Here is a 72,089-nt window from a genome sequence, read left to right on the forward strand (position 1 = left end):
TTTCCACCAAAAATTCGAAATTATCGCCAAAATTCGAAATTCCTGCCAACAGGGGAGGAGAAGAGGACGAGGACTCATGTGCCATTTTCGGAAAACTGAAGACGTCATCTGGGGCTAGGAGTGTGGGGTGTAGGGTAATTAATTGATCAGTTAATTTCTTTAATATAAATCTATTATCAGAACTGAGTATTGGAGCCCCATTGCCCCACTATTTCTACGGAGTGGCGGTACATCACCTCTCCTCCGAAGAAAAAAGTTGCACGCTCTGCCGGTCAAGTCATGGAGACGTCTTCTGGGACTCTGTAAGGGTGATTCTGTTTGATGTCTTATCTCATGGTGCAATGGTCAGCTCAGAAGCGTATTGTGGTATCCTTAGGACATTGAAGAAACGACTTCAGTGTGTTCATCTCCCTAAAAGGCAAACGACCTTCTCCTTCTCCTTTCTCCATGACAACGCAAGACCCCTCACATAACTTTGCGCACCAAATAGGCGCTTACAAATCTTTATTGGAGTGCTTTTCCTCATCTGCCCTACAGCCCGACTGTAGCACTTTCCAACTTCTATCTGTCTGACCCAATGAAGGTACACCCCATGGAGAGCAGTACGTGGATTGCAAAAATTAAAGCGCTCCATCCAGTCCAAATGCCCAGAAACGTTTGATGGATGGCCCCATTCTGTCGCCCACATTTTGCCAAAGTTGTTTCGGATACTCTGCCGAAGCTGGGAAGCTGCTACACAATCTACATACAGACCCGATATCTCCCCATGCAATTTCGATATATGTAGAGTCCTGAAGAAAGACATTTGTGGTCGTCGGTTTGTTCAGGCCGAAGAGATACACGCGTCCGCAGCTCGTGGTCGTGCGGTAGCGTTCTCGCTTCCCGCGCCCGGGTTCCCGGGTTCGATTCCCGGCTGGGTCAGGGATTTTCTCTGCCTCGTGATGAGTGGGTGTTGTGTGATGTCCTTAGGATAGTTAGGTTTAAGTAGTTGTAAGTTCTAGGGGACTGATGACCATAGATATTAAGTCCCATAGTGCTCAGAGCCATTTGAACCATTTTAGATACACGCCTGGGTGCAATCGTGGTTCCGCAAACAGTTTTCCATCAAGACATGGTCCATCTTGTGTCACAGTCGGATTCAAGTAATAGCGTTATGGATATTACATTTGAAACAATAAAATTTGTTGGCTTTTCCCTTATGTATCGATTTCCTTTGACTGCAACTTGAAAAGAACTGGAATTTGTAGAATAGGAATGTATACAAATGCTGTACAATAGAGCATTATGTCTCACACAAAAAAAGAAAAAGAAAACAGTAGAAAATGCAAGAAACTTCTTATGATGGTCCCTAGTGTGCACACCTTCATGTGATTCGAAATCCTGTCGCTAGATTGAGAAACGGACCAAGAAGTATAATTTGATCCCATGTACACTATCCCCCAAGAACAATATTTTCCCCTAGTACGCCGACATTACAACGGAGCACTTGCATTGCTTCATGTCTGATATTTTCCCCGATGGCGACAGCATCTTCCAGCTGGACACCTGTGCGTGTCACAAGGCTAGAATCCTGCTACAGTGGCTTCAGGATCATGATGGTGAACTCACGTAGATGTGCTGGCCCTCAAATTCACCTACCGTGAATCCGATGTAACACATCTGAGACGCCATCCGGCGCCAGCTCCACACCCACGAACCATCGGTCAGTAATTCACGGGAACTGGGTGACCTATGCACAAACATCCCTGGAAACCTAACGAGGATTTTTTGAATCCACGTCAAACTGTATCGTTGCTGCACCTCGTTCCGAAGGCGGACAAGCGTACCATTAACCAGTGGTCATAATGTTTTGCAGAGTAGGCTACCCTCTTTCTTGTAAAATAAGTCGTACGGTCAGTACTGCAACGGGTTCTGCTTTTCTGCGAAAAGATGTCGTAGCACAGTAGAAAAGAAAAATGAGTGACTAACTCATCCATCAGAAATGACGTTCCACAAGTGAAGTGACTGTGCCGAGGTTTTGACGTGGAAATCTGCCCACTGGTTTCTTGTAGGATGCCTAGGAACCTCTTTTCTCGGATAGCTAGACGACATACAAGCAAAGCATATTAATGGAGTTTATTACAGTAAATAAACTGACAATACTTAACTGTCGTTTCTACATGATGAGTCGCAAGCAAATGGCGACATGCATATAATCAATGTCCCTTGATATATACAATTCCCATGCAAGCTATTCACAAAAGTTCATAAATCACTGCTATCGTTAATATTGTTTGGAATGAAAAACAGTCCACAGTTGCACTAATTATGTTTATACTACAACTTGACCATGGTTTCAACTGCAATAATATAGCCTTCAGAAGTCATGAGCTTTTAAAAATGAAAAACGTCTTAGCCCAGCGGCTGCGTCACATTCAATAAAATAAAATAACTTTGATCATAAATAGAACTACAGGGTTATGTCCACTGAAATTATTTTATTGTATTGACTGTGATGCAGCCGCTGGGCTAAGACGGTTTTCATTTTTTAAAGCTGATGACTTCTGAAGACGCTGTATTATTATAGTTGAAACCATGGTCAAGATGTAGTATAAACATAATTAGTGCAACTATGGGCTGTTTTTCATTCGAAACAATTTCTTAACGGTTGCTGGTATTGTTGCCATGATGAAAATAATGATCGTTAATATCTTTGCGGCTCTTCTAGTGCCCTCTTCTAGTGCGCGTCTACTAGTGCCTCCCTTCTAGTGCCTCTCTCGTAGTGCGGCTGTGGCTAGGCGGCTCGTCGCTTTTATTCTCTTCGTGTAGATGCCGCTCCTGCCGTGGTGACGTCATAGTCAGCGTGATATTGGCTGATGCCTCACAGCCCTCTCAGTTGTATCGTTCTCGATTTTCGTTCCGGCACTTGTCGTTACTCCGGAACATTTGATATTAGCTTATCCATCACGTTCTTGTACGTAACATAACAAGAGGCACTCCATTGCATTCCCACGTCCCCTTTATTCCATCGAAAATAAGAGCAAGTAGGTAGCAAGAACAACGAGAATAGCTTCTCGCAGATTCCGCCTTTCTTGAAGAGAAAAAGAGCGTACTGTGAAAGCCAAGAATCGTGTGAACGCGTTTTCCCCGGAACAGAGACTGCATATCCATTTATGTGCTTGCCTTGTTGTGCGCCCTGATACCGAGATAAGCTGGCGACAAGATCTGAAGTTCCTGCGCTCGTAAAGCTGGAAAGCCGGACTTCGGGCCCTGAGAGGGGGGTGGGGGTGTTTGCAGCCTGCTGCTCACCCACTGCACACGTGGGCGGCCTGGCGAGGAAATACGGCAGACGCTCTCGTCCAGCAACTTGAATTGAATCCGTTTTTTAGATGGCTTGGCCTGCAGCAAGATAATGCCTCATTCACATGATACAATTCTACATTAATATAGGATGGGGCCCCTCCACGCCCGCACCAACGTGGTGACCAAACCAAAAGTTCTACTGTCACCTCCGTATAACACGTTAGTTTTAGAATCAGGAGTCACAGGATGCAGGCTGTGATGTTATCCATGCGTCTGGGTAATATTACTCATTTACATGGTCCATCAGGAGATAGTAGTGGTCGAAAACGATCGAAGGGTAGCGGTTGTAAGGGCAGAAGGAAAAAAGTGCCAAGGAGAGCGCCAAGGGAAAAAAAACCTCTGCGACAGTAGGACGGGTAGTAAGGGCAGTAGCGGATTGCTAGCTGCGACAGCGCATGCAAGGTGTGGTTATGTTAGTGCGAGGTATCGTGCATCGTTACCGTTGTCGTTGCTGGCACTCGTTCCAGGATCTGCTGCTGCTGCGTCCCTGAAACATTTCATTGTCGTCATATATTAGTGGGCGATCGGTCATAGATCAGCTCACAGTGTGGGGGGTGTGTGTGGCTGGTTTGCGTGCTGTGTGCAGTACGGTTTCCCTGCGATTGAAGGTATTTCGGCGGGTTAAGCATCTGGGGTTGCCAGTAGTAGCTGAGTTGCAGGGGCTCGCCAGTACTGTCATGTTAGCGGGCTATGGACCATAGATGTTCAGTTTCGTGCTAATAGTGTTTTTGGTCTATTATGTTTCCATCTATGGTTGTGGTCGTAGTTACCCAGAGAAAGGATAAACGGGTTATGCGAGTGTCTCGTGTTTCTGTATAGCCGTGTGGAGAGTTTTTGGAATACCTGCAAGATGGTATCTAGCCGATATTCCCGGTGAAGGTCCTCGGTGCGCGTGTAGCGCGGAGCGTTGCTTATGATTCTGAGTACTTTGTTCTGTATGAGCTGCAGACGGAGCACACGTGTGGGCGCAGCGTATATCCAAACGGGAGCAGCATACGTCATCAGAGGTCTGATAAGTGTGGTGTACATGGACCTGGACACCCTCCTATTCAGTGTGCTACGCCTGTTAAGCATAGGGTAGAGTTGTTTGAGCCTCGCGTTTGCTTTGTTGGTCACGTGTTGGATGTGGTCCCCCAGAGTAGTTTCCGGTCCAGCCAGACACCGAGGTATTTGACCTTCTCTCGGAAACGTATTGGGCGTGCGTGTAGTGTTATTTGATTGCAGTGTTGTAGTTTCGGTCTTCTGGTACAATTCTACAAAATGAAAAATTTTGAACTGAGGTTTCTATTTCCTAGGAGATCTATTTATGTTTTCAAATTGTGAACCAGAAAAATTATATAAGTTATTTACATACCACGTCAGGACGTTTGGCAGAGCTGAAATGGATATAAGGCGTAAACTGGGAATCGTAGGAAGGTAGCTTCATTATTTTATTTTTTGATGAAAACGAAAAATGTATATGGCTTTTATTTCTTTCCTTGTTCACCGTCCATATGTTCTTCTACGTACCAGCAATTTGCCATCAGTGTTGTCCTGCATAATCCCATCCACCTACTCCATATAACTGATGTGCCAATGAAACCGTGTCTCGTTTTACTTGTTACTCTTAAGTAGGCAAGAAAAATTTCAGAATATAAAAGCACGAGGCATAGCTCTCGGTGCTCATAACGAACTGTTGCAGCATCTTACTCGTAATTCCTGTTTATTCCAAAATGTTGAGCTAAAAAAGGAGCGCTCCTAAACGACTAAACGTATTATTGCTTTCCCCTAACATATATCTAAATTTTTCGATAGCACGACAAACTTTTGTGATCTTAGATCACAAACAGAAAAATTACTTCGCTCCTTCCACTATGCTTCCACCATTCTTTTGAAAGTTAGTTCTTTCTGTTAAGCATTTATGATCAGATCAATCCAGCAAACCACCCACTTCTTTAAATTAATGGAACACCCAGTACAATATTAAATATAGGCGTACGGTCCCACCTCTGCGGACGTCACCCCATCACCTCCCTCGCTCTCATATCTCGCTTATTTCACTCACTTCCAATTAGGCACTGCTCGCAGTCTTCGTTACCTTAATCTTTCTCTCTCTCCCAGCCCTCACCACTTATAACTATGCTGAACTCCCAACACATCTATATTAGTAAATTTTGGTTTATGGTGCACGGTCCCAGTTGGAGGCCTATGTAACTTCCGGGGTCAAGAAAAGTTCGACTTTTACGGACAGAATTTAAAATTTAAAACATATCCTAATCTAATTTTATGTTAAACGTTTAACATAGTAAGTCCAGTACAAGGGGCAGTGACATGAAAACGAGACAGGTGGAAAAAAGTAAATAAATTTTATTATTTCAAAAGTAATCGCCATAACTCTTAAAATATTTATCCCACTGCGAGACAAGACGGTCAATAGTTTTATGGAAAAAATCGTACCCAGGCGTGTTCCTCTTTTTCCGAAGCATGTCGGTGGCGACGAATGTCTTTTTTCACAGCCCAAAGAATATGGAAATTGCATGGGCAGAGATCGACTCTGTATGGATGATGTGGCGGACCCACGTGCTGCCAAGGTTATTTAGACTATGCTGCAGAAGCTTCTGTGAGAAATCCTTACATATCCTCCAGACAGTTCCAGTCTCTCCCAGGTCGAATAACGTATTTTTGGAGCCCGAAAGAACAATATTTGTGGGCGTCGATGTACTTCCGACGAAAAGGTGCACAGCCTGGATACAATCGTGATCCCGTAGACAACCGAACAGTTTTTCCTTGACAGCATTGTCTCGGTGAGAGAAACGTATTAACAGTTACTGTGATTACCGTTGTGGCTGTGCCCTCTTGTAATGTTTTGTGGTTCCTGGCTGGACGAGGGAGGATGCTATCATAGGTGGGTGGGCGGTTTTCTCTTACTACACACAAAATGCACACGTGGTTGAAATACACTTCATCACAAGAACCAAATGGAGTACTTAACTTCAGTTAGGTCCAATATGAAGTTCTGTGGTCAATAGCAATCAAATAATATGTACTAATTCATGAGTCTTGTCCTTGTCCGTACCACAACTACAGGGTGTTACAAAAAGTACGGCCAAACTTTCAGGACACATTCCTCACACACAAAGAAAGAAAATATGTTATGTGACATGTGTCTGGAAACCCTTACTTTCCATGTTACAGCTCATTTTATTACTTATCTTCAAATCGCATTAATCATGGAATGGAAACACACAGCAACAGAACGTACCAGCGTGACTTCAAACACTTTGTTACAGGAAATGTTCAAAATGTCCTCCGTTAGCGAGGATACATGCATCCACCCTCCGTCGTGTGTAATCCCTGATGCGCTGATGCAGCCCTGGAGAATGGCGTACTGTATCACGCCGTCCACAATACGAGCACGAAGAGTCTCTACATTTGATACCGGGGTTGCGTAGACAAGAGCTTTCAAATGCCCTCATAAATGGCAGGAGGTCAGGAGAGCGTGGAGGCCGTGGAATTGGTCCGCCTCATGTCTCGGTCGTATGTTGTCATAGGCGGGCGTAGTTCAGCGCCTGTTATACATTGTTTCCTAGTGTCGACCGGTGTGCTGGCGAAGACGTTCGCCAGCACAGTTACTTCTGAAACAATAAATGGTTTACTTACTTTTTTTCGATCAGTCTCGTTTTCATTTGACTGCCGCTAACATTAAAGCGTGTATGAATTGACGCCGTGTAACTGAAGGTACGGAAATTACCCACACTATATTCATGCAGTACATGGAAACGAGAGCACGTAGCGACTACCAGTGAGCTTGATAGATAATTTCATGTCTTCATGAATTTTTCTCCCTGATATGAAAGAAAAAATGTCATATGTCACTACATTTTTACTCTTCATGCAGTAAAGCTTCAGTATCAGGCATGACGGTTTAATTTATTGCTTCTTTACCGCCAACTGTATTCGCAATACATCTTGCAGGCAGTATCCGCGTATATCGCCTGAAAAATTATATCAGTGTACGACGCATAGCTCAGGAGATACATCATAGATACTGAGATACTCCGAAACCTAGCGTTTTGAGATACGTCAAAAACTAGGGTTTTGCCTGACCTCGAGTATTTGAAATGGTTCAAATGGCTCTGAGCACTATGAGACTTAACATCTGACGTCATCAGTCCCCTAGAACTTAGAACTACTTAAACCTAACTAAACTAAGGACATCAGAAACATCCATGCCGCCCGCATCTCGTGGTCGTGCGGCAGCGTTCTCGCTTCCCACGCCCGGGTTCCCGGGTTCGATTCCCGGCGGGGTCAGGGATTTTCTCTGCGTCATGATGGCTGGGTTTTGTGTGATGTCCTTAGGTTAGTTAGGTTTAAGTAGTTCTAGGGGACTGATGACCATAGATATTAAGTCCCATAGTGCTCAGAGCCATTTGAACCATTTGAACCACACCCATGCCCGAGGCAGGATTCGAATCTGCGACCGTAGGAGCAGCGTGGTTCCGGACGTTAGATCATTCGCAAATAAATCAGACGTCTGACATTGTTTTATAGGAGGGAGTTCGATTCTATAAAGAATCGGACGTAGAAGTGGTTACAACGGCATATTCTACACTACTGGCCATTAAAATTGCTACACCACGAAGTTGTCGTGATACAGACGCGTAATTTTACCAACAGGAAGAAGATGCTGTGATATGGAAATGGTTAGCTTTTCAGAGCATTCACACAAGGTTAGTGCCGTTGGCGACACCTTCAACGTGGTGACATGAGGAAAGTTTCCAACCGATTTCTCATACACCACCAGCAGTTGACCACCGTTGCTTGGTCAAACGTTGTTGTGACGGCTCGTGTGAGGAGGAGAAATGCGTACCATAACGTTTCCGAATTTGATAAAACTCGGATTGTCAGTCTATCGCGATTGCGGTTTATCGTATCGCGACATTGCTGCTCGCGTTGATCGATATCCAATGACTGTTATCAGAATATGGAATCGGTGGGTTCAAGAGGGTTATACGGAAGCCGTGCTGGATGCCAACGGCCTCGTATCACTAGCAGTCGAGATGACAGACATCTTATCCGCATGGCTGTAACGGATCGTGCAGCCACGTCTCGATCCCTGAGTCACCAGATGGGGACGTTTGCAAGACAACAACCATCTGCACGAACAGTTCGACGACTTTTGCAGCAGCATGGACTATCAGCTCGGAGACCATGGCTGCGTTTACCCTTGCTGCATCACAGAAAGGAGCGCCTGAGATGGTGTAAACGACGAACCTGGGTGCACGAACTGCAAAACGTCATTTTTTCAGGTGAATCAAGATTCTTTTTACAGCATCATGATGGCCACCTTCGTGTTTGGCGACACCGCGGTGAACACACATTGGAAGCGTGTATTCGTCATTACCATACTGGCGTTTGACCCGGCGTGATGGTATGGGGTGCCATTGGTTACACGTCTCGGTCACCTCTTGTTCGCATTGAAGGCACTTTGAACAGTGGACGTTACATTTTAGATGTGTTACGACCCGTGGCTCTACCCTTCATTCGATCCCAGCGAAACCCTACATTTCAGGAGGATCATGCGCGACCGCATGTTGCAGGTCCTGTACGGACCTTTCTGGATACAGAAAATGTTCGACTTCTGCCTGGCCAGCACATCCTCCAGATCTCTCACCAATTAAAAACGTCTGGTCAATGGTGGCCGAGCAACTGGCTCGCCGCAATACGCCGGCCACTGCCCTTGATGAACTGTGTTATCGTGTTGAAGCTGCATGGGCAGCTGTACCTGTCCTCCCCATTCAAGCTCTGTTTGACTCCGTGGCCAGGCGTATCAAGGCCGTTATCAGGGCCAGAGGTGGTTGTTCAGGGTACTGATTTCTCAGGATCTGTGCACCCAAATTGCGTGAAAATGTAATCACATGTCAGTTCTAGTATAATATATTTGTCCAATGAATACCCGAATATCATCTCCATTTCTTCTTGGTATAGCAATGTTAATAGACAGTAGTGTAATACCATCACTCATGAATGTCTGCAATTTTTTATGGGAGTTTTGCTGTTTGTCTCCATTCGTGCTATGTACACTGTTGCCTTAAATGTACGAATCTTTGGACTCATAAATGATTATTAGCCTATTTTTAAACAGCAGAAATTATAATTTACCAAGACATGTTGCCGAGACCGCGACAGAGTACGATGCGGACGTTTTCGTTTCTTTGCATCCCCCCCCCCTTCCCCCCGACCATAAGAGTGCCTACGTGTCAGTTCAGTCAGTGAAGCGACAGCTGTAGAGCCGGGCGACAACAATTACAGGCAATTGTGGGCTCGGTGTCGGGCCGGCGCGGCGTGCCAGACTAGCTCCGCCACGCTCCTCGCCGAGTGGACAAGGCGTGCGGCGCCGCGCAGAACGCGCCGTCATCACCGGCCGGACAGGGAGCATACAGCGCCACACGCGGCGGCACCGTTACTGCAGCCAGCTCCGCGTTCTCCAGAAACGCCGCATCATCCCGCACGCCGTCAGCAGGTACAGGCAGAACGAGAAACATGACGAAACAGTTGTTACCTTTCAGCTCGATAACTCTAACCCTCTGCCGCTGGACCTCACAGCGACAGGAAGGAACTCGTGTACTTCTTCTCAGTGTCCATTTTATACTGGTAATTGGAAAATGGTTCGGCACTCATTAAAACTATAACCTAAATGTTAAGGAAACAATTGACAGGGATGGGGGAAAGAAATAAAGTAGAAGAAGAATGGGTATGTTTGAGGGATGAAGTAGTGAAGGCAGCAGAGGATCAAGTAGGTAAAAAGACGAGGATTTGTAGAAATCCTTGGGTAACAGAAGAAATATTGAATTTAATTGAGGAGAGGAGAAAATATAAAAATGCGATAAATGAAGCAGGCAAAAAGGAATACAAACGTCTCAAAAATGAGATCGACAGCAAGTGCAAAATTGCTAAGCAGGCATGGCTAGAGGACAAATGTAAGGATGTAGAGGCTTTTCTCTCCAGGGGTAAGATAGACCCTGTCTACAGGAAAATTGAAGACACCTTTGAAGGTAAGATAACCACTTGTATGAATATCAAGAGTTCAGATGGAAATCCTGTTCTAAGCAAAGAAGGGAAAGCAGAAAGGTGGAAGGAGTATATACAGGGTCTATACAAGGGCGACGTACTTGAGGACAGTATTATGTAAATGGAAGAGGATGTAGATGAAGATGAAATGGGAGATATGATACTGCGTGAAGAGCACTGAATGACCTGAGTCGAAACAAGGCCCCGCGAGTGGACAACATCCATTAGAACCACTGACGGCATTGGGAGAGACAGTCCTGACAAAACTCTACCATCTGGTGAACGAGATGTATCAGACAGGCGAAATACTCTCAGACTCCAAGAAGAATATAATAATCCCAAACCCAAAGAAAGCAGGTGTTGACAGATGTGAAAGTTACCGAACTATCAGTTCAGTAAGTCATGGCTGCAAAATACTAACACGAATTCTTTACAGACGAATGGAAAACCTAGTAGAAGCCGACCTCGGGGAAGATCACTTTGGATTCCGTAGAAATATTGGAGCACGTGAGACAATACTGACCTTATGACTTATCTTAGAAGAAAGACTAAAGAAAGTCAAACCTACGTTTTTAGCATTTGTAGACTTAGATAAAGCTTTTGACACTGTTGACTGTAATACTCTCTTTCAAATTTTAAAGGTGACAGGGGTAAAATACAAGGAGCGAAAGGCTATTTACAATTTGTACATAAACCAGATGGCAGTTATAAGAGTCGAGGGGCATGACAGGGGAGCAGTGGTTGGGAAGGGAGTGAGACAGGGTTGTAGCCTCTCCCCGATGTTATTCAATCTGTATATTGAGCAACCAGGAAATGAAACAAAACAAAAATTCGGAGTAGGTATTAAAGCCCATGGAGAAGAAATAAAAACTTTGAAGTTCGCCGATGAGATTGTAATTCTGTCAGAGACAGCAAAGGACTTGGAAGAGCACTTGAACGGAATGGGCAGTGTCTTGAAAGGACGATATAAGATGAACATCAACAAATGCAAAACGAGGATAACGAAATGTAGTCGAGTTGACTCGGGTGATGCTGAGGGAATTAGATTAGGAAATGAGACACTTAAAGTAGTAGATGAGTTTTACTATTTGGGAAGCAAGATAACTGATGATGATCGAAGTAGAGAGGATATAAAATGTAGATTGGCAATGGCAAGGAAAGCGTTTCTGAAGAAGAGTAATTTGTTAACATCAAGTATGGATTTAAGTGCCAGGAAGTTGTTTCTGAAAGTATCTGTATGGAATGTAGCCATGTATGGAAGTGAAACAAGGACGATAGATAGTTTGAACAAGAAGAGAATAGAAGCTTTCGAAATGTGGTGCTACAAAAGAACGGTGAGGATTGGATGGGTGGATCACATAACTAACGAGGAGGTACTGAATAGAATTGGGGAGAAGAGGAGTTTGTAGCACAACTTGACAAGAAGAAGGGACCGGTTGGTAGGACATGTTCTGAGGCATCACGGGATCACAAATTTAGCATTGGAGGGCAGCGTGGAGGGTAAAAATCGTAGAGGAAGACCAAGAGATGACTACACTAAGCAGATTTAGAAGGATGTAGGTTGCAGTAAGTACTGGGAGATGAAGAAGCTTGCACAGGGTAGAGTAGCATGGAGAGCTGCATCAATCCAGTCTCAGGACTGAAGAACACAACAACAATTTGAAAATGGTTCAGCACTGAATCAACTATTTCAGAGGCTCTTACTTATTGCCTCGAAGAAAACTTAAGCTGCGACTCTCCTTCTACGCACATTCACACACTTTTCGCAGTAACAAATTACTTAACGGAGACTTTGATGCTAGTAGTCTGTGTTTCGGTTGGTCAGCACACGCTACACCTCGAAAATCACCGCATCGTCGTTATGGATATGTCGCGTATTTTCTCATCGAGGAAAGTTCAAGAAGTCTATCTTGTAAAGCTATTAAGACCTGATAGCCTTTCCGGTGAACAGATCACTCCCCATAACACCATACAAATAATTAAAACTCACGTAACGGATGACGATATGACACATTTGAATTTAAAACACGGGCCGCCCAATTGCGAGGGTAAGCCCAAAAGTAAGGTCTCCTATTTTTTTTTTATAAGTACATAACTCTGTTTATGTGGCAGTTGGTCATACTGTTACGAAGAGTGCTTCACGTGCTGTGTTTAAACATGCGCACGCCGCGCTGAGGCGCTCCGTCTTAGCTTGGCAGCCTTTGAGAATGGGTGTTACCGCCAAGTGCGAATTGCGCCCAGTTATTCGGTTTTTGAACCCAAAGGGCACTGGGCCGATTGAAATCCATAGCCAATTGACGGAAGTGTATGGTGAGTCGTGCACGGATGTCAAAAATGTTCGTATGTGACGTAGAGAGTTTGCAGCTGGTCGGACCGAAATTCACGACGAACAAAGGAGAGGGAGACCGTCAGTTTCTGAGAAGACAGTGTTGAAGGTTCAGAAAAGCATGCGTGAAGATCGGCAGATCATCCCGGATGATCTCTGCACGTTCTTTCCTGAGGTTTCCCCGAAGCACCGCTCACAGAATTTTAACGGAAACATTGAACTACCGGAAGGTGTGCTCAAGATGGGTGCCACGCATGCTGACTGAGGACCACATGCGGCAACGAGTTGATGCTTCCAGTGCATTTCTTCACCGCCTTGCAGCCGAACAGGACAACTTTCTGGACTCAATTGTCACGGGTGACGAAACCTGGGCATACCACTTTATACCTGAGACCAAACAACAATCACGCCAGTTCATAACTTTCTGAACAGCATGGCGGAGAGCTGGCATGACATGGACATACAAAAACTGCCACAGCGTCTACAGAAATGCATCGATAGAAATGGTGATTATGTCAAAAAATAGCTAAATGTTCCAGCTGTAAACTGTAGGAATAAATAGGTCTATGTACTTGTAAATAAATAGAAGACCTTACTTTTGGGATTACTCTCGTATACATGAGATATGGACATTATATTTCACAAACATACTTTCTAAGACAGTAAAAAGGCGCACCATCAAGTAATTATCTGAATGGGACGGAAATAGGTAGATGTGATGTACATGTGCAGACAAACAAATCATTACAGCATCAGAAAAATTAAGTGGCTATTCAAGAGAAAGAGCTTCACAAATTGAGCAACTCAATAATGCGATGTCCACGTCTGGCCATTATGCAATCAGTTATTCGGCTTTGCATTGATTGATAGAGTTGTTACAGATGTGTTACATAATTCTGGCCGACTGGCGGGCTAGATCGTCAAAATGCGTAGCTGGTTGGAGAGCCCTGCCCATAATGCTCCAAACATTCTCAATTGGAGAGAAATCCGATGATTTTGCTAGCCATGGTAAGGTTTAAAATGCACGAAGACAAGCATTAGAAACTCTGGCTGTGGATGGGCATTATCTTGATGAAATGTAAGACCAGGATGGACCGCTATGAATAGCAACAAAACGGGGCGTAGAACATCGTCGACAAACCGGTGTGCTGTAAGTGTGCCGTAAGGGTGCCGCAACTAAATGGGTCCTGCTATGCAATGAAATGGTAATTTTAATTTTAATAATTAACTACCTCAGTTGCACCGTTTGCCTAGAATTTACCTAGGCTTCAGTCAGGATAACCCAACCTTCTTCAGAATAACAGTAACTACCGTTTGTCCATAGTGGACAGCGTCAAGCTAAAACTACAGATCCATAAATTATCGTCAGACTATAAAACTTATCTGGAACTGCCTCGGCCCCACTTCGCGACCGCGATGCGGCAGCCACGAGTGTTGTATTGGAAGTGATCGTAGCGTCATGAGGCCCGCCTAGACCGACACAATACCTTGGTCCTGCGCATAAACTGTATGATAGTTACTTGTTGGGACAAGACGTGAACTTAACTCCTGACCTTGAATTTACTAGTAAAGTTAAATAAAAGGTATATCTGAGGGAAAGGGCGATATGTTAACCTGTGCAGAACGTACTTAGATCGACTGTTTTAACAAATGGTTCAAATGGCTCTGAGCACTATGGGACTTAACTTCTGAGGTCATCAGTCCCCTAGAACTTAGAATTGCTTAAACCTAACTAACCTAAGGACATCACACACATCCATGCCCGAGCGGGATTCGAACCTGCAACCGTATTGGTCGCGCGGTTCCAGACTGTAGCGCTAGAAACGCTCGGCCACTCAGGCCGGCGACTGTCTTAACATTTATGAAGTATTCGTTGGTCATGATATGAGAAAGGCATGTGCTTACAAGGTATGGTCTACTTAGCAAAATTTTTGTGCTTAAGAACGAAGTTTAATCACCTAAAAAGAACTTAGGAGTGGGAAAGATAATATGAAGCCAACATCGTCATTATTACGACAAGGTCTAGAAAGTTTTAAGACGTAATTGTTAAGCACTTTCTTAGTTATGGTTGCAACGCATGAGCATCTTATTGACTTAGCTCACAAATGATCATGATTGAACTTGTGAACAAGTCTATATCTAATCTGTAACATCCGGAAATACGGGCCATATAAAATAGATGGCAGGGGTAAAATACAGGGAGCGAAAGGCTGTTTACAATTTGTACAGAAACCAGATGGCAGTTATAAGAGTCGAGGGGCATGAAAGGGAAGTAGTGGTTGGGAAGGGAGTGAGACAGGGCTGTACTCTCTCCCCGATGTTATTCAATCTGTATATTGAGCAACCAGTGAAGGACACAAAAAAGAAATTCAGAGTAGGTATTAAAGTCCATGGAGAAGAAATAAAAACTTTGAGGTTCGCCGATGACATCGTAATTCTGTCAGAGACAGCAAAGAACTTGGAAGAGCAGTTGAACGGAATGGTTAGTGTCTTGAAAGGAGGATATAAGTTGACCACCAACAAAAGCAAAACGAGGATAATGGAATGTAGTCGAATTAAGTCGGGTGATGCTGAGGGAATTAAATTAGGAATTGAGACACTTAAAGTAGTAAACGAGTTTTGCCATTTGGGGAGCAAAATAACTGATGATGGTCGAAGCAGAGAGGATATAAAATATAGGCTGGCAATGGCAAGGAAAGCGTTTCTGAAGAAGAGAAATTTGTTAACATCGAGTATAGATTTAAGTGTCAGGAATTCGTTTCTGAAATTATTTGTATGGAATGTAGCCATGTATGGAAGTGAATCATGGACGATAAATAGTTTGGACACGAAGAGAATAGAAGCTTTCGAAATGTGGTGCTACAGAAGAATGCTGAAGATTAGATGGGTAGCTCACATAATTAATGAGGAAGTATTGAATCGGATTGGGGAGAAGAGAAGTTGGTGACACAACTTGACCAGAAGAAGGGATCGGTTGGTAGGACATGTTCTGAGGCACCAAGGGATCACCAATTTCGTATTGGAGGGCAGCGTGGAGGGTAAAAATCGTAGAGGGAGACCAAGAGATGACTGCACTAAGCAGATTCAGAAGGATGTAGGTTGCAGTAGATACTGGGAGATGAAGAAGCTTGCACAGGATAGAGTAGCATGGAGAGCTGCATCAAACCAGTCTCAGGACTGAAGACCACAACAACAACATAAAATAAATGGTCATTATTCAAGATTAATATATTTGACCTGAAATGGTCTAGAATCAAGTCAAAAACTAATGTACGTGCCTGATTGGTCTTCTTGGCGAAGTTATGGTTACGAGTTGCAGAAAACACTATAGTAGGCGATAATGTGGCGGCAATGAGTTAGTCAATTTGCCTCCATGGAGGTGATCCACACATATACTGTAAAAACTGTGTGTGGACCACAGCCATCATAGTTCGGGCCTGATGACCACTGCCATTGAACTTAGGGAATGACAGCGGAAATATGCTTAAAACTAAAGTGTGACTTGGCTAACATCGCTCCAGTCAACACACTTATAAAGTATTGACCGACACAGGTCAATTATGCTCAATGCTAAAGTGTGACTTGGAGAACATCGCTCCAGTCAACACACTTAAAATACATGACTGACATAGGTCAATATGTATTCAAAGAACTAGTCTAAATTATGGGAGGATGACGGGATATGGTTAAATTATGATGTGATTTGGCGAGCAAAGCCCCAAGGACACCTTTAAACGTCACTGAGTAAGATCAATTCAAACTGATCCGGCTGGTCTGATACAAAACTTCGTATCCAGTAGATTGTGGGAAGCTGACGTTACCCTCTCGTGATACTTATACGGATATGACTGCCATTAATTAAGTTAATAAAAAGTTGTGTATGACTAGGCGATGGCATCCCTCTTGGTTGTCAGGTCGCATGGCAGGCGACAGTCAAGCTGGTATCCCACCGCTGTCTGAGGCGTCTCCACACACATTTATGGCCTGGAATCGCATTTATTGGAGTAGACCTGTTGTCAGTGATGAGTCCCACTTCGAACTGAGCCGGAATGACCAGCGAAGACGTGTCTGGAGATGCCCCACTCAGCGGTTGGGTACAGACCTGAGTGTCTCCCACCATACGGCCTCACAACCAGGAGTGTTCGTCCGAGCTGCCATTTCTTTTCATAGCAAGATCCTATTCGATATCATCCGCGGCACCCTTACAGAGCAGCGGTAAATCTACGGTATTCGACACCCCCTTTTAGTTGCCCTTTGTGGCAAATTATCCTGGTGTCACATTTCAGCAAGATAATGCCCGACCGCACACAGCGAAAGTTTCTAAGGCTTGTCTTCATGCTTGACAAATCCTACCACGACCAGCAAGGTCACCGGATCTCTCTCTAGTTGAGAACATTCGGTGCACTATGGTTCAGGGCCCTCCGACTATCTCCTAATTTGACAATCTAACGCGCCAATTGGACAGAATTTGGCATGATAATCCTCAATACAGTATCCAACAACTCGATCAACCAATGCCAAGCCGAATATCTTCTTGCAGAAGGGCGTGAGATGGGACAACACGGTCTTGACTTGCTCAACTTGTGAAGCTCTTCCTGTTGAATAAATCATCCAATTTCTCTGAAATTATAATTAGGAGAACTTTCAGCATTGCAGCGCGTCAGCAATCGTAATTATCTAAATAAATTATGAATAATCCGCCTCGATTGCGAAAATTCCCGGTGTTTTTGCAGACCGTTTGCTCTGTGAGTTACAACTTAATGGTTCCCGCATGTAGTATGGTTTGGAACCGATTGCACTTTACTATGTCCTCATGCATAACCATTTCTGTATGTTAGTTGTAATTTTTACCTAATTTTAGTGCCTCCATATTAGTTAGTGGCTGATGCACGACCTGTGCGCAATGTTGGTCGAGAATTAATATGTCGTAATTTCCGCATCAACGCTAGTATCACTTACTATTTGGGTGACAACTTTTTGTAGTTTCTTAGGCCCCGATTCATGTTAACTGTTGTATCCCGTTTCTATGCATAAGAAGAGCGTTTCTTAGCCGCGCGCTTGCGCAGAGATTGTCGACAGTCGCTCAGGGGAACAGCCGGCGAGGCCTTAGTGCAGTGGAGAGCCTGTGACCCATCGCACGTTGGCTGGGGCGAGGCAGCACACACAGTTAAGTAGTGTTATTGACTTGGTACGGATGTACCGTGTAATGTTAATAAATTTTATGGGGACCTGCCGTTGTGGGGATTCATTTTAGAAATTGACTATGCCCATTTTTCAAGCTGTTTTTTATTTTGTTCTGAAGAAGGCGTGGTTATCCATGTTGAAACCTGGGTAAACACCGGGAATTTTCGCAATCGAGGCGGATTATTCATAATTTATTTATATAATTAGGAGATTCTTGCCGATCTTCCCCAAAAGTCCATCTCTAGAGCTTGTAATTTTTTAATGTGCTTTATGTTAATTGTCCAGGTCTCCGTTCCATACAGAACCACACTCTCTAACATGGATTTGTATATTAATTTTTTAGTTCTGCTCATTACATTCCTGCTCCATAAGACTGAGTTAAGTATCCCAATGACCCTCCGTCCGCTACTAATTCTTTTATTGATTTCTGACTCTGATTTTCCCTAGATTTCTAAAATGGATCCCAAATAACAGAAAGTGTTTATCTTTTTGGTTTTCTTTCCTTTAATGTATAGCTCATCTGAATCATTAGTCAAGTATTCTGTTTTTTGGTAATTAATCTTCAAACCCCAAGTTTCGTATGCTACTGCTAGTTTATTGCACATATAGTTAGCATCCTCCCCACCTTGTGCTACGACTACTTGATCATCAGCATACAATAACTGATGTAGGTAAACTCCATCTCTTATTTCTAATCCCATACTATTACATTTACGAGACCATGTTCTGAGGCTAATTTCTATATAGATTTTAAATAATGATGGTGACATGGGACAGCCCTGTAAAAGGCCTTTGCTTGTTCTAAATTTCTGTGAAAGTTTATTACCAACTTTCACTTGGCAAATGTTATCTTTATACATCTGTTGTATTATTTTAATCAATGAAGGGTTTATGTTTGCCATATGTAGTGCTTTCCAAAGTAATTTTCTTGTAACAGTCTCATACGCTTTTTCTAGATCTATGAAAATTAATACTATATTTTTTGATTTTTCGCTATGTTTCTCCAAAATCTGTCGTAATGTGAAAATATGGTCTACACATGATTTCCCAGCCGTGAATCCACATTGTTCTTCTTAGGTTCTAAAATTTTTTTCCAGTTTGTTTTTAATTACTTTCGCAAAAAATTCTCATTAATGTGTTTGTAACACAAATTCCTCGATAGTTTGAACAAATTTTGCGATCCCCTTTCTTAAATATTGTATTAATGTAGTCTAGCTTCATCTCGTTTGGTACTGAATCTCCATGTATCATTTTGTTGAAGAGCTGTGTTATTAGTTTCACAATTTTGTGACCACCATATTTCAGACACTCCAGATTGATATTGCCTGGTCCCGGTGATTTACCATTCTTTCCTGTTCTCAACGCCTGAACTACACTCCTGGAAATGGAAAAAAGAACACATTGACACCGGTGTGTCAGACCCACCATACTTGCTCCGGACACTGCGAGAGGGCTGTACAAGCAATGATCACACGCACGGCACAGCGGACACACCAGGAACCGCGGTGTTGGCCGTCGAATGGCGCTAGCTGCGCAGCATTTGTGCACCGCCGCCGTCAGTGTCAGCCAGTTTGCCGTGTCATACGGAGCTCCATCGCAGTCTTTAACACTGGTAGCATGCCGCGACAGCGTGGACGTGAACCGTATGTGCAGTTGACGGACTTTGAGCGAGGGCGTATAAGTGGGGATGCGGGAGGCCGGGTGGACGTACCGCCGAATTGCTCAACACGTGGGGCGTGAGGTCTCCACAGTACATCGATGTTGTCGCCAGTGGTCGGCGGAAGGTGCACGTGCCCGTCGACCTGGGACCGGACCGCAGCGACGCACGGATGCACGCCAAGATCGTAGGATCCTACGCAGTGCCGTAGGGGACCGCACCGCCACTTCCCAGCAAATTAGGGACACTGTTGCTCCTGGGGTATCGGCGAGGACCATTCGCAACCGTCTCCATGAAGCTGGGCTACGGTCCCGCACACCGTTAGGCCGTCTTCCGCTCACGCCCCAACATCGTGCTGCCCGCCTCCAGTGGTGTCGCGACAGGCGTGAATGGAGGGACGAATGGAGACGTGTCGTCTTCAGCGATGAGAGTCGCTTCTGCCTTGGTGCCAATGATGGTCGTATGTGTGTTTGGCGCCTTGCAGGTGAGCGCCACAATCAGGACTGCATACGACCGAGGCACACAGGGCCAACACCCGGCATCATGGTGTGGGGAGCGATCTCCTACACTGGCCGTACACCTCTGGTGATCGTCGAGGGGACACTGAATAGTACACGGTACATCCAAACCGTCATCGAACCCATCGTTCTACCATTCCTAGACCGGCAAGGGAACTTGCTGTTCCAACAGGACAATGCACGTCCGCATGTATCCCGTGCCACCCAACGTGCTCTAGAAGGTGTAAGTCAACTACCCTGGGCAGCAAGATCTCCGGATCCGTCCCCCATTGAGCATGTTTGGGACTGGATGAAGCGTCGTCTCACGCGGTCTGCACGTCCAGCACGAACGCTGGTTCAACTGAGGTGCCAGGTGGAAATGGCATGGCAAGCCGTTCCACAGAACTACATCCAGCATCTCTACGATCGTCTCCATGGGAGAATAGCAGCCTGCATTGCTGCGAAAGGTGGATATACACTGTACTAGTGCCGACATTGTGCATGCTCTGTTGCCTGTGACTATGTGCCTGTGGTTCTGTCAGTGTGATCATGTGATGTATCTGACCCCAGGAATGTGTCAATAAAGTTTCCCCTTCCTGGGACAATGAATTCACAGTGTTCTTATTTCAATTTCCAGGAGTGTACTTCACTTTCTAAAATCTGGATCTCATCATCTTCATGTCCTTTATCTTCCCCTGTTCCGTCTTCTAGATATTCTTCTCTGTCCTCATATAATAATTTTTGGAAATACTCTTCCCATTCCTTTTGTGTTATCAGTTGGAGATTAGTTTTGCTTTTTGTATCCTGTCGAAGCCCTTTCAATACTGACCATGCTTCTTTTGCTCTCCCAAATCCTAATTTGTTATTCACCTTGGGACATGTTCTTTCCCATGCTTCATTTTTTGCCATCCTCATTTTTTTCATCACTGCATTCTTCTTTTCCTTGTATATTGATCTTGTTTCTTCTGATTTATCATTCAACCACTGAAGGAACGCATTTCGTTTTTCTCTAACGAGGACCTCTAGTTCCTCTGACCACCATTCTGCTGCACGGTTGTAGTTGCTACCTTTTTTACCCAACACCTCCGTTGGTATGATTTTCACATTAGTTTTTACATGGTCATACATTTCCTCTGTACTTCCTTCAAATGATTCAACCAGTTTCCTTTCCATCCTGGCCTCAAAGAGTGTTCTGATACTTTTGTCTTGTAGGCTGTCAATATTAAAAGGTAAATTTTCATCTTTCTCAGTCTGGTTCGTTTTATTTATGTTACTTGCATCCTTCCTTGCATTCTTCCATGGCCAGAAAGACTTCATTTTAACTAGATAGTGGTCTGATCCACACTGGGCTCCTCTATAAGATTTGACGTCTGCTGCTTTGAAACTACTTGTTTGCCTAATGATAATATAATCTATTATAGAACGAAGTTCTTTGGTGTCCTGTTGCCAAGTATATTTATGAATATCCTTATGTTTGAAAATGTGTTGGTAATTTTTAGATCAGATTGTTCACAAATTGCAATCAATCGTTCCCCATTGTCATTATATTCGTCCTCTCCATGTTTTCGTACTATTCTACGAGATTCTCTAATTCCTACCCTTCCATTCAGATCTCCCATGATAATCAGTTCCTTTCTTCTTGGGATTTTTTCAATAGTCTCCCTGAGGGTGTCCCAAAATGTATCTTTCTCCTTATCTTTTGTGTCGTTCGTGGGTGCATATACGCCAATAATCACAACTGCCCTAGCAAACAATGCCATTTCAACAGTTATAATACGTTGATTGATGAATGTCCAATTTGTGATTCTTTCTTTCCATGATTTATTTATCATAATGGAGACTCCTGCTTTGGCTCTTACTGCTTTTGATACCCCACTCCAGATATGTACATAATTATCCAGTTCTTCTTCTCCTTGGCCTTTCTTCTTTGTTTCAGAGAGTACGACAACATCCATGTTGAACATGTCACGTTCTGCAGGTAGTAAATTTATTTTAGTGGAAATATCTTGCACATTCCAGCATCCAAACATAATTTTCCGTTTCTCATCGCCAGTTCGTCGTCCAAAGTTCCAATTTTTCTGAGGCACATTATTAGGTTTTTTAGCATTTTTATGTTTTTATGTGAGTGAGGAGCTGGCCCACTGCACAACCCCCAACACGGAGGACCAGGTAATTTTTACTCAAGGTTTTCTTCCTTTAGCCTTTGATAAGCCAATATCATACTACAAGGCAGCAGTTGCTAGTTTTGGTCCACCCCAGGTGTTTTATTTCCCCGGTACCCACCATACCTGGTGAGCATTCCCCTATCCGCCCCCTGGGGAGGCGCCCGATGGGAGACCAGCAAACTCCACACGGGTGAAATTATAATAATTTGTTAACCTGTAAGTGTACATAACACCTACTGATTTCCATCCCATTCGGATAATTTTTTTTTTGGTTAGTGAGTGTTATGAATGGGGATTCATATAGCAATGGAATGAAACAAAATGCCACAATCAAGTCCTGTTTATTGCTAAAACACGTGGACTCGACTCCCAACAATGAGTAGATAAACCAAATAATTATTAAGTTCACAGTGGTTCAAATGGACTATTAAACATGCACAGTAATAATTACGAAGAGGGGGGTGGAACTGGAAAATAAATAATAATTAAGTAAAATTAGCTGCTACGATATGTTGATAATTTTTACTTTTGGACCGTCTAACTACAACTGCATGAAACACAATTTTCGTGCCATATTCTTTGCAATACATCTTCAGTGGCCTGGGTTATGTACGTACTTTTAATATTTACTTTACATTTTGGAACAAGGATATGTACATTACGGGCAGTTAAAATTGTTACTCCAAGAAGAAATGCAGATGACAAACGGGTATTCATTGGACAAATATATTATACTAGAACTGACATGTGATTACATTTTCACGCAATTTGGGTGCACAGATCCTGAGAAATCAGTACCCAGAACAACCACCTCTGGCCATAATAACGGCCTTGATATACCTGGGCATTGAATCAAACAGAGCATGGATGTTGTGTACAGGTACAGCTGCCCATGCAGTTTCAACACGATACCACAGTTCATCAAGAGTAGTGACTGGCGTATTGTGACGGGCCAGTTGCTCGGCCACCATTGACCAGACGTTTTCAGTTGGTGAGAGATCTGGAGAATGTTCTGGCCAGGGTAGCAGTCGAATATTTTCTGTATACAGAAAGGCCCGTACAGGACCTGCAACATGCGGTCGTGGATTATCCTGCTGAAATGTAGGGTTTCGCAGGGATCGAATGAAGGGTAGAGCCACGGGTCGTAACACATCTGAAATGTAACGTCCACTGTTCAAAGTGCCGTCAGTGCGAACAAGAGGTGACCGAGACGTGCAACCAGTGGCACCCCATACCATCACGACGGGTGATACGCCAGTATGGCGATGACGAATACACGCTTTGAATGTGCGTTCACCACGATGTCGCCAAACACGGGTGCGACCATCATGATGCTGTAAACAGAACCAGGATTAATCCAAAAAAATGACGTTTTACCATTCGTGTACCAAGGTTCGTCGTTGAGTACGCCATCGCAAGCGCTCGTGTCTGTGATGCATCGTCAAGGGTAACCGCAGCCATGGTCTCCGAGCTGATAGTCCATGCTGCTGCAAACGTTGTCGAACTGTTGGTGTAGATTGTTGTTGTCTTGAAAACGTCCCCATCTGTCGACTCAGGTATCGGGACGTGGCTGCACGATCCGTTACAGCCATGCGGACAAGATGCCTGTCATCTCGACTGCTAGTGATACGAGGCCGTTGGGATCCAACACGGCGTTCCGTATTACCCTCCTGAACCAACCTATTCCATATTCTGGTAACAGTAATTGGATCTCGACCAACGCGAGCAGCAATGTCGCGATACGATAAACCGCAATCGCGATAGGCTACAATCCGACTTTTATGAAAGTCGGGAACGTTATGGTTCGCATTTCCCCTCCTTACATGAGGCATCACAACAACGCTTCACCAGGCAACACCTGTCAAATGCTGTTTGTGTATGAGAAATGGTTTGGAAACTTACCTCATGTCAGCACGTTGTAGATGTCTCCAGCGGCACCAACCTTGTGTGAATGCCATGAAAAGCTAATCATTTGCATATCACAGCATCTTCTTCCTGTCGGTTAAATTTCGCATCTGTAGCACGTCACGTTCGTGGTGTAGGAATTTTAATGGACAGTAGTGTAGATTATAAACAGTTCTGGTGGTTGGATCCTTCATGGCGTAGTAATATTTTAAATGCTACGTACGGGTTCCGTGAATTATGTTCTAAGTGTTGTGTTTTTATTTTATTTTTGGCGCTGTTCTCCTTTTTATAATTGTCATCTGGGTTTTTGTTTTCCAGACTTTACTGCACTAGGAACTGAACACTTATTTTGATGCTATGTTTTGGTTTGTGTTTCCGTCTGTATACAGCCTATTTGTTTTAATGTGTCTGCATGGGGATGATTTTTATCTTATCACTTGTTTTACTAAGTATAGTAGGGATTCTATACTGATGTCTGTTTGCTCATTTATCACATGTGTTTCCAGCAATGGCTTTATGGATGTGGAAATTTTCTTGCATGTATATAAGGTATTTGTCATAGTTATTTATTCTTATATATAAATGCAGATTTCTTGAAGGCACAGCAGCAAACAGCAAGCAGGCAGCGGCTAAGCTAGGTTTCTGTTTCTAAATACCCATTCAAACTTTTACATGTGGTTATGCGTAATGATATACAGTGGGATGGGGAGCGTAACTATTCCTATGAAATGATACGCCAAGAAAACGATTTTACCTGAAGAACATATTCGAAAAGACAGAGTAATACTTCGCGTGATCTTCACACATAACGTAGTCAGAACAAGGTGAACAATGATATAAAGAGGGTACAATGTTAACAGAACATTTCTGTAAAAATCAAACTGCTTGATAAATTAATATATCAATGCATGACTCAGTTATGAGCAAATAAATTTGCTGACAATAATCATTCCTAGTTGCGCAGTTTTGTAGTCTTACCTCAAACTCCTTCTCTCCAAAAATAATAGCATTATTCAAAATATATATTATTTTCACCTTTCAATTTACACATCATACTCTTCCTTCCTGTTCTTTACCATGTTTTTAATCTAACAGATACAATCACAAGTCAACACAGCACTGCTGAATACGTCCGACACCTACCACAATTCAACTAAGAATACACAGAGGCAAAGACTGTGCCATGACAAGCCAAAGATTCTTTAACCCTAACTTAATTTGCTCTCTCTCTCTCTCTCTCTCTCTATCTCTCTCTGACGCCGGCGACTGTGGCCGAGCGGTTCTGGGCGCCTCAGTCCACGGAACTGCTGCTACGGTCGCAGGTTCGAATCCTGCCTCGGGTATGGATGTGTGTGATGTCCTTTGGGTTGGGTAACTTGGGGGAAGAGACCAAACAGTGAGGTCATCAGTCTCATCGGATTAGGAAGGATGGGTAAGGAGGACGGCCGTGCCCTTTCAAAGGAACCATCCCGGCATTTGCCTGGAGCTATTTTATGGATATCACGGAAAACCTAAATCAGGATGGCCGGACGCGGAATTGAACCGTCGTCCTCCCGTATGGAAGTCCTTAGGTTAGTTAGGTTTAAGTAGTTCTAAGTCTAGGGGACTGATGACATCAGATGTTAAGTCCCATAGTGCTTGGAGCCATTTGAACCATCTCTCTCTGACGGGCACATCCATAACGTAAAAACAGCAAATGACATGACCTCTTTACAACTTTCAAAGTTCTGTTCAATAAAAAATTTATAAAAATGTTAACATCCTTTTCTCCTCTTAAAGAAACTGCTCTGATTAACCAGAAACACGCAAATTTTCGCTTAGAGTTGGGCAGAAAACAAAAAATTCTCTCCCACTGTGAGGATGGTTTCACGTTTCAGCCAATGATAGCGGCTGCATCTAGACATTCGCGAATCCTCATCCCTGTTGTGAAAGTAATTTAGTTGGACCAGTTCTGGGCTCCCTTACAAAATTTTTCTTTCGAGTCCAGCAGATTCTTCTCTCTCTCAGTACGCTATGTTGCCCCATGCCCTTGCAGATCGCTATCTTTTTAGGTAGCATTATTTTCACAGCTTCCCACAGTGCGAGTTTACAACTTGCCGAGTTCGGCCTCCTGGTCCGTGCCTCGGCCATGAACGTGGCGCTGCACTCTCTCGCAGACAGCACGCGTCATCCTGTGCTACCTGCCGGCGACTCTGTCATTTAGCGAGAAACGTTTTTACGACCTGCTTACTATTTTACTATTGCAGCCCTTGCATCTTCACAGTCAGCCAGAACACTCAGTGCACAGAAAAATTACACATAGCTTTCACTAGTAAAATAAACTATTTACTAAATTCATGATCATTGTTGTTTGTTTCAGTTACATGCATAGTTTCGTGCATAGGTTGTAAATTATTTTCATTTGGTAGTCTCATTTGAATAGCGATTTATTTATTGAGGTACGGAGCTGTTTTGAGAAAAACTAACATAAAGAAGTCATATGGTTTGGTCTGACACAGCTGCAACACGTCCACTGCTGCCTCAGTGCTACAGGCTTTTTCGGTAGGCCTGAGCAGCTGCACAACACGCCAGTGGCTAATTTTGTCACTTTCAGGATGCTTAAAACTGATCGGTGAGTGATTTTCGGTACTTGGACTATCGCCTCGATTATCTTTAAGTAGAAGGGCGTTCACTTCTCTTGCTACTCTGAGCCTTCATAGTGAGTGTGAGACTTGTTTGACCACTGGAAACCACATAACCACTATCTTACATGATGGTGCATTGTTGCTGTACACTTGCACCATGTCAACACGGATTGTTGAAGGGTCGTTTTCCTGCAAATGCAGGCAACGAATTACCTAGTGGTGAGTGGTGTGTAAGAGCACAAGAACATACAAGCATCCTAACTGCTGACATCTTCCAGATTTATTACTTATTTTTCTTTGAATGCTGTTATACATAATGTAGGTGCGGTGATCTGAAATACACGGCGCTAAATCTACCGTTCTTTGCTATATTTCTCCACTAGACTTGATGAAACTTGGGATCAAGGTCGCGAACAGACCTTCACTAGTGGACGTTTTACGGACTTTCTGCACATCCGCAACTGGTGCAACGTAATTGCTTTATGGGCCAAATACATACGGATTTGATAAACAATGTGCACAGTTAACGGCGTGTTCTGCTAGCCCTTACCGCTGAACTACAAGTTTACATGAAAGCCACCGGATGGTAGCACATTGCAGCAGAGGTTTATCCACGTTCGCTTGGCATAAATACCGCTAGGCGGAGCACACTCCACAGTTATGCCAATTCACTCACTATATAGTAAAATTAGATCGGACATCAGCATATGTTATAGTAGTTATACTGACAGAAAAACATATTTTGTGGGACTCGGAATGAGGTATAGTACATTAAGTTTTGGATTTTATCATACAGTAATCTATTCGAGGCGCTGAGAACCAAAAAGCACATCACCGTTGATTGTGAGACTGTAGCATTTACTCGTGCTTTTGACAGCTGATGAGGTTTATCTGTGCTGTAGGCCCATGTTGTACATGTATGTGATCGGTCACGGAAAGCTGTCTGATTGGTTTCTCTGGGATATACTTAAATATGGAGGGTCGAAGACGGTGCGCTTTTGGTCCATATGGCTCTCAGCGCATCGTTTATATGATAGTCAACTGACCTTGTTGGTAGATACTACTACTGGAATTTTAAAATTTCCGCAAACGGCAGTGGAGGAATCGGCTTTCCTGTGCAGGGTCAACATGAATTTTGTTTAACCTGTATTAAGTGCTGACAGAATAGAAAATTACCAGGAAAAGTTAGCTGGCTCAAATGGCTCTGAGCACTATGGGACTTAACATCTGAGATCATCAGTCCCCTAGAACTTAGAACTACTTAAATCTAGCTAACCTAAGGACATCACAAACGTCCATGCCCGAGGCAGGATTCGAACCTGCGACCATAGCGGTCGCGCGGTTCCAGACTGTAGCGCCTAGAACCGCTCGGCCACACCGGCTGGCAAAGTTAGCTGCAAAGGAATTACGGCCTCTGGGACCAGATACGATTCTGAGAAAGTAACGAAACCGAATAAGATTTTCAGCCCAGAACTAAATTCGTTAACTAATACATGAATATTTGTCCGAAAAAATAAAAAAAGCACGAAAACTCCCACTTACACAGAAATGCGAAACAGGGAGTAGCGAAAGATTAAACATTATTTCGTCCTTACAATAAACTCTACTTAATTATGTACAAAACAACAAAATTCCACAGAAACAATTCTTCCTTTTTTCAGACACGCTATGCATATTATTATTATTATTATTATTATTATTATTACTGACAGTAGCTACAATTGTATAAACATGTTGATAAGCATACCTGTTATACAGCAGATACTATTAGTTTCGCACTCTCATATTTATCTATATTTAAAAATGTTACGGCGTTAAGTCAGCGCGGGCACGCCAGTCGGGACCGACAGGGAAGACTGTGCTGTGAGAAGAGGTCAGCCAATCCACGCTGACCGACCTCCCTTCCAGGACGACCACGCGACAGCACCGGCCCCTGTGTGAAGAGGACATAGCGCCGCGCCTGAATGGTGAGGGCCCAGTTCGATAGCGGCGCCAACGTTAGTCACTTCGTTAGGAATCTCTAAGTAGCACAGGCTTGTATTTGTCTAACCTGAAGAAGACTGATTACTTTGTATGTCGCCCTTTGCTCCCAAATGATGAAAGAAGAAAAGTTTGTCGCTTACTACGTTTTCACTGTTCGTGCAGTTAGACTTAGGCATCAGACATGAAGTTTTAATTTATTACTTCTTTACTACGGATTCTATAGCACTGAATGCACCTAAAAAATTATACCATTGCACGACACGTGGGTCAGCAGATTATACCGAGCCACACAGCAAAGACGACAACCCTCGTAGAGACGGCAAAACGATTAGGCAGTACAGAGACACAGTGGCACGTAATGGGAGAGCAACGTCGCACAGCAGACGCCAACTCCTTAGTTTCGCTCAGCTGTCCTCAAGTAGCTTGACACGAGGATCTGCTCTGTTGGTTTTATTATGAAAGTACGTCACTCGACTTCACAGATATGACTAAGCGTTAAGATAATCAGCGGGCTTAAACTTCTGTATCGGAAATGACGTCTGTCCAGATCACAACGTAGAGACTTCTGCTTGGATGTTGAAATTCTCTCGATACAGCCCACACTATGTACCACTACGAACATATTGTGAGCTACAGAATTGCAACAGATACTATTTGTTGTTTTACGGGCTATTGGTAACTACCGGTATATGATAATAATGATATTAATAAAGCATATGACCATCAAAAGATTTACAAGTTCGTACGAATAACTGCACCCAAAGACAATCTCAGCTTCAATGGAAAATGTTATGCACTATAATATACTTTGGATAGAAAATCACATTCGCGACCTCACCACCTCGCTAAGCAATGACGCAACAGAATTATTCAACTCCCTTTTTTTTTTTTTTTTTTTTTAGGGAAGAATGTGTATTGCTCGGTAATACTGTATAAATATCTTTCCAGTTCAAAACCACAACCAAATTGCGTAGAACCAGCTAATAGAAGTGTACGTGTCTGCACTTTTAAACAATATTAATTTTATGTCGCACTTGTAGAGGTATAATTTGCTCTCTTGTTTGACTGACAGTATTAACCAGAGATAACTTCGATATTTAGCAATCAAGCTCCAATAATATCGTTTCTTAACTTGAGTACCAATGTATTAATTCCTTTTAAAATTCTCACACTCTCAGCAATAACTGAGCCATCTTCCTTGCTACATGACATATAAATACCAAGATAACATAGTCCGTGTGTCTATATACAGATTTCCAAATTTTAACTAAACTACGTCGACGCTCAAGCTGAAGTCACAAAATAATCCCTAAGACAATATCGCAAAAGCACCATTTTCTACGTGGTTGTTTTCACGTACAAATACTCTAATACATCAACGCAGAGACTCTATTTCCTTTGTGCGTGCTTTCTCCACATTAAAATTCAAATAAAGACTTCACATGATAACATCAGTTATCTCCTACAAAAAAATGGAAGATCTACAGTCCACCGAGATATGGATCAGCTACAAGCGAGTGGCTGTCAAGCTACACTTCTTTTAGTAATTGTTTTGGCATAAAATCCCCCAAGCACGAGAAACCTGTCCTAAACTACAATATACTAGTCACCACTGCTACCTCACAAATCAATCACTTGACTTTTTCGCTCCACGAAGTGAGATTAAAATTATCAGAGATCGGAGTAAATGTCTTCCAAACAAGCCGATCACAATCTCACTCTTTTAAACGACTGTACCCTTTGACTGAAACACCCTCGAGTCTAATCCCGATTCGGACTGATGTTAGTGTGGTTACCAGCCAACAACGAGTACCTGAATTTCTCATGGAACAAACCAAGAACCATTTACGATGTGAACGAATATAGCACGCTAATTCTCCCCTTTTACAATAATTGATTTTGCTTTGCGGCTGTCGTTAGAGTCTTGCGGTGGCCAGCTGCACCTTTGCACTCGTCCGTGCTTAGTAAACTCGCTGACTGTGATCAGATTCTGCTGCCCATATATTTTTAGGTGACAGCCTCAACAACATTTTACAAAAATACAAATTAAAATACAAATTAGAACACTTTCCAAACAATTCAATACATCAGTTACTTTTCATAACAACAAATTTTGATGGTAAGATGAGGCGACACCTACTAGTAATGCCGATTTAACACAAAAGAAATTTTGGCGCTTTCTAAGACAAGACCTCATAAACATTGAGATGCGTGAGAAACTAACTTTTCCTTCAAACTGAACGCAAATGATCCAGAATTGGTACTGGGAGCACACTGTGACTTACAAAAAACTTTAAACATAATGTCAATCCATTTCTAAACTTTTTTCTGTCATGCTTAAAATCAATACGTAACACATTGACTCATTTGTAAAGTAATCAGTAGTTTTGAGCTATTTTGCACGTGAGAGATCGATTTTTTAAAGAGTAAGTGGTTTTTGGTACTTCATTCGTAGATGTATTACAATTCATTATGATTCTCCCTTGAATCTCAGCCTGGCATCTGCTTTCTTGATATGTGTTTTAGGTGGTCACCCCACATTAGGTCACTCAGGATGTTAGTTACTGCCTTCAGTGATCTCTCGCCAATAGTGTAATAGAACAGTAGAACATCTCTCCGCACTTTTACGCACAATACGTTACGCATGGATCGACACTCAGACGCCGCACCCATCATCGGTCCTCTGCATGTTTCACTGCGTTTCGCTACAGTCTTCTGGAGTTACCAACAACATTGTCTGCAAAATGCCTCTTGGATCCCCTGAGGCTATCCTCTGCATAATACACTACTCGCCATTAAAATTGCTTCACCACGAAGATGACGTGGTACAGACGCGAAATTTAACCGACAGGAAGAAGATGCTGTGATATGCATGTGATTAGCTTCTCAGAGCATTCGCACAACGTTAGCGCCGGTGGTGACACCTACAATGTGCTGACATGAGGAAAGTTTCCAACCGATTTCTCATACACAAACAGCAGTTAACCGGCGTTGTCTGGTGAAAAGTTGTTATGATGCCTCGTGTAACAAGGAGAAATGCGTACCATCACGTTTCCGACTTTGGTAAAGGTCGGATTGTAGCCTATCTCGATTGAGGTTTATCGTATCGCGACATTGATGCTCCCGTTGGGTGAGATCCAATGACTGTTACCAAAATATGGAGTCGGTGGGTTCAGGAGGGTAATACGGAACGCAGTGCTGGGTCCCAACTGCCTCGTATCACTAGCAGTCGAGATGACAGGCATCTTATCCGCATGGCTGTAACGGATCGTGCAGCCGCGTCTCGATCCCTGAGTCAACAGATGGAGACGTTTGCAAGACAACAACCAGCTGCACGAACAGTTCGACGACGTTTGCAGCACCATGGACTATCAGATCGGAGACCACGGCTGCAATTACCCATGACGGTGCATCACAGACAGGAGTGCCTGCGATGTACTCAACGACGAACTTGGGTGCACGAACGGCAAAACGTCATTTTATGCGGATGAATACAGGTTCTTTTGCAGCATCATGATGATCGCATTCGTGTTTGGCGACATCGCGGTGAACGGACATTGGAAGCATGTATTCGTCATCGCCATTCTGGGGTAACACCCGGCGTGATGGTATGGGGTGCCATTGGTTACACGTCTCGGTTACCTCTTGGTCGCACTGACGGCACTTTGAACAGTGGACGTTACATTTCAGATGTGTTACGACCCGTGGCTCTTCCCTTCATTCGATCCCTGCTAGACCCTATATTTCAGCAGGATAATGCACGAGCGCATGTTGCAGGTCCTTTACGGGCCTTTCTGAATACACTAAATGTTTGACTATTGCCATGGCGAGCACATTCTCCAGATCCCTCACTAATTGAAAACGTCTGGTCAATGGTAACCGAGCAACTGGCTCGTCACAATTCCCCAGTCTCTACTGTTGATGAACTGTGTTATCGTGTTGAATATGCATGGGCAGCTGTACCTGTACTTGCCATCCAAGCTCTGTTTGACTCAATGCCCAGGCGTATCAAGGCTGTTATTACGGCTGGAGGTGTTTTTTCTGGGTACTGATTTCTCAGGATCTATGCACCATATTTGTCCAATGAATACTCGTTTATATCTGCATTATTTCTTGGTGTAGCAATTTTAATGGCCAGTAGTGTATTTGTGTATGGTGTTTCAAAATTACAAAGAAAAACGGGGGGGGGGGGGGGGGGGGGTGTACAATGTGGCTTGAGGAAGAAAATGAGGTAAGTTCGAAATTGTAGGCACTGGGCTTGTTGGTTGGCTTTACATCCGGCAACAGACGCAGATGGACCAGACAGCAGTCTGGAAGTTAGAGGACGCCGAACAGGGCCACGCCTGTCACGCAAAGCTGTAGGGATCGCTAGCAGCTGTACTGGCACAGGGGAACGACTACTGAGGCGAGAAGCAATGGGCAAGCAGCGTTACGCGCCTGTGGGCAACGATATCCCAACAGGTGTGAGTCGCACCACTCCAAGTTTGTGGCTCTCCATCGGCGTCTGCTTGAAACGTGTGGTTCCACAGGGCGACGACAAGACAGATGCAGCCAAGACTTCCAGATGACATACTAGAGTGTTTCGACGAAGACCCATCCGCAAGCAGCCGCTGTGTGGAAGACGCAATGCAAAGCTCCCACTTAGTTGTTTGGTTTGTGCTGCATGAGGAAGGAAGGCATCAGTTCCATCTCCAGAAGATACAAACGCTGTTGGTAATCGATTTTGCTACGCATATGGAGTTCGGGCAGTGGTTCCTGCAGTGTTGCTCCAGGCAGCTGTGTAATGCCGCATATTTGTTGTTCACGGACGAGGTGTCCTTCACCATTGAAGGTGTGTTCGACGCGGAGGGCGGAGGCGAACCCCACACTACACACTAACGAGGGGATCATTAAAACTTCACCATCAACGTATGGACTCGCATGGTCCTCTATTTCTTGACTGGGCAGTCCATGCTTCCCCTCGAGTTTCAACCGACAGATATACAAAGTTCATTCGGGGACTGCTGCCAGAATTACTGGAGAAGGTGCCGCTTGCAGTCCGTCGACGTATGTGGTTCCAGCTCGATGGGATACCAAGTTGAGCTGCCAGGATCAGATCGGACGGATGTTTGGGGATCGCTGGATTGGTAGACGTGGCCCTATAATGCAGCCGCCTCCGTTGCCTGCCCTCAACCCGCTGGAGTCCCTGTGAGGCCGTTTGAAGAGTGGGGTGTGGAAAACCCCGGTGGAAGACATAGTGGCGTGCGGGGGTACATGCAGCGTGGGAGGTTGTTTGCAGCACGCCCGGTATTTTTGAGCAAGTGTGGCAGTCACACAACTATCAGGCATGCTGCCACGATGGGGGTGTGGGTGAGTGACGGGTAGCAGGCATTTTGAGCACCTGCTGTAATTGTATATATGTAATAAGCGTGAATGCATTGTAGCGGGAAGTTCCAGCGACCCGCTAAACCAATTTAAACAAGTGAAGAAAGCAATGTCGATAGCAATCTAACATTTAGTTTTTATTGTTTGTGTCATATGTTGTTCACTTCGTTCAATGTATTTCATTTCCTGTGCCTACGAATGGGTGCTAATGTACATTATGTGGTCAAAAGTGTCCGGACACCCCCAAAAACATACGTTTTTTATATTAGGTGCCTTGTGCTGCCACCTACTGCCAGGTACCCCATATCAGCGATCTCAGTAGTGGCGAGAGAGCAAAATGGGTCGCTCCGCGAAACTCACGGGCTTCGAAAGCGGTCAGGTGATTGGGTGTCACTGGAGTCATAGGTCTGTACGCAAGATTTCCACACTCTTAAACATCCCAAAGGCCGCTGTTGCCGATGCGGTGGTGAAGTGCAAACGTGAAGCGACACGTAGAGCACAAAAGCGTACAGGCCGACCTCGTCTGTTGACTGACAGAGACCGCCGACAGTTGAAGGAGCCATAATGTGTTATAGGCAGACATCTATCCCGAGCATCACACAGGAATTCCAAACTGCATCAGGATCCGATGCAAGTACTACGATAGTTAGGCGGGAGGTGAGAAAATTTGGATTTTATGGTGGAGTGGCTGCTCATAAGCCACACATCACGCCGGTAAATGCCAAACAGCACCTAGCTTGGTGTAAGGAGCGTAAATATTGGGCGATTGAGCAGTGCACAAACGTTGTGTTGGGTGACTCACGGTAGACAATGTGGTGATCCGATGACAGGGTGTGGGTATGGTGAATGCCCGGTGGACGTCATCTGCCACCGTGTGTAGTGCCAAAAAGAAAAATTCGGAGGTGGTGGTGTTATGGTGTGGTCGTGTTTTTCATGGAGGGGGCATGCACCCCTTGTTGTTTTGCGTGGTACTATCACACCACGGGCCTATACTGATGTTTTAAGCACCTTCTTGCTTTTCACTGTTGAAGAGCAATTCGGGGATGGCGATTGCATCTTTCAACCCGTTCGAACACCTGTTCATAATGCATGGCCTGTGGCGGAGTGGTTACACCACAATAACATCCCTGCAATGGACTGACCTGCACAGAGTCCTGACCTGAATTCTATAGAACACCTTTCGAATGTTTTGGAACGTCGACCGTGTCAGGTCTCACCGCCTGACATCGATACTTCTCCTCAGTGCAGCACTCCGTGAAGAATGTGCTGCCATTCCCCAAGAAACCTTCCAGCACATGACTGAACGTATGCCTGCGAGAGAGGAAGCTGTATCAAGACTAAGGGTGGGCCAACACTATATTGAATTCCAGCTTCACCGATGGCCAGGTGTCCGGATACTTTTGATCACATAGTGTACATTCCTTGGGTTGTGTTGTTTGATGCCAGCTATAATGTCTACACGTATGGTTCCTCGCCGCTTCCTTGTATCCACGGTTACTATCCTTTAAAATTAAATAAAGGCGCCGATGTCTCGCAAAGTCTGCTGTTATTCATGTAATGCGGCCGCACACTCCAGCAGACTAGATGGCGGTGGCTGATGCTTTGGCCGCGGTTCGCCTCCGTAATTTCGACACTGTCGTGCTCTGTCTGTTTCATAATATATAGCAAAATGTCGGAGATGTATGGAGTGTTCCGAGAGACACTACACTGCGGATTGAAGCCCACGTCGATAACACTCAGCCACCATGGCAACAGAGCATCACATTCAGTGGAGGCGTGTCCTGTCTATGCAGCAGCTAACTGCATTTGCTTCACTGACGATTGTGGCTATCAAACGCAGTCACCGCATACAAAAAACTACAGGTCTCGACGTGACTGTGGTCTGTTCGCGTATGAAACACGTCTGCTGCTGGAGGGGTGGCCTAATGGCATGCGCCGGCGCCTAAAGCTTCGACGCTCTGCAGCGTCGATAGATGACGTTTCCGGACTCCGGTTCCTATACTCATTTTGTTCCTCGAGACATTTTCTACACTAAAGCGCCAAAGCAACTGGTATAGGCATGCGTATTCAAATACAGAGATATGTGAAATGACAGAATACGGCGCTGCTGTCGGCAACGCCTGCATAAGGCTAGAAATGTCTGGCGTAGTTGTTAGAGCGGTTACTGCTGCTAGAATGGCACGTTATCAATACTTAAGTGAGTTTGAATGTGGTGTTACACTCGGTGCACGAGCAATGAGAAAGAGCATATCTAAGATAGTGATGAAGTGGGGATTTTACCGAACGACCATTTCACAAGCGTACCGTCAATATCAGGAATCCGGTAAAACATCAAATCTCCGACATTGCTGTGACGGCAAAAAGATCCAGCACGAACGGATCCAAACGGAACCAACGACGACTGAAGAGAATCGTTCAACTCATGAAGTAATAAGTGCTATCGACAGGGAATGTCAAATTTATTTCATATTTTTAGATTTCCAGATGGCTTTCGACACCGTTCCTCACAAGCGTCATCTAACTAAACTGCGTGTCTACGGAGTATGGCCTCAGTTGTGCGACTGGATTCGTAATTTCCTGTCAAAAAGGTCACAGTTCGTAGTAATAGACGAAAAGTCATCGAGTAAAGCAGAAGTAGTATCCGGCGTTCCCCAAGGAAGTGTTACAGGCCCTCTATTGTTCCTGATCTATATTAACGACATAGGAGACAGTCTGAGTAACCGTCTTAGAATCTTTGCAGATGATGCTGTCATTTACCGTCTTGTAAAGACATCAGATGATCAAAACGACTTGCAAAATGATTTAGATAAGATATGTGTATGGTGCGAAAAGTGGCAATTGACCCTGAATAAGGAAAAGTGTGAAGTTATTCACATGAGTACTAAAAGATAACAACTAAACTTCGATTACGCGATACGTCACGAAAATCTGAAGGCTGTAAATTGAACTAAATACTTAGGGATTGCTATTACAAATAACCTAAATTCGAACGATCACATAGATAATATTGTGGGTAGAGCAAACCAAAGACTGCGATTCAGTGGCAGAACACTTAGAAGGTGCAACAGGTCTACTAAAGAGACTGCTTACACCACGCTTGTCCGCCCTATTCTGGAGTATTTCTGAGCGGTGTGGGATCCACATCAGGTGGGACTGACGGATGACATCGAAAAAGTACAAAGAAGGGCAGCTCGTTTTGTATTATCGCGAGATAGGGGAAATAGTGTCACAGACATGATACGTGAATTGCAGTGACAATCATTAAAACAAAGGCGTTTTTCGTTGTGACGGGATCTTCTTAAGAAATTTCAATCACCAGTTTTCTCCTCCGATTGCCAAAAAATTTTGTTGGCACCCACCTACATAGAGAAAACTGATCATCGCGATAAAATAAGAGAAATCATGGCTTGCACAGAAAAAATTAAGTGCTCGTTTTTTCCGCGTGCGGTTCGAGAGTGGAATGGTAGAGAGACAGATTGAAGGTGGTTCATTGAACCCTCTGCCAGGCACTTTACTGTGAATAGCAGAGTAATCACGTAGATGTAGATGAGAACGTGGCAGCAGTGCAGCCCTTCCTCAAATTGCTGCAGATTTCAGTGCTGGACCATCAACAAGTGGCAGCGTGCGAACCATTCAATGAAACATCATCGACATGAGCTTTCAGAGCCGAAGGCCGGCTCGTGTACCCTTGATGACTGCACGACACAAAGCTTTACGCCTCACCTAGGCCCGTAAACACTCGCAGTTGATGACTGGAAACATTTTGCCTGGTCTGACGAGTCTCGTTTCCAATTGTATCGAGCGGATGGCCGTGTACACATATAGAGACCACCTCATGAATCCATGGGCCCTGCACGTCAGCAGAGGACTGTTCAAGCTGGTGGAGGCTTTGTAATGGTGTGGGACGTGTGCAGTTGGAGTGATATGCGACCGCTGATACGTCTAGGTATGACTCTGACAGGTGACACGTACGTAAGCATCCTGTCTGATCACCTGCATCTATTCGTGTCCGTTGCGCATTCCGACAGTCTTGGGCAATTCCAGTAGGTCAATGCGGCGCCTCACGCGTCCAGCATTGCTACAGAGTGGCTCCAGGAACACTCTTTTGAGTTTAAAGACTTCCGATGGCCGCCAAACTCCCCAGGCGTGAACGTTATTGAGCATATCTGGGATGCCTTGCAACGTGCTGTTCAGAAGTGATATCCACCCCCTCGTACTCTTACGGATTTATGGACAGCCCTGCAGGATTCATGGTATCAGACATTAGTAGAGCCAATGCCACGTCGTGCTGCGGCACTTCTGCATAATCGCAGGGGCCCTACACGATATTAGGTAGGTGTATCAGTTTTTTATCTCTGCAGTGTATATCTCCTCGAAATTTGTCGGTGTCATGTTGAAACGCCCTGTATACTCTAAACAGTAATGGCCCTAAAATACTCGCTTGGGGTACTCCGGTAATTACATTTACTTTTGTCGAATTCGTCCCGTTAAGAACAACGTATTGAATTTTGGAAAGTGCTAGATTCAGTCAGAAACCTCGTCTGATACTCAGTAACCTCGTGTTTTCTCACTAAACGACAGTGCGGAACTGTATAGAATTGCTGTGTCTACGGCACTCTGTCTCTCTCGCACGAGCACAGCAAGTTGTGTTTCGCAAGGTCTCTGTTTACAGAAACCATATCAACTTTTATACAAAAAGATATTTGTTCCCCAGAAATGTCATAATTCTGACTACAACTGAACGATAGCAAAACCCGCGGCAGCAGCATAATCCAGCAGACGTAGTGTGATGACGTGGAGCCCATTTCTCGATTTGGACGCCCACCGTTATTTGTAGCCGTTAGCAGAATGACGCTGAGTAATTATGAAAAAAATTTAGTGAACGTCACGCTTCACGCGGCGGAGTAGAGTGAGGGTCATTACATCATGGCCTGAAGAAATTCAGATGGAGTTGTTGGACTGGTCTGATGAAAATCACGTTCTCAGTTCCACAAAGCGTCTTCTAGATTCAAATCCACTCCCACATAAGTACCTGGTAGCTCGCCAGTTGTACTTGGGTAGGTGCATCGGTAAGTGTATTTCCCGTGAAAGCGGGGGTTTGGCTTTCTAGTCCCGCTCCGGCACACAGTTTTAATCTGACTGGAAGTTTCAGTTCAGCTCACACTCCACCGCAGGAAGTTTCGGTCTGGAGGTATTTGAGATTAACTAGAGCGTCAGTTATGTACCAGATGAGTGTTTCAAAAAGTAGCAGCCACTATTTGCGTAGCTCAGGAAGGATGGAAACCAACTGCGCCATCCTTGAACCCTAAGTTTACAGAAATGAAGATTAAACGCTCTTGTTGGGCTAAAAAAAGGTTCTGCATATTACTCGCTGTATAAATGGTGGTTTTAGCACCAGGAACTTTTTTTGATGGAATCACCAAGTCGGTACAAGTACACTAAACCACTTTATAAGCAAAAATACATTCAACTTAAAGAGCTTTATCATATGATTCTTATTTTGTACCATCTTCTGATCTAAAATTCTAGAACTGACTTCCTTTGTCAACGTTTTCATCTGACTGTAGCCACTGTGAGACTTGTTATTTACGTCAACTTTTAAGTTCTCGCGAGGTGTATTTAATCCAAACAAAGCTGGTATGGAGAGAAGATAATACGGAAAGTCGTGACAGAGCTGTGGGTCTAAAACAGCACTCGACGGACATAATTTGTCATCGCATACAGTGTGTGTAAAACCTATGTCACAAAATTTCGTGGCTTTATTCTTGACATAAAAACATTCCAAAAAGTTCTTATGAACTTGGCTCCGAAAATCCTTTGCTAGGGGTGTGTGGAAGGATTATTATTAATGGCACAAAATAAAACATTTAGCAAACGAATTAATACTTACGATAGAGTTTATTATTCATGGCACAAAACTGATGCATTTATCAAACACAATCTACATTTATTTTAATTTGATTCATTTATTTATTTAACCTGATTTTATTCGGACCATCAGGTCCTCTCTTACATAGGACCAGCATTTCACATATACAGTATCTTTTTTGCATCATAGTTACCTAACAAATAACAGTTTTAATATGACATGATGATATGAGTGCCCAAAGCATGTGAGTAAATTATACTGACTAAACTAAAGAAGTTAATATTGGCGTTACTTGTACTAACGGAGCTGCAGCCACTGAAAGTGCTAACAGTAGTATTAATAATGACGTTAATGACACTATTGATAGTGGCAGTTATAGTAGGACTTTATAGGTCTACAAAATAGATGTTTTCTGACATAGCGAGTTCTGAAAAAAGGAAATTTAAGACTACATCGGTTAAGAATCCCGGGAAACGAGGAAGATTAGGTTGAAAATAACGATGTAAAGGGTAACGGCTGCTTACAGGGACAATGGTAATCTTACTGTTGCATTACTAGCTATGTTATTACCTGTCTTCTGCAGCTCCAGATGTTATTTACTGCTGTAATATAATGCTGTTATTCCAGTGTCGGGTTCCTGCTACTGAGGAGGACTTGGAGAAAGTGGCTGAACGATGGAGTGGGACAGAAAAGATTTTGCTCTGATGGGAGCGGCGGTTTATGTCATGTTGTTCAGACAAGACGGTTAAGGTCGAAGGGAGATATGAAGGACAGTATACGTTAAAAGGAAAATAGGGAAGACTGAAGGTACGGCAACCTCTGAACTCGACCGCACGCAGCCAAGGTAGCTGTGCATATGATATAACGAGGATAAGCATTCACAACGGGTTCCAGGTGCCGTGAACTTTCGTGAGAAAGGCCTTGCAGGATAACATTGCTGTAATCAGTAGTTGGAAGTACAGCTGTTTGCACAAGTTTCTTTCTCAGGAGAATAGGGAAGACCTTTTTTATATTTTTGTTAGGCATGAAGAGATAGTTATGACTTCTTGCGCATTAGTTACATACTCAGTCCAATTTGATTTTCGTCTATCATTACTCCTAGTCTCTTTGTTGAAGGAGAGAATTTGATTAAAGGTGGAAGGGGTTGCCGATATTCTGGGCTAGTGTGCCTAGTACTGCTCGGGTTTTGCAATGGCTGATTTCTAACCCTATATCCTGCGCCCATTCTGATAGTGCTATCTTCAGCTTTATAGGTATTGCACTTGGATAAGACTGGAGGTCATCAGCGTACATGTGATATTTTAAATACGACAAGACAGGCGATGAATCATTTACGTACAATAAAAAGAGTGTAGGGCCTAACACTGAACCCTGGAGGATGCCTGATACTACCTGCATTCACTGAGACTTTGTGGTATCGGACATGACGCATTGCTGCCGAAACGTTGGGTATGAGCAAAACCATTGAACTGCACTTGGTGAAGAATTTAGGCTGCTAAGTTTGATAATTTGATTTACAGAGATTGCTCGTAATGACCACCTCTTGCTCTCATGTTCATGAATGATTCCAACCCACACGTTGAGGCTGAACTGCTGTCGGCAGCTCTCTTGTCGCACATCATGAGTGTTTTCATAAGCCCAGCCGTGACTGTTATGACAACTGACGACTCTATCACATGTAAAGCCTACTTCTTCAATGAATAAGACATGCTAACAAGTGCAGGAACACATCACACTGCTCTAACGTGCTTTGACAGGAATTCGTTCTTAGCCAAATGTCTACTTCATTTGATCCTTGCACCCGTTGAAAGTGATAGTGTACATATTTTCATGCAGAATGTTTTAGATCGTCGTATGATTAACGTCTTTCCTACTAGCAGTTCCCTGTGTACTAATTGATGGAATTTTGTTCACAGTTCAACAGTGCGGAAAACTTGTTATTCAAGCTGAACGGTCGTAGACCGCATGGGCTCTCAGCATCTGTTGCTCTCTCCTCGAATGATCCTGTCTCTCGCAAGCTTTGGTGGAGTCCTACTAACCTTCTTATACGAGTTAATTTCCTCCTACGGTAACGTTCAGTATAAAATGACGTCGGAAATCATTGCAGGAGGCCATTATTGAAATCAGTCTATGAGTTTGAGCCGAGCACTGAAAGACAAACAGCCGAAAGACAGCGGTGGACACGAAATTGTGATTTTGCAGCATGTTGTAAAACTCATCAAAATAAACTGGGAAACGTTGAAATGGGAAGTCCAACGGCAGCCGCAGTATTCCCCGGGCATTGCTGCCTCTGACTGCCACCTTTTTCGACCAATGGCATACGGCCTGGCAGACCAGCACTCCCGGTCATCCCAAGAAGTGGAATATTGTATCGATTAATGGATCTCCTCGAAAGACGCCCAGTTCTTCCGCAGCGGGAATTGTATGCTGGTCGAAAGTTAGGAAATGGTAGTGGCCAACGATGCTAATTCTTTGAATCTTAATTTTTTTGTAAGCTTCTCAAAATAAAGCCTCGAACTTCGAGGAAAACGCGGGAAGCAGAACTGTAGACCTAATATAATGTTACCCAAAACATCTGTGTGTGTTATAACAATGCACCAAAATCTATCCGATGGCAGGCATTAAAAAGTAAAGGGTTCTATGCAAATTAATGACAGTTGATGCAGCATCGCTTTAGATTTAAAGTCGATAATATTACCATATAGCGTCACTGTCATTCCTATGATTATTTTCTTTTGTAGAAAACCTTGTTTCGATATCTCTAACTGTATGTAAACTGTCTGGCCATAATCACTTGGCCAAATAACTATAAAAATGTTTCTGTGTTTAAATTATTCGTTAATATAACAGCCTTAGAAAATTACACAGTTGGTTCAAATTTTCTTCGACCCATCGGTGCAATCGGTGTTGTGTGGGCGATGATTTCCTAGTTTCCCTACAAGTTCTCCCTGACAAACAAAATTTTGAATGTTAGCAACAGGAATAAATCACATGGGTCGAAATCAGGAGTATTAGGAACATGAGAAACCAATTATAAACACATCTAATGCATTTTCACCGTGTTTTATAGAGTGTCTTTCAGGCGAAAGAATATTTCCTTTCCGTCAATCCCGGTCGGTTACCAGTCAGCTCTTAATTCAGACAATAAAATAGTAGCTAATTCTGAATAACTGTTAAGGTTCTATGTATATTGAACGTATCATCACGGTTACACCCTGCAGCCTTTCAAAAAGGTGGTTACCGCGCTTCCAGCCTCCAAAACGATAAGTAGTCTTTTATGGACTCACACAAGCCCTTGGCAGTGGTTTTGATTATAGTTTGGATTTGCGAGTGTGATAATGAATTTAAGTTTCATGCAAGGTCACGAATTTGCGCAAAAATCACTGCGTATTTCAGTTATTCGATAATATGTTCTTCCATAAACAAAGAAGGAAACAGTCGTACGGCATTGACCTCGAGAGGATGGTTGCTCAGTCGCCTGATCGAAAAGGGTTTTCTTAGCTCCACGCAGAATGGGACTAACACACTGCGACAAATAGTTCTTCAGTGAAGTGAGAAGTCGCATATTATTAATTTTTTGTCTCAGTAGTACAGTTGTTATTCGTACGAGGGCTTTTCGGAAAGTAACGTCTGATTGAGAGCGAAATGAAAACCACAATGAAAATCCGATTAAGTTTTGCATAGATGTTTTGGGAAGTTTCTCCAGTATGCCCGCCTATCGCGTCATGTCACTATTTCCAATTCTGAGCCCGCAGTGAACACGTATAGACGCCTAGATAAGTAGTGTCTCCAGTCAGGTATGACGGACTGCTGAGGGATTTCGCTCCATGTCATGCAACTCTACATAACGTAACTGTTATGGATTTGTTTTTCATGACAGTTCACTGCCGCACACTGCAGGGGCAATGAGGAAACTCCTGCAGCGTTTTTGATGTGAAATGTATGATCAGCCACCATACAGCCCGTAATTAGCTTCCTCTTAGTCTTATCCCTGCTCGCATGAACTGCTGGCTATGGAGACAACATTTTGGCACAGACAACAAACAGTAGAGTAGCGAAGAGAATTGAAGAAAAGCGTAAGCAGATGCCTCCTATGATGAGGGTATTAGAAAGTTGGTATAACGCTACGACAGATCTCTCAACCAGAGTGGCAACTATGTAGCGAAGCAGCCGGAAGGTGTAGCTAACTGTTGCAAATAAAACACTTTTGACTTTTCATTTCGCTACCGATGGGATCTTACTTTTCGAATAGCCTGCATAGTATGGAATAAACGCAAAAACACCGATAATTCGCGAAAGACGCAAAAGATCAGTATGTGGGACAAGATGTGTGTGTGTGGTTGTCTGTTAGAAGACTGAACTACTCCCACGAGTAGTGAAAGTAAAGCCGTGAACTTTAAGCTATGCAGTAAGCATGAATATTTACGCAGCGAAAAATAATTGGGAGAGGCAATCTGACCTCGCACTTTTAACAGATGCATGCCAACACACACGCTTACATAATCTAAGCGCAACGAAAACGTACTCTGCACAGCTAAAGTTCAAGCATTAATTGATCCACGCTGGTGTATCCTGTGCAAGGCTGTTTATTTGTGCATAATTAGACCTATTTCAGCTTACGTACCGGAATCAGACCCTGGTCTTTCCCTACAATTATCATCTCCACTTCCCCCCGCCCCTCCCTCCCTCCATACACTTCCCATCATTACCAAATTGAGATTGTTTAGTGTTTCAGGATGTGTCCCAAAACCAATTCCTTCCATTAGTGAAGCAGTGTCATGATTCTTTTTCCTAATTCAATTCACTGCCTCCTCATTAATTACTTGATGTACCCATCCAATCTTCTGTAGCTCCACATTTCCGAAGCTTCTATTCTCGTCCTCTCGGAACAGTTTATCGTCCAAGTTTCGCTTACGTACAAGACTACACCCCAGACAAATACATTCAGAAAAGGTTTCAAATATTTAAATTTGTGTTCAGTGTTATCATTCTTCTCCCTTTTAAAAATGTTTTCTTTTTACTGAAAGTCTGCATTTTATATCCTCTCAACACCTGCGTCTACAGACATACTCCGAAGTAGTGGAGGTGCGTGGTGGAGGGTACCCCATACCACTACTAGTCATTTTATTTTCTGTTCCATTCGCAAATAGGGCGAGGGAAAAATGACTGACTAAATGCATCCGTATGAGCCCTAATTTCTCGTGTCTTACCTTCGTGCTCCTTACGGGAAATGTATGGTGCACCCGTGGTCTAGTTGATTTCCGTTTCAGCCGCACTAGCGAGTGGACGGTTTCCTGCTGAGCTGCAGTTCCGCGTTGTTTACATCGCTGTACTTGTGCTTCGCCGAGTGCTGTCCGTCCCTTAGTCTCCGTATTCATTCATATTCCTTGTGATCTAATCGCTCATTATGGTCGTGCTGCTGCTAATTGGAATTTAGGTTGTTTAACTGAAATTTTATCGCTGGATTAACCATGGCCACAAACCTCACGAAGAATACTCTGGTATTTGCTTTTGACAAGGAATCCCGTCCTGTTCAGCCGACATCCCTGGAAATTGAGGACTGGATTACACAGGTAACTGTTCTCAATTCTGAAACCGTCAATACCTGGCAACTGGACCAGGGAAAATACTGTGTTTTGTCAAGTTATTCAGTGCTGCGACTGTTGATAAAGTGTTACGAAAGTCGGGGTATGAAGTAGATATTGTGCTTAGAAATGGTTATAAAGGTAAGATTTCCATCTATAGAGCTGATATTGATCACAAAACCGTTCGTGTTTTAAATCTTCCCATTGAAATGGAAAACGATAAGATGAAGGAATCTCTTTCAAACTACGGGCACGTTAAATCAATTGCAAACGAAAGATGGTCGCTTCGCTTTAAACTGCAATGATTCAACGGGGTCCGCTGTGTAGAGATGTACATTAAGACAAATATTCCGTCTCACATTACTGTTTGTGGCTATAAGGCACAAGCTGTTTATACAAGTCAGGAAGCTACATGTTATATATGCAACGAAACAGGCCATTTCAGACAGGAATGTCCGCGGCGAACTGTTGTTCTTAAAAGTAATTTGATACAGCGTCAGGAACCTACCTTAAATGATCTGTTACCAAAGAATAGCCCGGATCAACTGGTTGAGGATATTAACGCAGCTGGCCAAGCTGATGTCCCTCTTCACGATAACAGTCCATTTCCCGCGTTAACAACAAAGGAAAACCCTGTTACCACTACTTGTGAAACTGAAATGAAACCGAAAAAACGACCTCTGGAGACAACTTATAGTTGTGCAGTGGACGAGCTGTCCTGTACAACATCCTCAGTTCGCAAGCAGAAACGGTGCGATGAGGAGGCAGAGGAACCGGAAGGCAAAATGCGAATGGAAACTGATGTACAGAAAAGGCAATCAACATAGGGTACCAGAAGATGATTGGGATGTAGTCAGTATTAATTTGCAACAAACAACAGGTGAAGTAGTCAATTGCAAAGATTAGCAGTTATCTGTTAATAAACAAATTCAGGGAGAGGTTGCAAAACTGCCATCTCCAACAATTCAGTGGTAGGGTTGTTCTTACCAGAATCGACAGCAAACCGACAACGATAGTTCAGGTGTACATGCCGACGTACCACGTTGAAGGTGAAGAGATAGAGAAAGTGTATGAGGATATTGAAAGGGTAATGAAGTATGTAAAGGGGGATGAAAATCTGTCATGGGTGACTGTAATGCTGTTGTAGGGGTAGAAGGAAAGGTCACAGGAGAATGTGGTCTTGGGACAAGGAATGACAAAGACTAATTGAGTTCTGTAACAAGTTTCAGCTAGTAATAGCGAACACTCTATTCAAGAGTCAGAAGAGGAGGAGGTACACTTGGAAAAGGCCGGGTGATACGGAAAGATTTCAGTTAGGTTACATCATGGTCAGACATAGATTCCTAAGTCAGATACTGGATTGTAAGGTGTACCCAGGAGCAGATATAGACTCAGATCACAATATAGTAGTGATAAAGAGTAGACTGAAGTTTAAGTCATTAGTCAGGAAGAATCAATACACAAAGAAGTGGGATACGGAAGTACTAAGGAATGACGAGATATGCTTCAAGTTCTCTAAGGCTATATATACAGCAATAAGGAATAGTTCAGTAGGCATTACAGTTGAAGAGGAATGGACGTTTCCAAAAAGGGCCATCACAGAAGTTGGGAAGGAAAACATAGGTACAAAGAAGGTAACTGTGAAGAAACCATGGGTAACAGAAGAAATGCTTCAATTGATCAATGAAAGGGGGAAGTACGAAAATGTTCCGGGAAATACAAGTCACTGACGAATGAAATAAATAGGAAGTGCACGGAAGCTACTACGAAATGGCTGCAGGAAAAATGTGAAGACATCTAAAAAGAAATGATTATCGGAAAGACAGACTGAGTGTTTAGTAAAGTCAAAACACCCTTCGGTGACTTTAAAAGCAAGGGTGGTAACATTAAGAGTGCAACGGGAATTCCACTGTTAAATATAGAGGAGACAGTGGATAGGTGGAAAGGATACCTTGAAAGCCTCTATGAGGGTGAAGATTTGTCTGATCTGATAGTAGAAGAAACACGAGTCGATTTAGAAGAGATATGGGGTCCAGTATTAGAATCAGAATTTAAAACAATTTTGGAAGACTTACGATCAAATAAGGCAGGAGGGATAGATAACATACCACCAGAATTTCTAAAATCATTGGGGGAAGTGGCAACAAAACGACTATTCACGTTGGTGTGTAGAATATATGAGTCTGGCGACATACCATCTGGCTTTCGGAAAAGCATCATCCACACAATACCGAAGACGGCAAGAGTTGCAAGTGCGAGAATTATCGCACAATTAGCTTAACAGCTCATGTATCCAAGTTGCTTACAAGAATAATATACAGAAGAATGGAAAAGAAAATTGAGGATCAGTTTGGGTTTAGGAAAGGTAAAGGCACGAGAGAGGCAATTATGACGTTGCGGTTAAGAATGGTAGCAAGACTAAAGAAAACTCAAGACACGTTCATAGGATTTGTCGACCTGGAAAATGCGTTTGAGAATGTAAAATGGTGCAAGATGTTCGAAATTCTGAAAAAAATGTAGGGGTACACTATAGGGAGAGACGAGTCATATAAAATATGTACGATAGGCAAGAGGAAATAATAAGAGTGCACGACCAAGAATGAAGTGCTCGTATTAAAAAGGGTGTAAGACAAGGATGTAGCATTTCGCCCTACTGTTCAATCTGTACATCGAGGAAGCAATGATTGAAATAAAAGAAAGGTTCAGGAGTGGAATTAAAATTGAAGGTGAAAGGATATCAATGATAGGATTTGCTGATGACATTGCTGTCTTAAGTGAAAGTGAAGAAGAGTTACATGATCTGCTGAACGGAATTAATAGTCTAATGAGTACAGAATATGGACTGAGAGTAAATCGAAGAAAGACGAAGGTAATGAGAAATAGTAGAAACGAGAACAGCGAGAAACTTAACATCAGGATTGATTGTCAAGAAGTAGATGAAGTTAAGGAATTCTGCTACCTAGGCAGTAAAATAATCACTCTATCTATTGTGTCCAAGTCATCTTCTTTGACAGAATTACTAAGTTATGGCAAATCTATTTTTTTATTTCTTCTCCATTAACTTTAATTCCCTTTCCAAAATTCTCCTTATTCATTACTATTTGCTCCATGTACAGACTGAATAATATCTGGGATAGGCTATCTCACTCCCTTCTGAGCCGTTGTTTGCTGTTCTCTCGTATCACTTTAAAATATCTGACCACACGTCTCTATCTTTGATAACGTAATCAAACTGCAGAAAAAATTTGTGGCTGGACGTCGCACGTTTCAGTTCGTCAGCACAAGGACGCCACACTCCGGAGTAGGCACTGCACGTTCAAAGCCCCCTTTACACCACAGCTAGTGGAAGCAAACACAAGCGAATGTGCATTCGCAGACAATTCATTGTTCCCTGGCATTCACTTGTACCTGTGAGCAAGCGTTTACCCTAGTGGGAAAGGAAGGCAACGAGTGTAGCCTTATATAGGATGGGGCCCCTCCACGCCCGCACCAACGTGGTGACCAAACCAAACGTTCTACTGTCACCTCCGTATAACATGTTAGTTTTTAGAATCAGGAGTCACAGGATGCAGGCTGTGATGTTATCCATGCGTCTGGGTAAGATTACTCATTTACATGGTCCATCAGGAGATAGAAGTGGTCGAAAGCGATTGAAGGGTAGCGGTTTTTAAGGGCAGAGGGAAAAAAGTGCCAAGGCAAGCGCCAAGGGAAAAAAACCTCTGCGATAGTAGGACGGGTAGTAAGGGCAGTAGCGGATTACTAGCTGCGACAGCGCATGCAAGGTGTGGTTATGTTAGTGCGAGGTACCGTGCATCGTTACCGTTGTCGTTGCTGGCGCTCGTTCCAGGATCTGCTGCTGCTGCGTCCCTGAAACATTACATTGTCATCATATATTAGTGGGCGATCGGTCATAGATCAGCTCACAGTGTGGGGGGTGTGTGTGGCTGGTTTGCGTGCTGTGTGCAGTACGGTTTCCCTGCGATTGCCGGTATTTCGGCGGGTTAAGCATCTGGGGTTGCCAGTAGTAGCTGAGTTGCAGGGGCTCGCCAGTACTGTCATGTTAGCGTGCTATGGACCATAGATGTTTAGTTTCGTGCTAATAGTGTTTTTGGTCTATTATGTTTCCATCTATGGTTGTGGTCGTAGTTACCCAGAGAAAGAATAAACGGGTTACGCGACTGTCTCGTGTTTCTGTACAGTCGTGTGGAGAGTTTTTGGAATACCTGCAAGATGGTATCTAGCCGATATTCCCGGTGAAGGTCCGCGGTGCGCGTGTAGCGCGGAGCGTTGCTTATGATTCTGAGTACTTTGTTCTGTATGAGCTGCAGACGGCGCACACGTGTGGGCGCAGCGTATCCCCAGACAGGAGCAGCATACGTCATCAGAGGTCTGATAAGTGTGGTGTACATGCACCTGGACACCCTCCTATTCAGTGTGCTACGCCTGTTAAGCATAGGGTAGAGTTGTTTGAGCCTCGCGTTTGCTTTGTTGGTCATGTGTTGTATGTGGTCCCCCCAGAGTAGTTTCCGGTCCAGCCAGACACCGAGGTATTTGACCTTCTCTCGGAAACGTATTGGGCGTGCGTGTAGTGTTATTTGATTGCAGTGTTGATGTTTGCGCAGTTGTTTCGGTCTTCTGGTGAACAGAACGGCTTCGCACTTGTCGACGTTTACTCTAACACGCCACTTCACCAACCAGGGCTCTGCCGTTCTGAGTGCGGTCTGTAGTCGTGAGTTAATGTTAGACGGCTTCCAATCTTGCGCTAGGATGGCAGTGTCATCCGCGTAGATTGCCATCGTCGTGTTATGTGTATCTGGGAGGTCGTTAATGTAGAGGTTAAACAGTAAGGGCCCTAGGATGCTTCCTTGGGGTACCCCTGCCTGTATACCGTGTCGTGTTGATTGTTTGCCCTGCACGTCAGTGTTGAAGCTCCTGTCCGTGAGATATGAGTGTATGAGACGTACGAGCCCGTCGGGGAACCCTGCGTCGTTTAGTTTGCGTATGAGGCCGTTGTGCCATAGACGATCGAAAGCCTTCTCGATGTCCAGGAACACCGCACCAGTTGCTTTGTTCATGTTGTATCCGTGTGTGATGTATTCGACGACGCGGAGGAGTTGTTGTGTTGTCGAGTGGTGATTCCTGAAGCCGAATTGCTCCGGCCTCAGGGTGTCATTTGTGATGCAGTGCCTAGTGAGTCGTTTTAGTATTACCTTCTCAACAATCTTGCTGAGCGCGCTCAGCAGGCTGATGGGTCGGTAATTTTGTGGGAGGGAGTGGTCTTTCCCCGGCTTCCTGAACATCAGGACCTTGGCCGTCTTCCAAAAGGCGGGGAAGTGTTGGTGTAGCCTGTGAACGCTCTGTTATTGTTTTTTGGCGCTAATTATAAAACTGTACCTGCTGCCCACGTCCTTACAAATAAATTAAAAATATTGTTCGATGAAGCAAGCTTTTCGTGTCAGTATTCCAGATACGGAGGTTCTGTTATTAGAGAGGTGGTAGAAATAAGAATGTTCGAGAAGAGATTCCACCGGGACAACGGATATAATATTAGTGGTACACGGAAGCAAGTTCTCGACACACGGAAGTAGCAGAGAAATTCGCCACAATATTTATGCTCCTAAGGGAGCATGATGTGATTGCCGACCAATCAGGCGCCTTCCATCGGCTTTATAAGACGACCACAGCAACAGCTACGACTGTTCTCTTGTTCGATCTGAAGACGATGTTGATAATCGTCGAAAGCTCGAAGTTTTACGTTGAAGTCCGAGATTATATTATACATTTTTAGTTATCATCAGGAATTTATAAAATTACAATTATACTTCAGCCATGTAGTTACAAATACCGTGAACATAAGCAACGGGAATGATCACGTGTTTCGTAAACTTTTAATTTCAATGGGCATAATAGATAACGTAGATAAATAATACAATAACCATAACAGACGCAGAGTAAGTTCGACATATGGGGCACTGGAAAAAAGAACATAAGGAAAATGAAAGGATTAAGATTTGCAATGAAAATATCTCAAAAGCCGTTGAAGAAAACCGTACAACCTTAAGAAAATTCCTGCGGAATAAAAGAGGAGGAACTGTAGTGCAGTATAAGCAAAAAAGCAAAAGAGAAATAATTAGGATAGAACACAAAGTCATTCGATCATTTCATAACTAAAGTAAAACAGAGTGTACACGGGAGGCAAATTTTTTCCTGTTATTTAGTGAAACAGATAAATAGAGCACAGGAATATATTTCGGGACTAAATATAATTAACGAAGATCTGTGGAAAGAATTTTATAAAAAAATGGTGACAACGATCTGAAGGAAGCGGAGATTACATTATGTAGCAATACTGCAGATTAAGTCGTGACAGAAGAACAGCAAGTAATTTTAAAATCTATGAAAAACAAAAAAGAATGTCGAACAGACGATATTAATATGGAACTTTTAAAACATGCCGTCACTTTTGTGATTTTAGATTATTACATTTTTTTTGATGAGTGTTGGTATTGACGTATACCATCGAACTCTTGAAAAATCTCAGAAATGATATCCATGTTTAAAAAATCTCGAAGTATAGATGAATTTGCCTCCTAAACTAAGCCTATGGAAAGTTTGAAAAAATAATTGGTAATCTTATATAAACTATAACAGAAATTCTCGTCTTAGAATGGTTTCAATAAAGGCCGTTCATGCAATGATAAAACATCTAACATTAAATGATTTTTACAAACACGACGAGATGTCAATCTAGGGACACGTTTAGCTTTTATTGACTTCGAAAAATCTTTTGACAGTGTGAACAGAATGACACTATGGGACATAAAAATTAAAGCAAGATATCCTGTCTTACGGAAGATATAAAAATCGTATAGAAGGACACAAAAAACATAGTTTGGCTATAATAAAGTTGGAGGTATCACCACCGGTAAGAGACTTAAAGAAAGCAATAAAATGTCACAACTTTATTTAAAGTATGCAAGAATTATATGATTAAACAGTATAGACAGGACGTGCATTGAGACATACGGATTATTAGCAATGAATATGTTGGTATCCTTACGTATGAAGAAGATGTAAAAATTTTGGAAGGAAGTAAAGATGAGCTACAGAAAGCAGAGCATATACTACGTCAACTAGGGAAAGAAAAACATGACTTTCGAATAGAAGTAAATAAAGCTAAAATCAAAGATCATCGTAGGAAGTATTCCACTCACTCACAACTAATAGTAGGTAATGGCCCACTTGGCCAACTCTCCAGTAATAATTCTTTACGATGCAGTATAAATTATGAGATGGACAAGGATATGAAAAAAAAGATCAACAAATATCAACCAATATGCAGTATGATAAATGAAATATTTCAGAAGAAAATTAAAATTTTATAAAACGATGGCTATTGCTGTATTGCTACATGGAAGCGAGTTATGGATTTGTGAAAACCTTGATAAAAGTAAACCTCAAGCAGCGGAAATGAGATTTTTCGGGAAAGTTAGGGATGATTCCATGGAAAACCATTTAAGGATGATGATATTATTAATCAACTAGATATCTAAAACATTAATGAAGAGGTTGAAGAACGTAATATATTTCAGAAACATCGCGTATAAAGAATGAGTGTCTGTCCACACTGTACCAACCAAGAGGAAGAAGGGACGGAGAAATACCCAGAACGAGGCTGCAGTAAAAAGTGATACTGGAACAGGTTCAAGTGCCTAAACCATTAAGTACAGAAGAAGAACCTAACAGATACAGATTGGCCCTTGTTTACTTTCAACCAAATTTATTTTGTTTTTCCTTTTTAATAATAAAAGAACGATAAGATTTGTGATTATTTACTCCATTCCTGGCACTAACGAGCGAGGAGAACAGACCATCTAATAATTTAAGTTACATCCTTTAGCAGGAAGTAAACAACCTCTATTGGTATTCCATGCAACGAAGTCTATCATTTGGAGGATTCTGATGAAAGTCCAAAGGGGAAGAAAAGATTCTTTATGAGGCTGTGGATGCTGGTAAGAGATATATTATGGAGGTAGAACTGACATATCTGGCCCATTTGCATGGTATGCATAGTGATTCGCCGCTGTGGCAGGAGCTCCTAGTCCCACAAAATCACCTTGTTAGTGAATAATACAATTTTCGGAAAAACAATGGTAAGTGGGTAAGGAGGGGGGGGGGGTGTTATGGAGCAACAAGAGATTTTTTCGCAGGACGAAATTTCAAATTCTTCACTATCTTTAATGCACTAGCCGCTTTGGAGATGGCCAAGGCTTCAGTGCAGTTCACAAAGCCTGTCAACAATGATGTGTGTGTACTGGACTTCCCCAAACTGCACGTGTACCACTTTCATTGTGAGTTTGCGAAGGCAAAACTTCTCAGACCCCAAGTTACTTTCTATGGAGACACACAGTTCATCTACTGAGCGAAAGGCTGTGATGCACATGAAGTACGAGTAATTAAGTACAATCCCAAAGCTTTCAACATGTCTATATATGCAGCCGATAAACGTTTTGGAATAAGAACACAAAACAAGGTTATCGGCCTGGTAAAAGACGAGCCATATGGGTCGCAGATGTGGAGTTTGTGGTATTCAGGTCAAAGATGTGTGCAAACTGCAAAGAAGCAGGTGCCACCCGGACGTGCGCTAAGGCTTTGCATTGCGTGGGATCATAAGCTTTTATGATTGAACGTTACAAGAGGTTCCTCTTCGAGGGTGCTGGCGCGGCCCCACATATGGTTTGTCACGTAATCAATCGATCAAGACTACAGCTGACATTAGAACTAGTATGGTTTATTCGTGGAGATAGAATCGGCGCCCTATTTTACTCACACTAGTAATTTTAGTGACTGAGTGCTTGGCTGTATATTTATTTATTTGTCATAGTTGATGTGTATTTGCGAGTGTGTGTGAAATAGTTGCATGAACCGCTTGTCACAACTATAAACAGGGTGGTCATTTTGAAGAGCTTGTTATTAAGGATAGGCTGTCCTGAGAAATAATTATTCAGAAAAATGTCAATGTGTTGCGCCGTTTCCAAGTTAATTAGCATTAATATTAGCCTGTCAGGCCATTGCGTGCACAAATTAACTCGTCCCGCCAAAGGTGGTGTCGCGAAGCATCTTATTCCTTTGCTTTTCTAAAACCGAACAAGAGAGTGATGCAAAAATTGGACAAGGGCTGTAACAAGGGACGAATCAGAACCTAAGGCTGAGCAATCTCATGTGTTATCATCTGCACTGTGAGAACAACTGACACTAATTATATCTGGTAGGATGCATTAATTTACAAGTACAATGACCTGATTGACTAACTTCAATGCCAGTTAATTTAGAAATGGCGCAATGTGTCGAATTTTTTTCAGCACAACCTATCCTCTAAAAACTTGGAAATTTTCAGGCAGTTTGTGACAAGGCTGTGAATTGTATATAGAAAAATATTGTAATTCAAAGACTGTAAATATTTATTGTATATTTATATTATATATATTGTTGTGTATTTTCAACTTCTCGTGGCGTTATGAATAGTCCATTATATCTATATATATATATATATATATATATATATATATATATATATATATATATATATATCATAATACCGTTATAGTCCATCCTGGATTTTCCACTGTTTAAAACACTGTATACAGAAAGAAATGACTGAAATGTAACTACTGTATATAAAATGAAGGGACAAATAAGAAAGAAGATGATTAAAACATGAATGCTGTAGGTAGAAAGATCATGTGACATGTAGTATTTAAGATGTTCGAGCTTTAATATGCCTGATAGTTCTAAGTCACCTGAAAAATTACTTTGTAAATAAACCCAATGCACATACACAAGACAGAAAAAAAGGGATATGTAAATTCACTTACAGAAAACAAATGAAAATTATTGTATAAAAGAGAAAAAGCTTTGTAAAATAAACCACTGCATGTCACAGTAACAAACAGCCCTATAAAAAAAAATTATTGTAAGTAATGTATTACAAAAATGTCGTTAATAATAAACCATTAGTTAATTTCTGATATATGACACAGTAGAATTACTGTTGTTACAAACCTTGAACCTCACCCAATGACGCACAGATGTTGAATCGCAATGGATGAGGAGGGGAAGGGGGAGCTCGAATTTATTGATACACTGGGCGTCACGTCACTTTCATGTGCTCCCATTAGTCAACGGGTTTCCTACTAATTTTACATCATGTGATCGGTATCAAATTACTTCACGGCCTCGAATATAACTCGTTCAATTGCCTAAGGTTTGTGGGTAGTGCAGGGGGGTTGTCTTGGATGATCTCGAATATATCAAAGGTCCATGGAGGTTTCCCTGGACGACCTTGATCAATTGCCGGTGGTTTCCCGGAGGAAGAGAAGTGGGTAGGTGGGTGGGGGGGGCTTTTTATTGCAAGTTTCCCAATTGTGTAACCTGATATTGGAAGTGTAACCTGATACTCACCTTGAGATAAGAAACTCATTACCACCAGATTGAAGCTAGAATACACAATGATAACCTACAGCTCATTACTTACAGCGTTGTATCACTGGACTTGTGGATTGCTTCCCCCCTTGTTCATGGGCTGAAAGTGGTCCTACTATACTAATCATTCCATCCAAGATAAGTTGCTGCGTCCCACCAATCAAAAAATCCTCGTTCCAGTCACATATTTCGCTTCATACCCTGTGCTACCGTCCTTTTGATATTAAGTGTAGATGTACTGAATCAAATGCTTTTCGGAAATGAAAGCTGTCAGTATATCATGTGAGAGAAGTGCGCGTTGGGTTTCACACGATTGATGTTTGCGGAATCCAAACTGGGTGTCTTGTAGACCATTCTGTCCGAGGTACCTCATCATGTTTTAGTACAAAAGCTATGTTGAGTACAAAAGTTTCTACAACAAATCTGTGTGAAGAATATTGGACGGTAGTTTTGTGGATCACTTCTGCCATCATAATTGTAAATGGGTGTGGCCAGTGCTTTCTTCCAACAACTGGGACCGTTGTTTGTTCGAGGAATCTACGTTAGAGTACAGTTAACAGAGGGGCTAGCTCACATAAATTCAATATACAATTAGAAGAGGATACCGGCGGCTTCTTGGGCTTTGTTCAGAGACAGACGTTGGAATGCAGAGAAGAAGTGTGCTCCCTGCCGCCGTCGGATAAGCAGCTGCGAGCAGCAAGTCGTATACTCCTAGCTCACTTATTTGTTACATAGTTTAATTCTTAATTTCTTTGCGTGTTTTTGGTACTTGCATTGTTTAATTCATAAATTTCGGGCGTATTATAGTATTTTAGAGTTGTAGCATCGCGTTTTAGTACATGGATAGTGTAAAATCGTGTAGTCTCCTTCCGCCGCCGAGCAGTGTGTCAGCAGTGCGCAAGTAGCAGCATTACTGCATTTACTAGGCAACCTTCTATTTTAATAACCGTTTAAATTTTGTGTCGAATTGTTTGTGCTCTCTGTAGATTACCTCAGACGTTCTTTGCACAACAGTTTTTTGCATGGATACGGACTGCAACTGCTGTGTTCGGATGCAGGCTAAGTTGGCATCCCTTCGCTCCCAGCTTCAGGCAGTGTTGGCTTCGGTCACACAGCTTGAGGCTGTTGCCAATAGGCATCCCTGTGGGCGTCCGGATGGGGGTTTGTCCGGGACGGCCAGCTCGTCCCACGCATCCCCCAATCGGACTACGACTGTGGATGCCCGGGATACTGCCCACATTGAGGCTGATCTCTCACCCGTGGTAGAGTGGGACGTCGTCTCGAGGTGTGGCAGGGGGCGAAAGACATTCTGGAGGGCTGAACGGAAGGCCTCTCCAGTTTGTCTGACGAACCGGTTTCAGGCTCTGTCTCAGGCTGATGCTGATCTTCAGCCGGACATGGCTGCTTGTCCTATTGCAGAGGTTGCCCCTCAGTCTGCAAGATCCGGGCGGTCGCAGAGGGTGGGCTTACTGGTAGTTGGGGGCTCCAACGTCAGGCGCGTAATGGGGCGCCTTAGGGGTATGGCAGCAAGAGAGGGGAAGAAAACCAATGTACACTCCGGGGGGAGTCATTCCAGATGTGGAAAGGGTCCTTCCGGATACCATGAAGGGCACAGGGTGCACCCATCTGCAGGTGGTCGCTAATGTGGGCACCAATGAAGTGTCTCTGGCTTCCGGCGGCTATCTGACTTGGTGAAGGCTGCCAGTCTCGCTAACGGGTGCGAGCACAGTCAGGACATGCGGGGACCAAGCAGCAATCGGTATTGTAATTGTAAACTGTCGAAGCTGCATTGGTAAAGTACCAGAACTTCAAGCGCTGATAGAAGGCACCGAAGCTGAAATGTTTATAAGTACGGAAAGCTGGCTGAAGCCAGAGATAAATTCTGCCGACATTTTTACAAAGGCACAGATGGTGCTTAGAAAGAACAGATTGCATGCAACCGGTGGTGGCGTCTTTGTCGCTGTTAGTAGTCGTGAAGTAGAAGTGCATAGTTCCTGTGAATTATTATGGGTGGAGGTTACACTCAACAACTAAGATAGGTTAATAATTGGCTCCTTTTACCGACCTCCCGACTCAGCAGCATTAGTGGCAGAACAACTGAGAGAAAATTTGGAACACATTTCACAAACATTTTCTCAGCATGTTATAGTCTTAGGTGGAGGTTTCAATATACCAGATATAGTCTGGGACATTCAGATGTTTAGGACAGGTGGTGAGGACAGAGCATCAAGTGACATTATACTGAGTGCACTATCCGAAAATTACCTCGACCAATTAAACAGGGAACTGACTCGTAAAGATAACATCTTGGACCTACTGATGACAAACAGACCCGAACTTTTCGACTCCGTAAGCGCAGAACAGGGAATCAGTGGTCGTAAGGCCGTTGCAGCATCCCTGGATATGGAGGTTAATAGGAATATAAAAAAAGGGAGGAAGGTTTATCTGTTTAGGAAGAGTAATAGAAGGCAGATTTCAGACTACCTAACAGATCAAAACGAAAATTTCTGTTAAGACACTGATAATGTTGAGCGTTTATGGAAAAAGTTCAAGGCAATCGTAAAATGCGTTTTAGACAGGTATGTGCAGTGTAAAACTGTGAGGGACGGGAAAAACCTACCGTGGTTCAACAACAAAGTTAGAAAACTATTGTGAAAGCAAACAGAGCTTCACTGCAAGTTTAAACGCAACCAGAACCTGTCAGACAAACAGAAGCTAAACGATGTCCGAGTTAGCGTAAAGAGGGCTATGCGCGAAGCGTTCAGTGAATTCGAAAGTAAAATTCTATCTACCGACTTGATAGAAAATCCTAGGAAGTTCTGGTCTTACGTTAAATCAGTAAGTGGCTCGAAACAGTATATCCAGACACTCCGGGATGATGATGGCATTGAAACAGAGGATGGCACGAGTAAAGCTGAAATGCTAAACACCTTTTTCCAAAGCTGTTTCACAGAGGCAGACCGCACTGCAGTTCCTTCTCTAAATCCTGGCACAAACGTAAAAATGGCTGGCCTCGAAATAAGTGTCCAAGGAATAGAAAAGCAACTGGAATCACTCAACAGAGGAAAGTCCACTGGACCTGACGGAACACCAATTCGATTCTACACAGAGTACACTCCCCCCCCCCCCCCCCTTCTAACAGCCATGTACCGCAAGTCTCTAGAGGAACGGAAGGTTCCAAATGATTTGAAAAGAGCACAGGTAGTTCCAATTTTCAAGCAGGGTCGTCGAGCAGATGCGCAAAACTATAGACCTATATCACTGACGTCGATCTGTTGTTGAATTTTAGAACATGTTTTTTGCTCGCGTATCATGTCGTTTCTGGAAACCCAGAATCTGCTCTGTAGGAATCAACATGGATTCCGGAAACAGCGATCGTGTGAGGCTCAACTCGCTTTATTTGTTCATGAGACAGGGTCCCAGGTAGAAGCTATTTTCCTTGACTTCCGGAAGGCGTTCGATACAATTCCGCATTGTCGCCAGATAAACAAAGTAAGAGCCTACGGAATATCAGACCAGCTGTGTGGCTGGACTGAAGAGTTTTTAGCAAACAGAACACAGCATGTTGTTCGCAATGGAGAGACGTCTACAGACGTTAAAGTAACCTCGGGCGTGCCACAGGGGAGTGTTATGGGACCATTGCTTTTCACACAATATATGTAAATGACGTAGTAGATAGTGCCTAAAGTTCCATGCGGCTTTTCGCGGATGATGCTATAGTATACAGAGAAGTTGCAGCATTAGAAAATTGTAGCGAAATGCAAGAAGATCTGCAGCGGATAGGCACTTGGTGTAGGGAGTGGCAACTGACCCTTAACATAGACAAATATAATGTATTGCGAATACATAGAAAGAAGGATCCTTTATTGTATGATTATATGATAGCGGAACAAACACTGGTAGCAGTTACTTCTGTTAAATATCTGGGAGTATGCTTGCGGAACGATTTGAAGTGGAATGATCATATAAAATTAATTGTTGGTAAGGCGGGTACCAGGTCGAGATTCATTGGAAGAGTCCTTAGAAAATGTAGTCCATCAACAAAGGAGGTGGCTTACAAAACACTCGTTCGACCTATACTTGAGTATTGCTCATCAGAGTGTGATCCGTACCAGATCGGGTTGACGGAGGAGATAGAGAAGATCCAAAGAAGAGCGGCGCGTTTCGTCACAGGGTTATTTGGTAAGCGTGATAGCGTTACGGAGATGTTTAGCAAACTCAAGTGGCAGACTCTGCAAGAGAGGCGCTCTGCATCGCGGTGTAGCTTGCTCGCCATGTTTCGAGAGAGTGCGTTTCTGGATGAGGTATCGAATATATTGTTTGCCCCTACTTATACCTCCCGAGGAGGCCACGAATGTAAAATTAGAGATATTCGAGAGCGCACGGAGGCTTTCCGGCAATCTTTCTTCCCGCGAACCATACTTGACTGGAACAGGAAAGGGAGGTTATGACAATGACACGTAAAGTGCCCTCCGCCACACACCGTTGGATGACTTGCGGAGTATAAATGTAGATGTAGATGTAGATGAAGTAAGACAGGATGTTGCTTCGAAGCGATCCTTTTCTATGAGCAGCGCGGCACAAAAAAGAGAAAAGGAGCTGGCCCCGAAGCCAAAACCGCTAACAACGATGAAATTGGTCAACAATTTAAATAGCATAAGCAAAAAGTCACAAGGAAACACCACACTCAAATTCCAACTAAAACAAGTGTAATTTATTTGCTGCAGTTTAACATCGCCAAGTCCGTAATTTCCGTAGAACAACACCTGCAGTCAGATAATTTTTCGATGCTCAGTTGTGTGGCCACATCCTAGCGATTACGTCCACTCTCACAGAGACGCATCACTGGCAGAGCCCAACCCGATACAACTGCATGGAACTGCACTCAGTGCAGCTGAACGAACTGTTGATTCTCGTAGCCTTTAGTGTTTCAAAAACGACTTGGTCCAACATTTGGAATGATAGATCTTTAAGACACAACACCCACCACAAAGGGCAAAACAATTCTTGCAGCCTCGAGTGTTGTCCTCGATCTAGTGAACTCCTAGCTGCCCCACATAAGTGTGTAACGCCGTCCTATCAGCTAGTCACACTCAGGAGCAGAATTCAAGTACAAGGTAGCGAAAATGAAACTGGCCCGGAAAACATTTCATGCACCTTTAGATAGACAGCCTAACTAAGCTACTCCGGGAACCTGTAATGAACTAAGTGCTGTGCAAAAGTGAAGGACGAAGGTAACTTCCGCATGATGTCTTCTGCCAAGCAGCATAGCCCCATACAGATGGCACATCTCGCAATGCTTGACAAAAAAGTCTAGTAACATGTTTACGTATTTCCTACGGTCGTCCCAGGATAATGGTTTTGGAAAAGTAGATACTTGGCTGTGCAGGTACGTAAACAATCGGTTCCTGTTATTGACCGCTGCGCGTATTGACATCGCGAGCGTACGTCGTAAACACATAGGCAACTGCGGCCTGAGTGGCTGCGTCATTGTAATACACCGAGCGACGACAGTAGGCGAGTAACCTGTGCAGATGTTATTGCAACTCTGTTAACTGTTAGGATGGAAAGGAGATTTACTATAGCTGGACTATGCGATATGCATTTAATTTATGGCGAGGCAAAAGGTGTTGCGAGGGCAGCTGTTCGAATTTATCGAGAACGCTTCCCACAACGACGACTTCCTGCACGAAAGACATTTGCCGCTGTGCACCAAAGGCTTGTGTCATTGTAATTCTCTACTTGTATCCGATGTAATTCTCTACTTGTATCCGATTATTATGCATTTACATATCAATAAAGTACAGTAGTTACCTGCATCTTTGTAAATTTTCGTCCGTATGCGAAACGTATCTTCTGATATGCTTTCCGTTTTTGTTACATCATGACCGAATACAACTGACGAGTACGTATTTAATTTCCTTAGACTGAGAGATACTAGTTTTTTACTGCCCCGCGCAGAAGGCAGAGGCCGACAACGCACCGATCGTACGTTGGAAGCTGAGGAAAGAATTCTGGACCGCATCCAGGAGGATCCTTCTCAGAGTACTAGAAGCATCGCCCGCCACGTGGGTATATCGCACACTGTCGTTCATCGCACTTTGCAAAAGGAGAGTGTGCGGCCTTACCACATTCAACGCGTACAAGCATTGGAAGAACAAGATTTCCCTCCACGACGTGAATTCTCAGAGTGGTTTTTATTACACAGTGCGCAGCATGATTTTGTCAACAAAATACTCGTCACAGATGAAGCGTGTTTCACTCGCGCCGGAATTACTGATTTCCATAACATGCACACGTGGAGTGTACACAATCCTCGCCACGTAGTGTCAACACATTTTCAGCGACGATTTTCCGTAAATGTGTGGGCGGTTATGCTCGATAATCATATTATTGGGCCCTATATTTTACCTGCACATTTGACTGGTAACTATTACGGAACGTTTCTAGAGGAAACATTGTTACCAACGTTGTTAGAAGACATTGCGTTAGGCATACGTCATAACATGTGTTTCCTCCACGATGGTGCTGCACCCTACATCGGTCACAGAGTACGCAGATTTTTGGATAGTCGATTTCCAGGACGATAGATCTGGCGTTCGGGTCCACGTCGATGGCCAGCACGCAGCCCTGATTTAAATCCATTGAATTTTTACTTTTGGGGCCATATAAAGAAACTTGTTTATGCTGAGCCAGTAAATAATGAGGACGAATTGACGCAGAAGATTTTAGATGCTGCCCATACCATAGAGGCCAACGTGCGTGTGTGTGAACGAGTGCGACGAAACTGGGTTCGCCGTAATGAAGCATGTGTAGAAGCGAATGGTGGCCATTTCGAACATTTATTGGTGTAAGTGGAAGCGAAGTAATGGATTTTCTTTTCGTAACGATGTTGTTGTACATAAGGAAAATAATGTGAATTTAGTATTCTTTATGGCATTGCCGTAAAAAGGTGAAACAGTTGATTGTAATTAATGCACAACTGTCTACTTGGTGATTCATTGAATTTATACTAATGGAAATACATTGTGTTTGATATTAGCTTGTCATTACTACTACGACCTTCGTTATCGACTTGTTGAGAAACAGACTGGTTGTATTCAATTCACGTAAAGCGAATTACACATTCTTGACAACCCAAAAACCATTTACATTCCTTTTTCCGGTACCACCTGATTATCACACCACGTCGTTGTACACGTCTAATGATTTCAATGCTTGTTGCCTCGTTGCCTTTCTCTGGCCGCCCCGGCATTGTAGGCAATAAGCTCGATACGCCGTGTACTGTCGGTTGACTACGTAAACAGAAATGCGTATACTATCTATCCTACGAACATTAGGTTTTAATAATACAAAAATAAAGTACATGATACAAGAAAATATCATTAGACTTTTTTTGTCAAGCACACCGAGATGTACCATCTGTATAATTTTGGCGCCTTATACCGCTTACACCCTGTATATAGAAACAACTGCTACATTAGAGTACAGATGGTAACTGAAAGAAATAAAGAGACGAACAGAAACGACACTTTTATACAAAGAACATAATTACGCTGGAGTCACCATGATTTATGATGGTCCAATGAACTTTACAAAGCCGGCCGCTGTGACCGAGCGGTTCTACGGTCGCAGGTCGAATCCTGCCTCGGGCGTGTATGTGTGTGATGTCCTTAGGTTAGTTAGGTTTAAGTAGTTCTAAGTTCTAACGGATTGAAGCCCTCAGCTCTTAACTCCCATAGTGCTCAGAGCCATTTGAACCATTTTGAGCATTACAAAAGGCGGCACATGGTTACTGACGATCACCACGGACGGTGAGGTGAGATCTACAACGAGCTCCCACGCAGCCCATAAGGTTGGTAAGCAGTTCTTGCGGTTGGACGTTCCGCACATCCAAAAGCGTGGTTGACTACTACTGCGTGATAGTTGGTACGTGCTGCCCCAACGCATTCCACACTTTAATGATAGAATTTAAGTCGGGGCAACGGGTTGGCCAGTCCATTCACCGAATATCCACTCCTTCCAAAAGCTCCTGCATCCGAAAAATTGAAGTCAACTCCGAACGCATCCCTGGAAAGACGCCCATGGGAAAGGGCTACACAGATTTGGAGATCAGTGCGCCCAATCAACATTATTCCTCCCCACACTATTACGCCTGGACCATCAAAACGATCACATTAGACAATGTTGCAGGGCTCATTACGTGTTCTCACCTGCTCTCATCTGAGAAGAACACGCGACCCCACTTTCGTTGCTCTCCTATGCTCCTTGTACTACCACAAACGGTGCCGTCCATATGCGGCTGTCAACGGAATACAACGTACTGGTCGTCGGGCTAAAAGGCCGCACCCAGGAAGTCGCTATGCCACTATGGAGCATGGGATGGCGTTCTTTCCAGTCGTCTTAAATGTGGTTGCAACTACACCCGCTGTTTGAACGGAATCCCTTCTTGCCTGTTGCACAATGTAACGGTCTTCTAGTGCTGTTGTGGCCGTGATCGACCACCTTCTCTCCTCGGACCAGTAGTGCCGGATGTTCGGAAAGCTCCTCTTGCACGTGAAGCAATGCTTTGAGCAATTACCAATTTCTGGGCTACACTCTTTACACTTACTCCTTTTTCCAGCTTCCGGATGGTTCTTCCTCGTGTTAAGTCATCCAAATGTTTTCATTGTTTTCCATGTAGAGGTTATTACGTTATGTTACTTTATCTAGCTCGTCCTTACGTTTTACAGGGCAGTGTATTTGATGCATCTTAAGATACACAAACCAACCAACACCACGGGAAGGTGCATGAAATTTATTCTGGTCCAGTCTCACTTTACCCACCCTACATTTCCTATCGGTCTTTTCCTGGTGTCACTGAGAGCACTCAGCAAAGAGACTCTTCCTTCCAGTGCTTCCCAAAGTTTAGTTCCTACAGGTGCTGGAAAGCATTGAGTATCCTGTGGAGATCACTTGGACCTGCTATCATCCTAGTAAGCCCAGACTGCTGCCCCATTGAGTGGAACTACGTGAACATCAGCCCGTCGTCTGCAGGTTGAACAGTAGCCGTCTAGATCGCCAGTCAGGGCTGCAGCATAGGAAGTACCGAACAAGTGTTGACTGGAAATGATGTGCCACAAGTACACGTGTCAGCTGATAGCAAATCAGAATAACAGAGGAAAGTGCCCTAAACTAGACACCCCGTCCCACTTAAAGCCGACCCCTTGCATACTACTAGACTCTAGGGCGACCAACTGTAAATAGCAGTCTGTGCTTCTGCTGCTCTTTAGCGCGGTGCACAAGCAGCCCACTTCACTTGCTGTTTATCTGTTCGCTATCACGTTTTCACATTGTGCTACCTCTTTGGTTATTTCTCTTAGGTGTTGGCAGGTAAGATTTGCAACCTATATGTCTTCGTGAATAGTAACGTTTACTCATTCTGACTAAACAGTTTCATTTATATTTTTGGTTAAAAACTTGTCCTGTAAGCAAAATGTAAGCTCTAGTGGCGCAAAGTGGACCGCTTTCACGTTTAAAGTCTACCTGTTTTAGTATGCACTTTTCTTCTTTTGGATTTCTCTTATGGATTCCAGGAAGATAATGGTGGAGATTGATAAAATAAATCGGAAAAATGACTAAAGCTATCAATGCACTTCAGAAATAGAAGATGGGTTGGAATAAGGCCATCAAACAGTTTAATAGCCCAAAAACAACAGGTACGAAGTGGTCTAACATGAAGTAGAGGTGCATCTGAGGACACAGTAAATACAAAAAAAGGGGACCTAGAATTTTGGCTACAGATCTTGAAGAAGAGCTGCATTTAGTGTTGTCTTGCTACGGAAGGTTCTTTCCTTGGGCTTACTCTTAATGACAAGAATGGCCGAGCAACTGGCAGAGAGAAATAACACCCTTCCAAAGACCAAATCGATTGTGAAAAATCGGTTAGCTTTTTCTTTATATGTTTAAAAACCAAACTGTTGGAAGAGAACCCTACACGGACATCCTATAGTAGGCATCTTTTTATAACCTTCTGGGAGTTCTTATATTATACCTACTCTGAAACTAGATTATGTTTCCTCCGATTAAATGCCTTTTTTCAAATTCTATTTAGTTTTAACACTTATTCTCATTATGTTTAGAAGAGGTCTCATTTTAGCAACTATTTTTAAACTCGCCAAGTGTAAGGTTCATGAAAATAATTTTTGTGATAATAAATTCTCATAATATTTTCTAACAGTAAAATTTAAATGGTGCATAATATTACAATGTAATAATATGCGTTTTTAAAATATAACTTTTACTATTTATTTTAAGTTAACAGATAATGGGGTCCGCTTTTGGACATTACCCCTACATCATGATAACTGGAAACAAAAACCATTCTCTTTAAATACCTAAGGGAAAACGTCTGAGAATGCTACAAATACCCTGTTTCTTTCTCAGAAGTAGTATTGTAATTTAAATGTCTAGTTATACGACAGATTCCTCAAGGTACCGATTAAACAACAAACAAATGAAGCAGTCACAGTCCATGAGATGCCAGGGAAGTTTTCCGTGAGAATGCAGTAAACTGTAGAAGAGATGAACTCATTCTGCTGCCTTGGTAGCAAAATAACACATGACGAACGAAGCAAGGGCGCCATAGAAAGCGGCCTAGCTAATCGAAGAGAGCATTCCTGGCCAAAAAATATCTACTATAGTGTCAAACGCCAGTAACCTCACCACCATCGTTTCTTTAAAGAATCTGAATCCAGTGTATAAAAGAGCTCGTTTTTAAGAGAAGATAGTTTTTCATGCACCTCAATATTTGTAACGTCATATCTCCGTAAGCATGGGCCATAGAATGACATAATTTAGCAGCTACTTTCAGTGGTATATGTAGGTAGTCTTTGCAAAATGTGTTGCGATCGGACTCAATAGCAAAAAAGTAATACATGAAAACATCAATCTTGGTTATGATGTTACACTGCGTGAACGGGATAAATGTATTAACTGATAAATATTTTTCTTTTCATTATTTTGTTGTGGGATATCAGCGAGAAAAAGGTTCTGCAAAGCTTAGAATTTTGTGTGAAGATTGTCGGATGTTGCTAAATGCGATCATTCTCAAGTACTGGATGAATGTAGAGTGAATAACTTGGGCACAGTGAGTTACTACGCCGCAGAACATGTTATCAGTTTCTGACTTAAATACTTGACTTATTGTGTTATACATTTTAGTGATTAAATCACAACAGCATTTTAAATTTTTTAATTCGTCCAATAATTATATACAATGCTGAAAATATGCTTTTTGTTGCCCCTGGAAACCACTGATAGGCAACCTGCAACTCAAATCGACCGAGCTTTTGGTACATCTGATCTTTAAGTTTATGCGAGAGGCCTACAGAAAGTATTCGATGGACTGGATACCTTTTATTGAATTCTGCACTACGAAGTCACGCAGACGCATGGCAATTTTTGAACGCAGTCAACAAATCTCTGTAAAGAATGGTCGGAAACTTCTAACGATCACTCAGTTCCTTGGCGTGATGTCCTTAGGTTAGTTAGGTTTAAGTATATCTAAGTCTAGGGAACTGATGAACTCAGATGTTAAGTCCCATAGTGATTAGAGCCATCTGAACCATTTGAAAAACAATTCCAACCAAATCATCACTAGAAGACACGAAACCGTTAAATAGTAAATTAGTCGAGTTAAAGAGTCCCTATGTAACGTATTAAAATATCGCATGATGGCTTGGTAATAAGTCTAAACTACTAATTGTACCATTTATTTTGAAAAGCTTTTAATTAATGTTTGTCTTAATATTCTTTCCATGCACTGCTACTTTCATGTTCAGGAGCTCGTGCATTCAATTTCATATGTCTTCTGAAATCTGTTTCTTTTTGGCCACATGAGCAATGTCAGGCCTCAAAGTTATGGATGACACCAGCTTGCCTTTCACTTTTAATTCAGTGGTGTGTGTCTTTATGTCCTTTATTACTTCTTTTACGTACAGTTCATGGAACACGGGAATCCAACAAAACATACGTGCTTTTCGTTCTTCATTTGTCTGGAGAGTAGGCTTGTACGAAAACGAAAGATGGACGATCAAAAGTTCAGAAAAGAAGTGAACGGAAGCCTTTTAAATGTGGTACTACGGTACGATGCTGTCAATTACATGGGTGGATCAGGCAACTGAAGAATACCTAATAAAACAAATCTGTGATACAAGGGCTTTTACATAAATTCAGAAAATGAAATGATTGGGTGAGAAGGCACATCCTGAGGCATCAGTTTCATATTGTTGGGTTAAATATTTTAATGGCAGACCAAAGCTCAATTAGTAAGCAGGTTCAGGTGGATATAGGTTGCAGCAGCTACACAGGGAAGAGGTGCGTCTACAGGATAGTCTAGCGTGGGGATCTCCGTCACATCAGGCTTCGCACCACATACTGCGACAATCACTTTTCTACTTTACTGTGCCTGCTCGAATGTTCTACATATTATATCGAAATGTTATTCAAAATGCTCTAGACATTTTCAAGTGAATGTAAGAACTGTTTGTATTGAGGAAATGTATTATATGATTATATTATGGAAACAGCCACTCAAGATTTTTTTTTGCAGGAATCTCCACCAACAAGGCTACCTGATCAACGGAGAAGGTGTTTTGCGTAGTTCATTCCGGAACCACTAAAGGCTACAGTGGTATTTTAATTTTTCAACAGGATGGTACTCCACTATACTTCCACAACGATTTTCGCGAGTAGTTGGATAATGAGCTACCATGGTATTCAAACACTTGTAAAGATCGACATTTGTACGGAGCGGCACTTCTACGGAGCCTAGACCTGTTGCTGTGATAAGCGGATTTTCACAGCTACAGGCATACTAAGAACTGCAGCAGTGCAGCGCAGCGTGCAGTAGACTACGATAGGTCTTCAGGCGGAGGAAGGTTGAATGGATGTAGTCACCTGTCATAGGTCATGTTTCCGCTGCAACGATTTAGCGTTCGCCGTGCATCTATACCCATATTTATTCTCAGAATCTTTCGAGGGGAATGTCGCGATGATACCCTAGAAGAGGCATGACCCTTAAGATAGTCTTGTCGATCTTTATCAGCGAATACTTCAAAAATTGTAAGAAAGGTTTAGCTGACTTCATGTCGTTTCAAAGGACAACAGCGACCCCCATCAAGCATTACAAGATTGTCAGTATGACGTGCATTAAACTACTTTCAATATTACACAATTCCAAATGGGTGTGAAGTATACTTCTTCTCTGTCATTTATGTGTGTAGGTCACGTAATTCGCAACGATTTTAAGTTGCCGTCAATTTGGTTATTTTTTAAGCCTATCAAAAGTCCCGTTAGTCTTAATTTCTATCTTCTTTCTGCTTTTCTCATCGAAATTTAAAGTGAATAGGACAGACTGATGGCAGTCTTCTCGGTGCTTTTTTTTTTAATGAGTAAACGTTTGGATGAACTTTGAACTTTTAACGTACCTGTATTTATCCTCCGTTTCCATCCCTCGGAGCTGTTATTAGTGTGATGGCTCCTTCCAAGGCAATTCCACATATATGTTGGCATATGCTCGCCTTATGGAGGCACTGGTCCAGAAATAGTCATACCTGTCTAGATACTTTTGCTTGACGATTTGTTTTAATCCACTTTTTTTTTTGTCATCAGTCTTCGGACTAGTTTGATGCGGCCCGCCACGAATTCCTCTCCTGTGCCAACCTCTTCATCTCAGAGCAGCACATGCAACCTAAATTATTTGCTGGATGTATTTGAATCTCTGTCTTCCTCTACAGGTCCCTCCTACCAACCAAAGAGGTGAGGGTGGGCATGACAATGATGCGTGCTTCGAACCTTCAAGAAAGTTTTTATCTCCGACAACCCCCACAAAATAATGAGAAGAAAAAAGTTTATCAGTTACTACATTTTCGCTGTTCATAGAGTAAAAGTGCTGCATCAGACATGCCGTTTTAATTCATTACTTGTTTAGTACTAACTGTATTCTAGATACTTTGCAGACAATGTTCACATACACCAATGAATTAGCCTGCAAATTATAGCATTTTACGACACGTAGTTTAGGAGATATTACGTCACAAACATTGGGCTGCTTGAACGCATCTGTAGGGTGAAATTCTCTACAGGTGAGCTGCGAGTAGAAGTAAGTGTAAAATGTCTTAAATTTATGTAAAATATATTAACAAATGCGTACGCAGGCCAAGCCAGGGTTAAAAAGCTGCTCCTAAACACTTAGATCGATTTCACCCAAACTTGATGTACATACTATTTACTGCCTCGAAAGATATACTGTGTGGGTGAGAACCAGCAATCCCCTACTAGGGTAGGGGTGATAACGTGAAGAGTGTACGGGGGAGGAGGACAGACAGAGACGGGCAAGAAGGAGAGAGACATAGACGAGTGAGAGAAAGAGATGGACACAGAGAGGGAAAGGGACAGATGGACAGAGGGGAAGGAGCAAATGAACAGAGAAAGGAACGAGGAGGAAGAGATGGACAGAGACTGGGGGGTGAAGGAAATGGACAGAGAGAGGGGGGGGATGAAGAGATGGGTAGAGCGGAAAGGTGCAGATGGACGAGGAGGAAGAGATGGTCAGAGACAGAAATGAGGAGGACATGGATGGAGGTAGGAGGAGCCGGTGGAAAGAGGCAGGTGGAAGTTGGACTAATTGAAGCCTGGAATAAGCACATACTCGGTCAACGCCGGTTGCTCAGATAGTGGAAACAGAAATAGATCATTTGCTTCTCGCTTTTTGTACGGTAGGAAAAAACAGAGATGGGGAATGGTGTTTGTGTCCTCCCCAGAACTTGCAAGATCGGTATGAGTATAAATATATGTCCAGACAATTTGTTAGAACTTTCTAAATTTTCATCGAAGAAAAAGGGATCCACAGCTTAATAAACATTATTTTCTCTTTTCATTAGCAGACGCCAATATTCTGCCATTCTGTCCCCAGTTGTCATATGCAAATTTAAATTTGCTGCCATCATTCAACAGTAAACTACACTGACGAAAAAGATCGCAGCACAAAATAAAAGTTGAATAATAAATACATATGTCCAGTTAACATAGGAGTATTTAAGTGGTTACCACTGCAAGATTACAGGTTAATGTAAGTGCAAGATAAGCCACTGCAGATGTGAAATGTTGGTACATTAACAGCCTGTGTAACCTCCAGAATGTTGAGTGTGCTGTGTACGACTTCGTACACACCGGTAAGGGAGGGAGGGGCGGGACGGCTACAGAGTGGTGCGGCAGGAGAAATGATGAGCGAAAAAAGTAACATAGCAAAAAGAAGATTTACTTAACACGTATTTCTCCAAGCGTCTGAAGACAAATAATGGAGCAAGGAACAGAGTCAATCCATCACAACGTCTGCTAGGATGAGGCTCGTTGTAGTAAGGCAGGAACGATGGAGTGGTAGACGCGACTAGGCTGCGGCTGCATTGCAAAGTGGCTGCGAGCCGCGTGGCCGCCAGCCGTCCCGCATGGCGGCAGCAGATGGCAGTTGTGGTGCGGAGCTGCAGGAGGCGTGGCGCAGCAGACACGCACCATTGGTTCCGCCGGATCCCGCGCCACCGATACAGCCTTCAAACGGGAACTTGCAGATTCCGTTGCCAGCACTCATACACTCATATGATGGTATTGATGTGTGGTACCACAGTATACAAGCATGCAAACGTACATGTACACTACTGGCTATCAAAATTCCTACACGAAGAAGAATTGCAGATGATAAACGGGTATTCATTGGACAAATATATTATACTAGAACTGACATGTGATTGCATTTTCACCCAATTTGGGCGCATAGATCCTGAGAAATCAGTACCCAGAACAACCACCTCTGGCCGTAATAACGGCTTTGTTACGCCTGGGCATTGAGCTAAACAGAGCTTTGATGGCGTGTATAGGTACAGCTACCCTTGCAGCTTCAACACAGTACGACAGTTCACCAAGAGTAGTGACTGGCGTATTGTGACGAGCCAGCTGCTCGGCCACCATTGACCGGACGTTTTCAATGGATAAGAGATCTGGAGAATGTGCTGGCCAGGG

This window comes from Schistocerca gregaria, chromosome 8 (assembly GCF_023897955.1).
Source record: "Schistocerca gregaria isolate iqSchGreg1 chromosome 8, iqSchGreg1.2, whole genome shotgun sequence".
NCBI lineage: Eukaryota > Metazoa > Arthropoda > Insecta > Orthoptera > Acrididae > Schistocerca > Schistocerca gregaria.